Consider the following 72,089-nt stretch of genomic DNA (forward strand, 5'->3'; position numbering starts at 1 on the left):
AGAGTATTGCACACAGACAGTATGTACATTTTGTTATTGAATAAATGCCAAAACTCCTCAAGACCCAAGCCAGGTTACCGTGTCTTGCTTGCCACCTGCTGATTAAAGTGAAGGGGGTTAGCCCCCGAAATTAGCATCATCTGTTGGCTGAACTGTAAGGTGGACCAGCTGTTCAACTTTAAGAGACAAGCTGCTTCTTTAAAGTTTGGCTCTGCTTTTTAGAAATATCTCTTTTCACCGTTTTAAATGATCGAACAAAATTCTTATTGTCGGTTGACATTCAAACCATTAATTATTAATACAGTTACCTGTCTTTTCTCATAAGTTCTGCCATTTCCCCACAGCAGATGGACAGTGAGCCAAGAGAGCCAGTGAAGCATGCAGGAGGCAGGCCTCATGATACAGTAGAACATGCAGCAGAGAGAAACAGGAGCAGAGAGCGAGCAGAGAGGGCTCGGGTTCAGCACGTGTTCTGCTATTTTCTGCTCCAGATGTGCGGTCTTGCTCTTTCAGCATTTTACCTAAAGCCTCTGTGTGAGGAAAAGCAAGGCTTCCATTTGTTCTCAACACAAAGAAGCTGCTGTTTATCAACAGTCAATAATATCTCTCTGGAAACAAATGTAAAATGTTAATCAATTAAATAACAGTGCTGAGTGAAGTTTATAAAGAATTAACAACACAGACACCGGTATTAGTCATTCCTCTGTCCTCCCAGTTTCTTTGTCTCAGCCAGCAAGTTTTTGGCCGATCTTGCAGGCCTGCTTGTGTAAACAAAGCGGCGGTGGCCGAATGAATTAGGTTTCACTTTTGTTTACATGTCTGTGCTTGTTGCACAGATGTAATGATAAAGGATTTCGATTTGAGCTTTTTCCAATTCCACATACAGTAACAAACGTATTTGCCAACAATTCGAGTTTCCTTCACTTTACCTGTATCTATTCACTATAGCGGCCTATCTGCTCCCGCTTCGTGTGTGTTTGTGTCTATGTGTGTTTATGTAGTTAGAACAAGCTTAGCCCAACAGAGAGAAAATGTGCTGTGCAGCGTGCTATTAAATGACATCAAAACATTAAGAAGTACTTATAAAATCACCAGTAACATAGGGGCTTATCAACACTCCAGTAATTTAGCACTAGGGCTTGTTTATTACCGGGCATCCCTACCTTCAGATAATGTAAAACGCGACTGGCTGCTGTAGAAACATGGCGGTGCAAGATGGTGACTCTGTCACGCTGCTGTAGACCCAGGCCATATTGCTGGGCTTGCTGAAGGTGGGCAAGGCACGGGAGAACTAGAACCAGGACTGCGTGGGGCAGACTGTCAGTCGCTGCAGTAAAATTAATATCTCGTTAGTTCCTCATTGTAGCATCAACTTCAATCAGACATCAATCAAAAATGTTTGAAGTAGTATTCAGTATTTTCACGCGAGGAATATGCAGATAATAAAACTAATAAACAGGGTTATCTGATGTCATAAAATGGGTGTTTTATTAACATCCCAGGATGTCCTAGGGTCTGTCTACATGTAAATTGGTATCTAATTTGTCTTTGTCAATTGGTTGCCTCTCTACAGAGCCAATTTCAGCGGTTATAAAACTAACCAGATCACAGCAGAACATTCTTTGCAAAGGATCAAATGAGTGATGTAGCGTGACAATAAAGACTTTGCATACCTTTTGTTTTTCTTGTTTTTCTTGTTGCCCTACTTTTGTCAAATGGTACAAAGGGTGGAAATGTACCTCCATTTAAGAAAGAGCAGCAGAGCCATGGGGATCCAACCAGATAGGGGGAATAAATGGTCAAATGTGTTATTTAGTTACCTAGACCTGCTCAGTCAGCCTCAGTCATTTACAATAGGGTTGAAGGTGCGGTGTGTGAAAATGTGAAAATGTGAGACTAATTTGGCAAAAAGATCTGAATTGTGTCATTGGGGTAGATGCATGGAAAGACATAGCAACATTCATTATGGTTCATAAGGAATGTTCCATGATAAGATAATTCCCAGGTACTATTATATATCAATAAGACTTCATAAAATGGGCTTGATACAGAAAAAGTTGTGTTGGAAATGTAAAGTAGAGGCAGGTTCTTTCTCACACTCATTGTGGGAATGCTCTTTGGTTTCTCCTTTCAGGAAAGAGGTTATTGAAAAAATTTAAAATCCTTCAAAGAATCTCCCCAACTTTGTCTTCTGGGAGATCACTATCTTAAGAAGAATTTAGTTCAGCGCTGACAGGCTTAATCACTTCGGTAAGAATTACCTACTGGGTTAAGCTGATGACTGACAATGCTTCCCTAATTGATGATAGCTAGGTTAAATGATAAGAAAGGCAAATTTTAGAAGGTCTGGGATACGTTTTTGAATTATATAGAATATATAATAGGGGCCTATAACATGTAAGGGGAGTAAGACTTATATAATATATGATATAATATCATGTTTATTTTTATATATATATATAAATAAAAACTTAGATGACAAAAAAGAGAGGGAGAGGTACTATAACGAGGGGGAAAGGAATCACTTTGAACTCTGCACAAACACCAAACAGATGCTAATGAACATGATGCTTTAGTACAGGCCTCTGGCAAAAAGATTAAAACAATTTAAAAGGAAAGTAAGAAAGAGAAGATGTCCACATGAGCAAGGATGAACTCTGAAAATACTTTATTGTTGATGATTCCTACTTGGCCTGATTAGCTATACCAAGAACATTATTTTCCTTTTTAACTGTTTTGATGAACAGTGGAGCTGTTAAAGTTTTACAGTGATCCAGTTTAAATGTTATTTTTAAAAGGGGTTTTCCATGATTTGAATTTCAGTAAATAAGGAATGGTATTCCTGCATGCAATTACGCTGTTGAGGTCAATCTGAATTAGGACTAAATAAATAAATGGGTTTAAGGTTTAAGCTCTCTAAAAATGATATTTTCCCCATGAATTTCCATCAAGGACATCATCTAATGGGTTTCTAATGAACACTTAATGGTCTTTTGCCTTGTAAAACAAATATAAAATACTAATTTGTAGCATTAACACATCAATTGTGGATGTGTTAAAAAATTGCATTGCATGGCACAAGGAAAGACTGTTTCTTATTTATCCAACTTGTTTTCCTGACATGATGTCAAGTGTCCAAGTTTTGTCCATTATTATAGTGAATTGACTATCACTGCCTCCCACCTCAGACCCTGTAACAAGAGAGCCAGGTGTAATTGGTTATTTGACCAGCGTAGTTTACCTGAGATGGACTGTGATGGATACAACTGTGAATGATGAGCCATAAAATTACATATACTCTGACAGCCGGCCGGCTAGTTCTTGTACAAAAGGTTGGAAAATGTCATAAGCTGCGTCTTGGTGTAGCAATAACAGGCAGTAGCACAGCACAAACAGAATCATGAATAATGTATTTACATGTGCACACACACCCCTCATACACACACATACAGAACACAAGTGCGTATACACACACACACACACACACACACACACACATACACGCCAAACAAATCCCATCAAATAAATGCTTGATTATAATGTATGAAATGTTTCTGATCAGTCAGCTGAAAAACTAATTTCATTTTCTCATTAGAAGTCTCTGCCCGAGGCTCATTCTCATGTCAGTGTTTATTACTCTGAAAACAGAAAATTAAAATCATCAGCTTGGTCAGAATCAGAGCTGTCAGTCACTATTTATGACTGAGAGAGCGAGAAAAAAATTTATGAAAGGCTGGACAACAATTGAAGGCATCCATCTCATTCTACTGAGGCGGTATATATACAGCCCCCATGACCTTTCCTTCTCCAGAGATTTATGCCCTGCTGCCATCCATCGTGTTTCTAATTTGGCATGTAGGTACAGTAGGTTAGTGAATAGTTTCCATTAAGTAAGTGAGTAGCAGTTTGGCAAGCTGATTAATGGGTTTTAGGGATGAAATGATTACAGGGTGTGACCATTTTCATGACCAGGGAAAATATTTCCATTTGTGTTCTGAAAGAGTTTCAAGTGCAATTGAATGTTTTTGCACATCATCATAACTCATAACACACACTTTTGCTACAGCCATTATAAACACAAGCTAACCACATCTGTGTAACTGTAACTTATTGTCAAAGGTCCAGAAACATTGTATAAAAAAATAAAAAAAAAAGCAAGACCAACAAATTACAGAAATGATAAATAGCTGCACGCGAAAAGAAGAAAATTTACAAAACTGAAGGCAAACATATTGAAGTAATATACATATAACAATAAAATATATATATTGATGTAAAGAATATTTGATAAGTTTGTTATCAGAAATGGTACTTAAAGCTGCTGTAATAAAAATATATATAAGAATAGATCATAATTATGTTTAATGTTGCAGGATCGCTCCTCTTCCAATAGAATCCAACTTCTCTGTGAACCTGATCATTTACAAAGGAGTTGCTTGAGACCAAAACAGTAGATTTTGGCAAATTGGGGGCTTAAAGAGAAAGGTGCTGAAACTGAGAGTTTTGGGGTGAATACAGGTATATTCAGACGGATACAGGTTTATTTTAACAATAAAGCATGTAAATATGCTCTAGTAAAAAACAAAAATGCAAGTATGAACCTGTAAATAAGCATATGCATCCTTTAAAGTAGTTGTTATTGGTAAAAAAAAAAATAGGTTTTTATTATGCAGACAACCATGGTGCAAGATAGGTGTTAGTATTATTATTATTAAAAAAATGGCACATGAGTATTTTTGGAACTCTATTCTTCATAGATTCACCAACCATGGTTGGTATTTTTATCCCCTCCCCTCGGATCTTAAGACAGGCTCCAATTTCCATCTGTGCCAAACACTGTGACACAGCGATGTAAACTAACTGTAACAGTTACAACACGGACCCACATTCGACAGGCATATGGTGTCTCAGGTTTTTGGGGAACACTTTATGTTGATGTAAGGTTTTACTCCAGACACTTGAAAATCTATCTGCCATGATTCAGTAAAGATGAAACCAAGTGTTTCTCTCATTGCAGTTGATTACAGACAGTATTTGAACTTGTTTACCTGATCTTACACACCAAAAAAACACAGACTGTAGCCTACATGTTTACTTTTTAACACTGCCATGACTATTTTACACTGTCTACGTTGAAAAATAAATATGAGGCAACATAATTATCTTACAGAGAGACGTTGAATATAATGTAGCTAATACTGTACTATAATTACTGGAATAAAAATAGCACAAAACCTATGAACTACATGTTGATCATGTTCTATGGTGATATTACTGTAAGTGCTTGCTGCAAAATTGTCATTTATACAAAGATGAATCAAATGAAGGGCGTCTGAATCAATTTAGTTCTTTCTGAGTTACAGTAGGTTCGAATAATTAATGATGACTCAGTCTCCCTGTGCAAAATCAGTTTAGTCAGACACATTGTTGTCTATAATGATGCCTTTATAATTATTGCACCTGCGGCACTTATTTTCAACAAATCACTTCGGATTGTAGTTAAACTGATTTTCTGTATGTCTGATACTGGCATTAACATGATGCTCCCTGATTGTTGTGCTGGACATAATCTTTGCTTAATCTCTTTTATCTGCACTGTTTTATCATCGGACACTAAATAGGCTCAGACTCATCTGTATTCCCTTGTAATGTTTCCTCTAAGCAGTATTACAGCCTTACTGGAGCACAGCATACATTCTCCTCACATTAGGCTAACATTTGGTCTTAGCTGGCCTGTTCTAATTGTTGTCATGGGGATACTTAGGAGTTAATCTTTTTTCCACATCTTATCAACAATACAACGTATGATAAAAGTAATGTACTGTACAGTTATAAACAAGTGCAGGATAACAGCCTTTCTGCCAACTTTGATGATTGTAAATCCACTGATATTTATCACACAGTACAAGACAAAGCTAAAAAATGCTAAAACTATTTCAGCTATGTGAGTCAATATTTTCAACCTTAACCCATCAACCACAGGATGTTTCACAAATTCCTGAGGCATGATCATACGGCACATGCAGAAAGTATTTGACTGGGCCTGAATCAGATTTGATTTGTTTAGGATTCCTCTTTGTATCGAGGCGCGGTCGGCCAAACCTCACTATAAACAGACTTTATTCCACATCACAGAAACATGTGTCCTGACCTTTCCACCAAGACCTTTCATTTATTTTCTAATACAGTTCCCCTTGTGAGTTACTCTGTTCTCATAGTCATAGAAAAGGTCAAAGCAAGCACTCATGTCTGATGTCTGCCTGCTGAATTAGCTGTGTCACCTTTAATTTCCACAGAATCAGACCTCACCACCCTGCCGGGTCTCATTTGATTGTAGCGTGTGTTCAGTATTCATGCTGTATTAAGCATAGTAATTGTGCTGTATATATGAATATGAATACTACTAGTGTCTTAATTTAATACTTACAGAGGGTCCCAGCTTAAGCTGTGAATGAATAAAAGCTCTCAAATATTAAGACTATTGTATTCTTGCATGAGTGTGCACCAAAAAAAAAAAGCCATTCTGTACCACTCTCCACTTCGTTGAGTGGGTAAAACAGATATTAAAGAACTGCAGAGAGGTGCATGTTTTATACAAACCCCATTTATCCAAAACACAGACGTGTCCTTTAATAACCAAAAAAGAATGAGGGGATGTGATTTTCCATTAATCACCAATGGCAGAGCAAGCTCATTTATATTGTTCCGCGGTGAAATTGTGAATTTAGGACATTGTGAAGAAATGACCCCTTTATGCATGAGAACAGCGTCTGAAAGAGGAGGTGGGGGGGTGGAGTCTGTCAAAGCGATGTTGATCGATGATGCTGCCTCAGATTATGAACACAGAATTAGCACATTAGGACTCGTATGATAAATAGACCCACCGCTAGCTAGCCCCCAAATCACCTAAAAGAGCAGCTAGACAATTTGCCTAAGCTGATTTCCGCAGTGTGTGTTTGCATAGAATCTCTAGATCAGCTCTTCAGGTTTGTCTAACTGTCCACAGTTTCAAGTTAGGCAAAGGGGAGGCTTGACCTTACTGCCACAGAGGTGACTGGGCCCCTGAAAAGGTCCGGTGAATGGGCCCTCGCCATATCTGCTTTACTCATGCTCCTTTTTCTCCTACTAAAGACATATATGTAAGCTGAGAGAGACTTACCTAGTGATGGGAGTTACAGTAAATATATCACCATAACATGAGCTAAAAGTTAAGATCATTAAATTTCACAGGTCATGTGGACGACCATGGGTTTTTTTTCTGCAACAGTTACGTACAAAGCCGGTCCTGACCTATGAGCCATATAAACCATTTGCCAATGCCACACAGTCCCACCTGACACCCCAGTGCTCCCATTATAATCCTCCCTCCTATAAGTCAGTCTAAGAATGAGAAGACCTTTACAGATCGGAATGAAGTACAAACAAGCATTTATTGAAAATAATATTTTCCACAGAATCTTAAGATAAGTGAACAATCATTAAGAAATTGTAGGCAATATAAAATGTTGAAAATAATAAATGATATAACTGAGCTCTGGCTCTGCTGCCTGGTAATTAATCCACCACCATAATTCCATACAAGCTTTGGCTATACAATGTAAACAAGTCTATAGGTTATGGTTGCATAGTATCTATAAATTATAAATAACCATAGTAGTATTAACCGTATCTGTTGCATCTGCCTTAATTTACTTTTACACATTTTCAAATATAAAATACTATTCTTACAAGGCTGTGGCTTGGCTGAATTATTGGTTATCATCCATATGGCCCTGCAGATGCACAGCTAATCAGCATTTAAAAGTCAATATGTAATCAGTAATCCATCTTGCATTAGTCCAGAGATGTAACTAGAGACTAAACAATCATTGATATATTATCTGGACTGACTGATCTACACAGAGGTTGCTGCTGTTTCCTTTCGTGCTCGCGCAAACAAACGCTTATGAACGCATGTTTACGCTCGACGCTGTTTACTTTTCCGCCCTACGGTTTATAAAAAGAGTTGCCAGTTGGCATTTATCTAACACAATAAATCGGACTAGTTGTATTTCGCTCGTATTCTTGCCAATGCAATTCACAGCTAGCAGGATTGTTAGAAAAACAGAACTACTAGAGAGGTGAACTGCAAACTATACATATATATATATATATATATCAACTTTACCTTACTGTTATGTTGCTGACATCAAACTTGGAGAGGAGAGAACACACATTTACCTGATTACTGTTCCCACAATTCACTGTTTGGTTCTCTTTCCGTGATAGTTCTGCTTCATCCTGTCATCGAAGTTAGAAACATTGACGTGGTTAAATAAGAAGGGGAGGCAGGGCCTTTGCGTAAATTACGGGGATTTACGCAATTTAGCAACTGAGCGTATAGTGATGCGCCCGACGACGTAACCTACAACAGCAAACACAATGTTTATTTCATGTTTTTTTTATGAATAATGTTGAATGTTCTGGTTAAAAAATAAAATTGGGACATAATTTCTTATATTTAGGATGAATATTATTAGTGCTGGCCTTCATGGGCTCTTACCAGCGTCTGGGCCCCTATCATCAATATCATCAATCAAGAAATTATAAGATTGGGTGGCCCATGCCAGAGCTGAGGATCCTGCAGTAGCCTAAAATAAACACTCTATGACCACCATCCCCCTCATCCTGTGATGGATCAGCTGTGCAGTATAGTCTTCCCAAAGTTCCAGATGGCCAGTTTTGCAGTTTCTAGCAGTTTATTATGCAGTTTTTCTCTTTTTATTGAATGAACTGATGGACTATCCAGAGAACCAAATGGCAGGGGGAAATACTCAGCCAACAGTATATTAGATTAGATAGGGCATTTTAATAATCCCAGCGAAACTTTTTTAACGGTTACAGAATCTTTGTGCAAAAAAGGAATATAAAGAGCAAAAAATTGAACAGTTATACAGAAATGAGCTACTTATCTAACAAGCTGATTTACAGTAGTTTAAGTAACTTGCTGTTTAGTTTCAAATCCCCGCACGGCTTTGGCCCAGGGTGGTACACAGGTTTTTTTTCCTTATTTGGCTGATTAAACCTCTTTTCAGGACTCTCTGGGCGTGTACTAAATTAGTTTGATTGACACCTCCCTCGCTTATTTGTTAGTTTTGTTGCACCTGTTAGGGCGGGACAGTTTCACCTTTATCTTTCTCTTTTATACGTGCAGTTTGGTGACCTGAAGTAATTCTCATTCGCATTACTCCGCCCAACTGCAACCCGAGCTCAGGTCTAATCAGCCAGAATAATTGAAAACACCTGTGTGAGGGTAACAAGTCTCTAAGATCTTATTTTAACGGTATCGGTAAGAGGTTCACTTTGTACAGATGCAGTTCAGCCTGCAGATGTGTTTTGTTGCGGTTCCAAAGCTACACGGCGATGTGACTGTGTTTATCTGCAGCTACTATTAACCTCCCTGAGTTAATGAGCCACAGCAACTGAAATTTGTCTGACCTGATAAGATGAACCTCAGCAGTCCGTCTGATCTATTGTCGTCAATATTGGTGCAATAAACTTGGCCAAGGCACAGAGCAAAAAGAGGATAATTGGCTGCACAGACACTGACACGGACTGAGATAAGGCTGGAAATAAGAGACGTTGTAAATAGCTGACTGACACAAGCCATTTGTTTCTTTAGTCAGTGATAAACTGTACATGTGAATTGATTTGGAGATTCAAAACTCTTACTACTACTACTACTAATAGTATTAATAACAATTACAAAATAGTTGTTTCCAAATATAATCTGTAATTCATCTACTACTGATGTTGTGTAAATGAAGCCTTTGCCTGTTGATCGTGTTTGTGTGTCATGTGTCACTTTTCTTTTTTTGTTGATACACTAACTTTGCCACTTCATCGAAGCGTAAAAACTTTTTTGCAAACTTCCAGTGTTTCTTCAAGTGTTTTTATGCTCAAATTGAAAATGTGCATAACATCATGTGGATGAAAATGCACGTACTTTCCGGTTCATGGGTTAGGTATGTGGAAGCACACCTACATAGACGCCAGGAGAGCATGGAACCTCCACCCAGAAAGGTTGGACTGTGAAAGCTGTTTCTCAATTGAGCCACCTAGCAGCTTCTCTGTGCTTCACAGCACATTGCATGTGGAAAAGTCCCAAAAGCTTTTATTTTTTTATGTGTAAAAATGGCAAAGTCATCACATTCATAACTGAGAAGTTCTCTTTTGCATCCCTGCAGATTAAACTTTTAATCTAAAGTTTAGTTTTATAGTAGTGATTATTGAAAGCTGCAAGTAGGCAAATTACACTACTGCAAACATGGCTGTAAAATTGATACTTTTCTCTGTGCTTTTTATACAAAGCTTTTACATTAGTAAGACCAGTCTGCTTCTCAAACACTTTTAGACTCTTTGAATAGCTTCACAATAAAAAAATCTTCTATCTTGCCTGCCTTGATGTAAGGTATTTTAAATATTTCAGCTGCTCTGACCTGTATGTCTGAAGTGCAGTGTCTTCAGTATGTGCTAAAAACACTGGTACACGTAAATAAAAACGAGGGTTGCATGGCCTTTTAGGACTAAAAGGACTGTAGGTGAGAATGTGTTGAGGGTAAGTGCAGACCCCTGGCACCCAGCGAGACCCCGGCTCTGCTCCTTCCCTCCCCTTTAGCTGGCCCCTTCTCTCTCTGCAGGCAGTGAACAAAGAGAGGACCCAAACAATGGATCACTCTGAGAGCTGAATGGCTTTGCGGGTCAAGCACTAACCCCCCTCCCTCTTTGACAGAAACACAACCCACACTTGTTCTGCTCAAGAGAGGCTGACCCTCCCGGCAAAGAAATAATGAACGCTGCCTGGGCATTAAACTGATAAAACTACCGGGACCGGGATCAGTTTGGCAGACAAATCACCTCCTAATGGCGTGAGGCTGGAGCCTGTCTTCTGTCCTGTCTCTCCCCTCTTCATTACAAGTCTACTGTACACTGTCCAGGCATCCACACAGCCATGTTAAGCTGCTCAGCAGAGTTCATAGCTCAGGACGTGACCTTAAAGAGCAGCTGTCTGCTCTCTCTCCAGGCATCGCTCATTTTTATCATTTATTTTTTATTCTTGTTTGGCTTCAAATGTGCTCGAAATGGTGTCGCAAACAAATGAGCCATCGTGTGCAGCCTGCTGAAAAAGTTATTTGTTAGGCAAATTGACTGATCAACTGCCGCAGGAGCTCTGTTTAAAAATAAAAGCTCTGCCTATGAAATCTCTCACAGCATCGAGGTCCCACCCAGAGATTTGCATGTTTCATAGTCAAATTGGTTAAAAATACATTTGCAAATCATCTCCAACCTTTTTCCTGCAGTCACAGCAACTGGAAATTCAGGTGATGTGACTCAATCACATCACAGAAATATGAAGAATGTATTCAGTTGTTTTATAGCTGCAAAACACACCCGACCATCTGGTACTGTGAGGTTAAGGAACTATTTTAATGTTATGAATTATGCCAAAATGCAATTAGATCCTGGTCTGTTCATAGTCAGCATAAGGTACGATAAGATAAAACTTAATTATCCCCATGGGGACAATGGGTATCATCGTCATTCACTGATCCCTCTCTCCTCTTCTTCTTCCTCCACTTTGACTTGTTCCTCCTCAGAAGGACGTTTCACCACCGCATTGTATATCAGGTGCATTCTGGGTTCCTGTCGGCTTTGTGTGCGGATGCCGTGACGTGTTCTATGTGGCTCAAACGGTGGTTTTACGGCTCACCGTCTGTATGGGCAGCTGAGGTCTAGAGGCATGCAAGCTGTTCGTTCTTTCACCTTCGCTCGCGGCCCCTCCCCCCAGGTCGGCGGCCATACATTAGATCAAGCCAGGCCTCACAGGGTCGAGGAACCGGTGCCAATCACACCACAATGCAGCATAAAGCAGAAGTGGGCGGGAACTATAAGCCTTACTGAAGCAATGCCACATGTATTTATATCCTTTATTTCAATCCTTGTTTGTTTGAAACTAATATTCATAAAGTTTTCTTGTTTTTGATTCATTATTTCAATGATAACAAACCAATTGTTATTATATATTAATGTGAAAGGGGCCATTTCTCTGCATAGTAAGTACTTTTACCTACGAGACACTTTAAGTACATGTTGCTCATAATATTTCCGTACTTTAGTAAGAATTGTAATGCTAGAGGTTTACTTGTAATGGAGTATTTTATATTGTATTAAGAATACAGGTACTGAGTACTTATTTTACCTAAATTTAACCTTAAATTGGGCTCTGAGAAATTGTGATGGGCATAAAACATTTCAAAGACCAAACAATAATCGGCAGATTATTTTATAATAAAATAAATTGTTAGTTGCAAGCATATAAAATACAGTAACCATCCACTGCCAACAGGTGTGTTCAGTAGAGAGAATGGTAAGTATGCTGCTCCTGGATGGCCTGTGTGTATCTATACCTGCTTCTGCATGCACTTCAGACTGCATCCATTCACAGTGAGGAGACTCTATGGCTCATTTGCCTCTGCTTCTGCACCCTGAGAGTAGACTGTGAAGAAGAATCATCCTTAGCTTGAATCTATTATCACCTGATCCTGTACTGTTTCAAGTCTGCCAAACCCACAGATTGAACGCCTCACGTTTAACCCTTTCCCCGTCTCTCTGCTGGATGGCATCCCATTTCCCTGACTATTACCAAGAGTAAATGTTTTCCTTCACCCTCTCCAATGAGTAATTTTTGGTGTCGAACTTGTCTCTAACCTTTTCCTACCCCCTTTTGTTTGGCTTTTGTTTGGCAACAGCTGTTATCATGGATTTCTTTTTTTTTTTCCTTTTTTTTGGTCAGCTGTGATTGCTCCGGGCAAAACAGGAGCAGATGGTGTTTTGCTATGCATGAATGGAGCGTTAGAGGAGTTGGACTGAATAGGCCAAGTTTTGAATGGTGTCTACACAGCACCTGCCTCTTGTAGCAGCAGGGACATCCTAGTGGCATGATCTGTCTTGGCTTCGCTGCCATCGTAAAGGATGAAAGAAAGAAACAGAGGGGGGACCTCTTTGGGTACCGTCCATATTTATTGATTTTCCTGCAAGTCGTGGCATAATGTGGTGTACAGTCAGTTTGAGTTAATTGGATGTGACACAGCGTGCACGTGTAATCTATCACTCTGGTCTCCTGGTACACTTTATCAGTTTTGTTGCCATAGAAACATGTTGGCTCTGTAATAGCCTATATTAACAGGCTAAGTAAGTTGCAATAAAAGGCAATTTCAGAGTCGGGATCCTCTGCTGAACACAAAGCCCATAAAATACTGATGAAATAAATCGGTGGCGGTGGTGGTGGTGGGGGGGAAGCGAGCTGGATTTTTACATTCTTAAACCAGGCAAGTCCAAATAAAAAGAGACTGCCATCGCTTTCCATACAATGCAGGGACATCTGTCAACCTCTGGGGCATGATGATCTGTCACAATAAAGAAAGCTTTCTCAAATCACTGACAGCGCGCTGTGCATTTCTTTAGAGCGTCTGTATAACTCAACAGATAATAAATGCTCCAGATGCATTTGGTCCGCAGAATACTGACAATGCGCAATAACATTGTGAGTGAACCATAAAACTGTGAAACAAACCAGCTCCTCATATGCTCACTGTTGTTATCGTTATGGTGACAACTGCTTCTAATAAACAGTTTGGGCTTTAGATGTTTATTCCATGACCTTTATGACGCTGACAGCAGCAAGGTGGTGGTTAGCTAATCTGCCCTCCTTCTAGTTTATGCTCTAATGCACAATACACTTTCAAATATGTAAAAAAGGCATTTGCATGAAAAATCCCATTATCTGAGTTTGTGATTGCAAAGTATCTAATGACTCTAGAGGCATGTCAAAACAATCACAAGGCATTAAATCTACAACAGGTTTATTTTTTCCATCATTGCAAAATTCAGATGTGGTGCTTTAACATTACAGATCTATTCCAATCCTCTTATTATGATTACATACTGTTAATCATTTACAGGAAATAGGCTTATTTACAGTTGTTAAGAGCCAAAGCACTGCCTCTGGAGATATTACACAGCAGCATCAGTCGTTGCAGTATATGGTTTTCTGTATGTGTTTATCAGAATTGTGCTGGTAAAGTGGTGCGCAGGCTGACACAGGTCAAAAGACTGGCAGATCAGATCTGCCACAACAGAAACTCGACAAAAGAGGGGGCTAAGCCTAATGGCTGAATCACTGCGTCACCAAGGCAACATCATTGAGCAAAAAATCCAAGGATGGAAAACATGTGTATGTGTGAGTTTGCATGTTTTGTGTGCATGCATGTGGCTGTGAGAGATGAAAAGAGGGAACAAAAGACTGCAGACGTGATTATTTGTTCTTGGGCTCATATGTCCTGCAGAATAATAAATCTGTATTTCTTGCTGGTATTTTTACTGTTAATTCATACAAAATTAGCCCTATCTTGTTTTCATTTAATTAGAATGAATGTGCTTAATCAAAAAAAAAAAGAATTGATTATCAGAGAGATTCTGTGAGGCTATCATAATATTTATACCAGCCCCCCTGAATATACCATTAACTGAGCTCGGAGGCATCGTCTATGGCGCTCCTTTAGTCTGGCAGGTCAAAAGTTCTCTAAACAAACGTCACCATTGGTCAGGGATGTCAACAGTCCAGCCAGCCAACAGAGCCGCCAACAGCCCCCGCTAAACAAAGTTCACTATTCATCTCAGAGGTCAATAGTTCTCTTCACAAAGCTCATCATCGCAAGGTCAAGACAGAGTCACCCATTTGACTGGAGGCCTAGTTCCTCCCTGTAAACCACGGACTGGCATTGGACTTGTAGAGTCAGCTGTCTCTGCACTTCCCCTCTTTTTTTTTTTTTAAGGAGACAAAGTTTAGTATCAGAGCAGAGTGGCAGGTCCTACATCTGCGCCCTAAGTCCAGACTGTGAGATTGGCTGCAGCGTGGGTCTGATGGTCAGATGGTCAGTGTCAGCAGGGCTTTTGTTCTGCTCACATTGTATATGTGCGATGAACGGGAAAACAACAAAAGAGCCAAATAAATCATTAAAATACAGAATCCCTTAGCTTCCACATCTGACTCCTTAGTCATCCTCGGCATGGTGCCGAGCCACTGACCTCAATGGGGAGGTGGAGGACAATTAGGTCACCTCGTGATTGCATTACTCCAATGACATATTAATGTCATAGTGCCCTTCATCAGCGTTAGTTAATAATGAGGGCTGAAAGAAAAGGAGAGCATTGATTGCCTCATGCGTCGATGATAATATCATTTTGCACTCTGGAATACATATTTATCTTGCACATACACCAGGCAAAGTCTGCAGCATAACGCAGGTGAAATTTATTTATTCACCTATTCAAATTAAACCAGTCCCCATTATAGGAGGAACAGTGTATTATCCTTGTAAATTATGTGTGTTTGTATTGCAGTGTTTTGAAAATATCTGTAACCTTTTTATTGCAGAGTCCCATAACTCCAACCCTGGCTGTGAGATATTTGTACACACAGTGACCGCAGTACTGAGGGGTTATGGAATAACAAGGAGCTCCATGCATTATTAATGGGCTCTGCTGTGAATCTGTTCAGAATAATAACGGCGATTTCCCAGTGCCTCATTACTGTGTGTTTTTAAAGCATGTGTTTGGTATCCATGGACAACCGCTCTCACATTCTCCTCTTCTCCTCCTGTGTTAAGATTCAGGTCATGCACGGCACTTGCTGTTTTTAATTTTCATTTCATCATAAGCACTTTAAGACTGTTGCCAGCGCTTATTTGCAGTTTTCCTGCAGACCTCTTCACTCAGGCTTCTGACAGGACAGATGCTGTAATTAATCACGGCAGAGAAATGGGCATCGTTTCCACACCGAGCTGAAGAGCCAATCACTGCAGCAGCAGAAATGACGGCAGGGCCTCGGCCCAAATTACAAATGCTTTCCTAAAAACGAACTAATTGAAAACAAACCAAAAATGTGAAAATTCTATCAAGCTGCTATCACAGAAGCACAGGGGCAGATTCCCTCTCCTAATTTGTAACTAACATTAACCAATGTCTGAAATGTCTCAGCTGCCTTTGGAATAAAAAGGCCCTTCTCTGGGCCAGTGGATTCACAGCCTATTGTGAAGATATGATAATTATTGTTTGCCTGCTTTCCCTCCCCCGCTTGCCATTTTATTCAAGGGAGCTCAGCAAAACCCCTGGGGATGTCTTGGAAATGAAGCGATTTTGAAGGGAGTAAGAAAGAGGCAGAATCCAATGCACTGGTGTGTGAGAAGGGGACTGTTATTGAGACAAGTACCAGTTACAGTACATGCTGACCTTGTCCAGTATCGACACTGTTTTTACACACAGTTACAATGGACTTTCATTCAAATCACTGAGAAACAGCACACACTATAATGATGTCAACATGAATGCTCATATACCCCTGCAAATGAGAGAATTACTTCATAGAAAGCATATAAATGTACTTTTTGTATATCTCATAAAGAACTGAGTGCTATGGATATTTATTCATTTTCAATAGCCAACAAGGAGACGTGAAGAAATATCTCATAGAATTTATGGCTAATAAAGCTTTTGAAATAAACAGATTCCTTCAAATAAATATTTGTGATTGATAGTTTAATTTTGAACAGAGACACAAAGAAATATATAATACTTCATACAAAATTATGGCTACTATCATATTAGTGATGGAATGTCTCTGGATTCATCTTCATGGCCGAGCAAAAAACTCAAACATTAAATTACTTTTCCTATTGTGAGCTGAAAACAACCTTTTAAGAACTCCATAGCGTTATGCATTTTATTCTATGGACAGTTTTCAAAAGCAGTTGGTTCGTAAGCAAAATACAAACAAAATGAATCGCTGCTATTGTAACTCATAAAAAAGTATAAAAGAGCAGAAATGCACTATGTGATATAGCAATCCACAGGTCGTTTAACAATGTTTTAATTAAAGCCTCACATATTAAAACTTTACAACATGTGATATGAAAAATGTACAACAATTTCTTTTTTCTCCAGGGACTTCTGTACAGCTGGCAAAAATACCTCCGATGCCTTTTTTTCAGTTGGCTTTGGCAGTGCAAGAAACTGGCTCTGCTAGTTTTCTTTTTTTCCTTTTTTAAAACAGTGACGTATCAAGGAGCAGAGTAAAAATACATCAATCCCCAAACCATCTGCCTTGACATTTGAATTTACCATAAAATATCCCCTTTGTTACACAAAATAAAAACATAATTTAATTGTTAGACATCTGAAGTAAAAACAAATAGATTAAAGAAGATCATTTTTGGAGGGGGTGGGGGGTGGGGGGTTGCCAGTTACACGCTTTTGGGCAAATCGTCCGGAGGGTAGATTACTGGATACGGGAGGTCTCGTCCCTCCTCACTCTACAAAACATGTACAGCAGATTACAGCTACAGTTTGATGATGTGATGAAATAAATGATTTATGGCAGCTTCTGTCTCAGTCTGTTCAGTCATTCATTCAGAGATCTGCGTCCCTGCTCTTTGTGTTTTCTGTTCCCCTTTTTCTTCTAGACATTTTCTGCATTTGTGACATGATTTAAATGTGTTCAAATATCACTGGGCCGCCGACGGGTGATGATTTCATCAACCATTTCCTCCACGCCATTGTTGAACGGTTACATCTGCGACGGGTGAAAGGTTTGAGCAAAGAAAGTCTTCCTATATAATGGCCAGTGTGGGAACAAAGAGTGATGTGTGGGTTACTGGTTTCCAGTAAGGATCCTGTGAGTCACTCAGTCCAGGTAAGAGCTGATAGAAATCCTTTTGTTGAAACGCATTCAAGCTGACAACTCTGGCCTCATAAATAAAGCTTTATTGTTAAATAAAACAGTGAAAGACACGCGTCTCTCAACATATCGTGTGCCCAGTCAGCTTAAATTGACAACTGAAAGACAGCACAAACAAATAAACAAACACTGGGAGCTCGCCCTAACAGGCTTCTGTCACAGCTCAGCCTATTTTATAGACAAAAAACCCAGGTAACATGTTTACCCCCTGTACACGCGTGTGCATATCCGTCTATAACAATGGACAAGTTCTTTGTATAACATTCTAAATCTTTCACACTTCTTAAGTGCAACTTAGAAAAGCAACATGAAATGATGCTTTTATTCTATTCCTGTTCTGTGAGATAGGATTTCCATTTGGCTCAGTAAATGCTGACTTGGGACAGGACCTGGGCGTGGGCCTGGATTTGGGAGGGGTGTGGTTGCTGTTGTGGGGCCGGCTGGGGGCTGCCGAGCGATGCAGAGCCTCCCACTGAATGGGGTGTACCAGGGGAGTGCTGGGGTGGGGAACACTGGGACTGGTGCTGCTGCTGTTGCTGCTGCTGGAGATGTTGAATCTGCTGCTGGTGCAGCTGATGCTGCATCTGCATGTGCTGCATCTGCATCTGCTGCTGCTGCTGCTGCTGCTGCTGTTGTTGGTGTTGCTGCTGTTGGTGCTGCTGTTGGTGTGGCTGTTGGTGTGGCTGTTGGTGTGGCTGTTGGTGTGGCTGTTGGTGCTGCTGCTGTTGGTGCTGCTGCTGTTGGTGTTGGTGCTGCTGCTGCTGCTGTTGCTGCATGTGGTGCTGCTGAAGCTGTTGCTGGAGGTGGTGTTGGAAATGCTGATGCTGCATCTGCTGCTGGATCTGCTGGTGATGCATCTGCTGCTGCTGCATCTGATGGTGCTGGAGATGCTGCTGCATCTGCTGCTGCTGCTGGAGTTGCTGCATTGCATGCTGCTGCACCGGTTGCATCGGTGGGCTCATCTGAGACACCGCTGTGGACTGGGCACCCGCCACCATGCCCCCTCCACCGGAACCCATCTGGCCGAGCATCTGCGGTGGCATCCCAGAGGACATGTTCGGGTGGGAGACTGTAACCGAGGTCACGATCTGATTGCCCCCTAGTCTCATCTGCAGAGGTTTTGGGGCAATGGCCCGTGGTAGGGCTTGTTGGAGGGCCAGGGAAGCTGGTGACATGGAGGGGTGCTGGTTAAGGGGTGAGGGCATCACCAGGCCTGGGGACAGGCTGGTGGAGGCCAGGGTCTGCTGGACCGAGCGGATAGTCTGGGCCTCGGCTGACTCTGCTGCGGCCTGGATGGGGCGAAAAATATCCAAACTTATCTACAAAGCCAGAGAGTTCCCCTCCGAAGAATACCATTTACTCTATCTACAGTTATACTGTAAAGTTTCTGGACATCAAATAGCTTCAGTTGTTTCTCTCATCACAAAAAAAGTTATCCACAACTTCACAGTACACAATGTAAAATTGAATAAACTTTTCGGTAGAATTCACACATTTAAGATGTGAAAGGAAGGAACAATTTCTCACCTTGGAAACCAGGCTAGCGCGGTACGCGGCAAGGGCTTTTAAATATTCTTTCTTGGCAGCTTCTGTTTTGCTTTTGTAAACCTGTGATGACACAAAAGGTATGTGTGAATGGACGAATAGAGCTTCTTATTCATTAGAGATTAAAAATTGGAGAACATTACACAGATCACACACTGTACACACATTTGCTTTTGATGATATAGTTGTTTGTAACTAGACTAGTCTGAATAATCAAACTTTGTAGTACCTGCTTCTGCTCCTCTCCCAGACCGTCCCACATAGAGGCCACAATCTTGGACACCTCTCCAAAGGTGGCGTTGGGATTCTGACCCTTGATGGCGGCCTGGGTGTCTCTGAAGAACAGGGCATAAGCCGAGACCGGCTTCGAAGGCTCATTGGGATCCTTCTTCTTCTTCTTCTTTGGAGTCTTGGGCTTCTTTGCGGGATCTATGGGAGCTGGTCGCTTCTCTCCAATGACCTGCAATGATTGAGATAAAAACATTTAGAAAACAATGTCTACTACATCAGCAGGGTAATCCCTTACATTTATGACTTAATACGGTAATATGAATGAATTCTAACTTTGCTCACCCTGTTGCCTTCGTCCTGGTCGTCTTCGTTGATGGAGCTGGAGGGAGACGGCGTGGCGGACTTGCTGGCAGGTGGTGATGGGGAAGTATGGATGATGTTGGGTCCTCCCATGTTTAGGCTCAGCTGCGCATTGAGCTGGGATTGGTTGATGGTGGTCAGCTGATTCCTGGACAACATCCCATTGGGGCTGTTCATGCTGATGATGGACTTCATCACCATGGCGGGGTTGGGTGGATACTGGCGAAGATGGCCTGGTCCAACATTCTGTAAAGGGATGATACAAAAGACAAAGACATTTGATGAGAAAATAGTAATCAAACATAATATTTTATTGATCCCTTTCCCTTTGCTTTAATACTCTTCTTAAGGTTTGGCTGCATACGACTCAAATATATCTCTTTACCCACTATTACACCCCACTGGCCAGTGCACAAAGCTCATGAAGCTGTATCTCCGTACAAGAGAGGATATCGGGTCATTAGATTCTGCAGATTGTCATGTGGCAGATCACATGTCACTATGTCCCGGGTCTTAAATGTCTCTGTTACAGGCCATGATAAATTATCTCGACACCCGAGGAGCTAACTTTATAAGGCAGTAATAGATGGCTACACAGCTCGGTTGATTCATTTAAAAAACTCTATTGTATGGAAATCTGTGACACAGCTTTTGACTGCCCGGTCCCTGGAGGGGAACAGTAGACTCAGTTCCCCATCGCTGTGTTACATAACCTCAAATGCCACGATAAAGGGGCTGTTCAAGCCGCAGTTTGAATGCGTGAACCTACATGTCAGTTAAGTTTGAGGCGGCCACAAGCCTATATGCTTTAGTGTAATGTTGCTTTTAGGTTATAACTCCTAGGCACCTTTCATACATCATGTTTGAGTTCCAAAAATACTGCTCTAGAATCAACTTCATAAATGAACTGGCTGTTGGTATGAAGCTTAAGGGCTTTGGACATCTCCCCTCACTTCAAACATACAGCGTACAATGTAATAACATTTTCAAAATCTCTTTTCACGGTTTTTTTCGTGGGAAAATGTTTGTTTCTTGAAAGAGTCTCAGTGAAGGTGCACGCTACATGTTTGCATTGATTGTGGTGAGGATGAAATTACAAGGACTGCCAGCTCCCCGGAGGGAAGACTGATCAGAGAGCAAGCAGAGCTGACATGGAACAGAGGAACACAACAGAAAAGGTGATTTGTTCTCCCTGGGTACATCCATCTGGTATTCAGCGGCACAAACTCAATCTCTCCCAACATCAACACATCATAAACCCACACACCCGGCTTTATTGAGAGAACCTTATGAATGCGCGTCTTCAAAAACAATATTGTAACACCATTTCTGACAGAAACATATTGGATCTGCAATCCATTTCTTTCTCATATGCCATGTCTGCTGCTTATCATAAATACAATCTATGAAGTGGGAGCGGATTTATATTTACATGTGCGAGGAAAAGATTCTGCGAAAGGTGAGCCGAAGGTGGGGGAGAAATTGAAGACATATTGTTGTGATGACTCGAATATGGAAGCTTTCAGTTGTTCTCGCAAATAAAACCTGCAATAAACAAGCCTGTGACCAAATGACTGTGATTTACATATCTGCAACCCGCCATGTTCAGAGTGCTATTGTCATCTTCATTACTGAGAACACGATGGCTCGCAGTTTGCTCTCTGCTCGCTGGGAACATCAAAGACGCACACACAGAGCTCATTAGTCCTGGCCATCTGTATAATAACACTTTTGCCGAATCCCAATGATGCAGTTTTGACTTAGAGCAATGGCCCATTCTGCCATTTGTTTGGAATATGGTGATTTCTTCTGAATGGCCTTTGGATGTTGTGCATTTAAAATAAAGAAATATGCACTGATGACCACGGTTAAACACTTAATCATATCACATTCAACAGCCTGCTAAATGTCTTATTTCATCACATATTATAGCAATAACTGGAGTCGCAGTAATTTTCACAATGTGTAACAAAAGAACGATAACAGTTACGTCGGAGAAATGCCGGCATCAGCACAACTGATTTGAATGAAAAGATATCAGCTAATAACACAGCGAAAGAAATAATCTTAGGTAACAGTTGCCTTGATTGTGAATATATGAATCTGGTACTAGGATGTTTATTTATGTTCCTCCACTTTCTCATTTGCATTTTGATTGCAGTATTGTCAGCAGTCACAGCAGACATCTAACTAGAAATTTTGATAGTCATCGTAAATCTGCAAATAAGTCCTTATCTTGAGTACACAGTGGCCAGATGTGCCCTGTGTGTGTGTGTAGGTGTGCTATCTGCCTGTGTGTTTGTACGGTCAAACACTAACAAGCTGAAATCTACTCCCAAATCAATAAAGTTGTTTTTTAAATGTTAATTCATTTTGTAATATTCCCCAGTGTGTTGCGTTTAATGTGGAATCTGAAATAGCTGGCAACAATGTAATGCTTTCATAAATGTGCTGCAAAAAGAAGAAAAACAGCTTGTTTTTCCTACATTATTGCTGGCCTCATCCACAATTAACACGGCAAACACTCCACACAGAGCCACATAAAGCGTTCTGAAGACCAGCAGATGAGAACAAATAAATAAATCAACAAAACAAAACACTATTGACAATGTGTGAAACCTTTTCCACAATAAACGCAGGGCCAATAAACACAGCAGCTGGAGAGAAAAAAAATGAAACATTATGCGTTCACCAAGTGATAAAAATCTCAACACTGATGTCAATGAAAGCAGGCTACAGTCTGTTCTTTAAGATATTGGAAATCAGAATTTAAGGAGAATTTATGAACAGTGGCACCGTGTACTGAGCTGTAACAGCCTGAAAAGAATGTTAACAAGTTCAATTTCCATTCAATCAATGCCAGAGCTCTTGGAAATGTTCCATGGCAGGAGAGGGGTAAAATCATCTATATGGTAATTATAAGGATGAATCCCCCAGTAACTTTCGCCAGCATGAAAGGTCAGTCCTATTAAAGATAGTTTATCAGTGCTTTGCACATATTCCTTTACTCGTCTTCTAAACGGGTACACCATTTTATTTTTTTTTCCTCCATTTTCAGCAACCTGCTGAAGTCTGTGCTTAAGCCAAATGAGAAAAATGGAATTTTGAATGCCGGTAAAGGCTATAATAGCATGAAGATAAATTGTTTTTCTTTCCCCCTGCCCTGTCTCAGTCAAACACACTTCTCTCTCTTTCTCTCTCTGTGGTGTTCAAACTCAGCCCATCTATCTCCCCAACCTCTAACCCCCACTTAAAAACAAATCTCTCCCTTTCTACCCCCCCCAGCCCCGCCCTGATCCCTCAGACTGTGAGAGCTAGTAGGTTCCCTCCCCTTGGTCCGGTACAGCCACTGACCCATAGCCCCTTTCCACCATTTCTCCTGATGCATTATGGGTATTTAAAACTTGTCCAACATGACATCATTTCATTTTGAGAGCTGCCTGAGAAAAGTAAATTACAGAATCAATCATGCAGAAGGTCAAGCTGAGACTTCATTACAAGTATTGCATGCCTGCATGAATATCTTTCATTTCTGACTGACCCAATATGTCACAATAGCCGTCTGTCGAGGGAGAAAAGAAAAAAAGAAACGGAGCGAGAGCAAAAAAAAAAAAGAAACCACTCTCTTAAATTGATGTACAACTCATGTCAGTGCTTCGTGGCTTGGAAGGGAGATAAGAGGGAAGTGTAGGAAAAACATGCTTTCTGCAACAGTGCTCACATGTTCCATTTGATTCGGGATATAGTGGTTTTTGACCAGTCAAAACCCAGGGTATTATTCTCTGGCAATCTACACAACATCAAGGCATATCAAATCATGTGAACAACAAACTACAAATCTCTCTTTCAGCCTCACTTTCATCCAACATGACGCATGTGGTCCAAACAGACTGTTTTGTGCGAGACATTAGCACATTTGCTGCTGTAGAGCTAATGACATGTGAATAAGCTAGTTGGTAATGAAACATATATAATGCATCACCACGTAGGGGTTAATGTAATAAGACAGCAGGGCTCCTTTCTCCTAAATATTGATTTTAACAATTCATACAACTAGTTACTGTAGGTTTCGAATCCAATCGTGGAGGATATTTCAATGCATGCCAACATGTGTCAAGAAAAAGCCTAAAGTGTGGTGAAGGCACCAGGTGTTTTTTGAAATAGAACCCAGAGACCCTTGCTGTGCAGCAGGGAGAAAAATCGAGAAGAAATTGTGAATAAAGCAATACTGGCAGCTCCAACTCCAGTACTATTTGGCGCTATTGAGATTCAATCACAAATCAGGAGGACACATGCTGGGAGACAAAAATGAGAGTCAGAAGCTTGTTAGGAGAGCAGATTAAATAAATAATGACTTCAGATTCATGGCTTGCCAGGCACATTGCAGCTGAGAAAAAATGTATTTCTCTTTGTAGAAGCCCGGCATCTGTGGCCAATTTGCGAGACATACGCTGAACATTATGGGGAGAGGAATTAGCAGAACACTTGGCAATGCAGTGACATGGAAGAAGCTTTTGAAAATAGCCCAGGTATATCCACTGCTTGGCTTTCTCATTAAGTTCTGATAAGAAGACAGGCTTCCACGCGCACACTAAATCCACCAGTAAGCTTGTATAAAGAAAGAAAAACCAAGACAAGTGTTTGGGAAATATGAGCATGGCGGCTTGATGAAAAATGTAATTGCAATAGTGCACGGTTTATTTGTTTGCCCCTGCAGCCATAACAAATACCACAGAATGTAATCATGTATATAAGGTTGTCATTCCTTTATCAGTGTGCTGACAAAATGACAAAACACCCCTCTTAGGGCCTTCGTAAATCATTGTCTCTGTGTATAGAATGCACTGCAAACAGCGCTGTTACTTATCTCGTTTAAAAGTTGCGCTCTCTTTTCAAGGCGAAAGATAAAACCATAGATGAATAGAATTTCTAAAAGGCATTGTCGGGAGACTTTTAGGGATCAATCCCATTTACAGGACAAGTGAAGGGCCACCACGAGCTACAATGTGCGATGACTGATAACAAGTGAGTAGTGTGCCGACGACAAAGCCACGAGGCAAAGGAGCAGAAACCCACATTCTCCCCTCAGTTTTTAATAGAGTCTCTGCACAATCAGAGACATGAGCCATGCAAATGGTGTTAAAGAGGAATAATGTTTGAGAATCAAATCTAATCCTCCAGCAAGTCGCGAGAACAGTCAGGAATGTAATTGTGTCAAGGTTCCGTTTCTTCCAGATGTAGAAAGCTTAACTGACCATGAAATGAAAATTCTTTAGGCAAAAGCCTTCCGGGGCTCACTTACTGTATGCGGCGGAGATATTTTAAAAGCAGCAATTATTTTACATGCCGGAAGCATGAAAGCAGGAAAAAGAGCTGTTAAATTTTATAGCCCTTTTCCTATATGGAATGTAAATAAATATCTCTAATATAAACGTGATTTAACAAATGTGTTTGGGAGTGAAAGGGGATGCAGGTGGTCTAAAATAAATTTCATGTACACTGTTACAATTAGCATGGCACATTTTCTCAGTGCAATGTGTTTTGTAATTCACAAAGCCGATTCAGCATCAACATCATCATCATCTCTCCGCTCATGCCTTTGCACTTTCATTTCTTTTCTCCTAAATGAATCTTCCATTTTTACAATAGGTCTGTGAGACAACTACTCAGCCAGTGACATTTCCATTTTTCCTCCTCGATGCTTCCATAATTGTGGCATTTGAAAATGCCTTTCCATCCTGAGACAACAATCTCACAATCTATAGCACAAGGCAACATAAAGAGAGTGATTATTTAATCTACAGTTCCATGTTTGACCATCCATATCAGAGGAAAGGAGGATTAAGCTAAAAGTAGGTTCATAAAGTCCTTTTTTTCCTCTGAGGGTTATTCTATACAACACAAAGACAAAGCTGATCCTAAACTCTTTGTTAATCCTGAACAAAGCATGTGTCTTTTTTTCTGAAGACCTCGTGTGACATTGGACAGAAGCATGCATCAGCATTTACAACAGAAAAAAAGGGGCTTCTGGAGGCAACATGAATTAAATATGAGCATGTGAAACGGTGGCACTTTTGGGTCCTATTTTCCCTGTCCTTCTGGGACTGAATGCGCTTTGTACTCTAACACCTGTGATCTATTCACATCTGCTCACCTTACAGAGAGAAGGAGATCATCCACACTTTGTGTGCTTTTTGAAAGAAAAAATCCTCACAGTAAGTAACATAATATCATGACATTTACTCAATGTGATCATATACCTCCTGTGTTGTAAACAAGGCCAGATGCTGTGCCAGATGCAGTGACTACAGGAGGCATACAAAAACTGTGAAGGTGACATTTCGGTTCAGTAGAAGGGCTCATTCAAGGACTGTATGCTTCTGATATCAGGGGTGTCCAGTAATCTAAACTTAGAAATCATATCTTTTAGTTTGGATACATCATGAAAAACTACATCTGGAGCTGCAGCTACAAGTAGGACACATTCTGGAGCAGCACTGGTGCAAGCTTTCTCTGTGTTGACCGAAGTAAATAGACTTCTTGATTTTCTAGTGCTATACATGCATAGCAGTGCTCACCACAGGTTGGCCGTTGTTGACAGACACCCCTTCCTGGTCCATCATGTTGCGTGAGATGGTAATAGAGGGCAGATCCAGACTCTGAGGGGGGAACTGCGGGATTAAGAGACCCCTGTGAGGAACTGGTGGCTCTGGCATTGCTGGGAAAGGCGAGTCCACGTCCGATAGACCCATACCAGACTCCGTCTCAGGTGGAGGTGTAATGGGAGGAATCTCAAACTCCTCGTCTCCCAAGCTGGGCGTGTGAAAAGTCTGCAAGGAAGAGGAAAATCATGAAATCCAGCAGCACAAAACAGGCAAGAAACATTCTCTGAGGTGGGCCTTATCGAACATGCCGGAAGGAAACCTTCAGGGATTAAATCAGACAACTTTGTTTAAGACAGGGAGTGTTTTGGTAGAGTGGTAATACACTTGTCTGTAAGGGCACTAAGATGTAACATTTCCTAAACCTATTAAAGTCCACTTTGAGGAAAAAGAAAAGGAAAGAAAAAGGCAAATGCAGAGGAAGACGTCAAAAGCAAAAATATCAAGCAGCAATCACGGGAGAGAGAGGATACATGATAAAAGCCCTTAATCTTAGGGATGGAAGATGTTGGGTTGAAGTGCAGTGAAAAATACACGTCACAGGGAGATGGGTTTAAAGAACATTTTCAAAGATTATTACACTTGGCCAGAAGTGTTTCTTTTTGTTCCCCTTGCCTGCACCCTTAAATCTGCTCATCAAACAGCCTAATCCTTCTGCCTTTCGAATTAAAGCTTTTGGTCACACTTAATTTGCTTATGGGCCTTCTTGGAGATGGGACCGTTCACCTACTTGGGTCTTGTTTTCATCCGCACATTGCATTAAGCTACTCTCTGGAAAGCCAAAAATATTCATATCATCACAATGACCACACTGCAGGTCCACATATATGTATGCAGACACGATTTTTAACTGCTAGCACTTGTTTTTTGGCTCACTCTTAACAAATGTGACAACCTTACATCGTTTAGGCACATGTGAAGCATCATCGCTTGGCTTTTCCCAAAGGAATCAACCTGCTACCATAACAGAGGTGAAGTTCTACAAACCGCAAACCTATAAACCTGATATTGAGAGTTGCATGATCTGCAAGCAGAGCATGCTACGGTCAACAGAAAAGCTAACCAGGCATGTCTTCCCCGTCTTCCTCGGCTCTGTCTCTCTGTCTCTGGTAGGGGATAGAATAACAGAAGGGAGACAACGGAGGGAATATGCCAACAAAGCCCTTGATTAGGGAGTATTAATGTTCCCCCTGTTTGCTTTAGCACACGGACACTTGAAACTAATTCATTGCCTACTCAGGGCAGCTGTCTTGACAAGCACTGATGAATTCCAGTGGCAAAGGCAGCAAATAGAGTTCTCTCTCTCTCTCTCTCTCTCTCTCTCTCTCTCTCTCTCTTCCTGCTTCCCTACCACTGTTTCACTTTTCAGTGCTTGTTTCACGGCTCGAGAATCAGTTCTCCTTTCAGAAGGAGCTAAGGTCATATTCATCACAGCCCTGGCCTCTGGCTCGCAGAGTGCAGAATAAATCACGAGCACCTTCAGTAGCAACCATTTACTCTGAGTCCTCTGCTGTCATATTATGCTTCAGTCCGCTCAAAAGCCTCCGGAACTTAGTTCACAATAATGCCTGTTCAGCAGCATGTGAATCAAAGCACATTGTTTATAAAAAAAAAACGAAAACAAAATTGTCATGATTCATGGACAAAAAGTTCCAGTAGCACATTGGGAGGATCAGAGATCATTTATCATCACAGTCTTCATTCATCATTTTTCAACTTTCCCTGCAGAGTGGGGTCAACCTCCACACCAGCTTTGAGATCTCATCTGTATCCCATCATGTAGCAATGTGAAAACACTGGCACACTCTTATAATATCTCTGACAGACATATCAGCCCCGTCTTGTTCTTGCCTTGTCCACTACATACAGATCTGCTGTACCAGCTGTGATACTTTGACCACATTTATCCACATAATGCTTTTGAGGAAGGAAACATATCACTTACATGATTTTGCTCTTGCGTTACTATGGATACTATTTGCCTTCCCACCTTGTAAGGTAAATCAGGACAGAACTATATTAGGACGCTGGATCCTGTAGGCTGGTGCATTGTGGCCTGAATTACAGAGCCAACCTGGAGATTTGAGATGTCAAAGAAGAAGGTTGGCTGAGGTGAGCTCCGCTTTTGTAGCAGAGCAGCACAAGCATGACTGTGACCTTTAAGCAAAACTCAGACATGTAGTTGGAGGAGAGGAATGCTGGTGTTTAGTGTCTGCTAAACAGAATGGAAATAGAAGATAGAAAAAACTGTGTGGGGCGGGGAGATAGAGCAGGATCAGTATCAGAGACTGAGCCCATGTGCATTGCATCTCTTTGTTAATGATGATACAAATTAACATCTGCACCAGGAGCACTGATAATGGAGACATGGCGTTTGTGTCTCTTTGGGGATGGGGGAGTTTGGAAGATGTCAACTGTCTGCGAAAGAAAAGGCCCCCTCTCCCTGGGGAAGAGGAGCCAGATTTTACTGGAACCCACAGAGTGTTACAGTGTTGCACACTGTCTAGTGTCATTTCACATAAAGCCAGTCTAATTCTGCACCAGGAGCAGCTTAGGGGGCTCTGATCGGAGATTAAGAGATGCACAATCCACTTTCTTCGCATCACCAGCCTGATTATCCATTTAAATTGTTCTGAAAGGCTCAGCGGAGCCAAGTGCCAAGCCAGATGCTGGCTTGGGATGTGCAGGCATGTACATGTTAAAGTTGTGGGCAAGGGACAGCACAGCACAGAGAGCCAAAGACGTGTGTGTGTGTGTGTGTGTGTGTGTGTGTCTGTCTTTTGCATTGGCAGCCACAGGGTCCTGTGGTATGAGGGCAGAGCAGGGCTTGTAACAGAGAAGCCTGATGTAGCTGTAGTGAGGATCCTGAGAATGTGTTTGGGAAATCTCTAGTCCTCAATGGTAAACCTGGACCGAACTAAACTGTACTGCAATTCATTCTCATAGTCTTTATAGTCTGCCTGAAAAGAAAAACAAATAGTGGGGTTTATTTAGGATGAGGTGATAAACAATTATCCCCTAATATGTAATAATAATAATAATAATCAGAATGACATGATGATGCACAGCAGTAAATACCAGATATTGAGACAAAACTATACAAAAATCCAAAACGAAGCGTCCTCAGCCACAGCAGTGCTTTGCTGCCTGTGCTTTGAGCTAAATGCTACATCAGCCTGCTAGCCTACTCAAATGACATTGTTTACATGCTGATGTTTAGCAGGTATAATGCTCTCCATCTTAGCATGCTAACATTTGATTATCAGCTGTAAACTCAAAGTACAGCTGTGGCTGATAGGAATGTTATAAGCTCTGGGAGTATTTAGTAATAAACGAAAGTATTGGACAAATAAAATGTTGACTTGATGGTGGCGCTAGATGAAAAGGCAGGGACTCAAAGTTATTAAGATTCATGCAGACAGGGGTCATTAACGTCTGTAGATTCAAAATAATAATTGAAGAGACAAAGAACATGAGAAATGAATGGTGGCTCTAGAGAAAATTGGTCAAGGGATCATCAAAGTCATGTACATCATCTTGGAACCACGAACCATTTTCTGCCATCCATCTGTCAGATGTTGAAATATTTCGAGAGATAAGTAAAAACATATCTGTAATATCGCCTGTGAAATGAATGAAAAGTCATCCTCTTGTCAATCCATCCTTTCATTTCCAAGACATGAGTCGAGAAAACGAAAAAGGTGAACCTCATTGTGGGGCAAGTGAAAAAGTCAGGGGATCACCAAAGTCAGTAGGCTTCATCCTCTGGGGAACATTAACATCTATGCAAAATACATTTCCATTCAATAGTGGAGATATTTCAGTATTGGTCAAAGTGGTTCACAGGCCAACATAGCCACCCCTTGTGGCAGGCCATTAACACGGCTAAAAGAGACTTTAATGCAAAGATTCAACAAATCTTGTTCTAAACATGCAGTATATGCTGCTTTATATATGAATATTGTTTTACTGTAAATCTAACTAAATTAAACACTAAATTAATGTTTACAACAAAAGAAACATGCATTGACTAGGAGATGTGTATCAGTGAAATTTTCCCCTCCGCTATTTTATCCTTGAGCTGCCTTGGTGCTCTTTTAATATCAGGACAAAGAGCAAGAGAAAGCTTTTCAGGCAATATTCCCAGCCCTTCAATAAACGTAGTAATGCAATTCACAGATGCAATAACCAAGACTTGTTAAAGGCAGCAGCATGCAATTACTGCATATAATAGGCCTCCGAATCAATAGAGGCAGGATTGAGGATCCAGTTTCAAATATCTAGACAGGCAAAGTGCAGCTACTCAAATGACAACATCAACCATGGCACCCATAATCAACATTATTCCAAATTTGGATCATTTGTAGTCAATTTCTACATATTTATAGTTCATTACACGTCTCTAATTTGATTAGGAAAGTAAAGTGATACATCTGAGTGGAACACAATCTCAGTGTACAGTATCCTTTTCCCTGAGGAAAGCAGTCAAGCTTTGCCTGCTAGAATGTATGCTTGACCATGGTAGGCACACCAAGGTCATCTTATCTCATCCTCTAAGTGCACAAGGTAAATGATACACCAGCCATCTAAACGGCAAATACAGGTCTGCTGTTATGATGTAGAAGCATTCTGCCTCGAGCACCATACATACTGTAATTTTAAATGGATAATATGTTTTTCGCATACAAACAGTAACTGGATGTGTATATATTATGGATGTTTATATTTAGGTTTAAGTGGTAATGCTTATTTTATTACCTATTTTCTTTGAACCAAGAGTCAAATCCAAGACAGCAGAACACATACATACATATATATATATATATATAAACATACACACACGTCTATAAATCTGCATCTCTACTTATTTATAGACATGTGTGTGTATGTTATATATATATATATATATATATATATATATATATATACATACACACACATGTCTATAAATCTGCATCTCTACTTGTGGTTTGCCAACTTTAGATAGGTATTGCTTAAGTATTTCTGTTTAACTAACATTAGTGAGTCAGTTCACTGACTTTATGACTCTACTTGTTACACATTACTCAAATTTTTCCCTACATTGTAATTTGTGGCCACAAAGTAGCAGCTGATTGCAAAAGTTATATAGTCTCACTAAATGATTGGTGAAACAGCTGGACCCTCGCATTGTAATGTCTTTATGTAAAACAACAGGTGGTTGGAAAACAAAAGTGCTGCAAAGTTGACGACCTTTGTCATTGTTCAAGCAGTTGAATTTCACCAGACTATAGCTAAACACTGGGGCTAACTGATGGAAATTACAATACTATTGCAGGATTTTTAAAAAACTTTTTGCAGTAAGTGATGTGTCAAAGAGTTTAAATAAGAAAAACATTTGGAGAATGTATGTGTGACTATGCAAATGCATGGTTGTGCTATAGCCTTGCTAACAACTGAACCTACAGGCCAAATATTTGTGCATAAGTCCAATTTATAACTCAAAGCTTATGGTCATTTAATCAGACTGAGAAAGACTGAGAAAGAGGTAAAGCTCAGTAGAAGTAAATCTTCATTCGAGGGTGCATCTTTGTAGGCAATACACTTCTGGTTTTTGATTAGAAAACAATAGCTAAACAAATGTGGTTGCATAAATTTAGCCTGCTGTCAAAGCTGGCTGTTCATCATGGAGCCCTCATAAAGGACACTTCCTTTCCCACTGTACTCTGAGCCCAGGGCAGGAACATTAAGTAGATGAATATAGCATTTCAGTGGAGAGATAATGTGAAAACCTCAAAGTGAAAGTCAAATTAACCTTAATTTAGCTCTGGTTGCAACAAACAATACTGTGGCCTCTCAGAGAAAAGAAAAAACCAATGCTTAGGACTTATTCTCTCTCTCTCTCTCTCTCTCTCCTAAGCACAATACCATCTGTGCCCTAACACTGGAGACAGTTGTTCCTTTTGATGAAATGCAAATGAGCTACGTTGTTTTTTTTTATTTAAAAAAAAAGGAAGAAAAAAAAAACTGCTCATCCCCCCTGTTCCCTGACTGCCACAGTGGGCCCTCACAGCTGGGGGGCCGAACGCTATCCAAGCAGCTTGTGTCGGCGTGGTCACCGCTGCAGTGGGGCCCCCAGCAGCCACTGGATACAGAGGATGCACCCACTCAGCGTAAATGTCTCGGGGGGGGGGAATTAAACTTCTCTGTGGCTTTGTGAAGCGGCCACTTTATGAACACACTCAAAACACTTCTGCCTGAGCTTGAGTGTCACAGCTGCATCCCAACTGGCCAAGTGACATGATTGGAAACAATAAGGTTAACAGTGACATCCATCTCACTATTTAGGAGCGGTGTAATGATGCTTTGCTGTGTTTTCTTTTTTTTAAGCCAGATCAATCTCCCCTGCTACACTGGATGAGATTGGCCTGTTTGAACCACAGAGGATGACGGGTTATTTTTGGTACACTTGTCTCTAATGACAGGGCAGCGGAGTGGGTGGAAGGGGGAACAGAACAAGTAAATTTAGCACACTGTTAGGACTACTATAGCTCACAGAGAGGCAGCTTTAGACCTCCAGAGAAACAACTGCTCCCTTCTTTCTTTCAATGCAACTGTACAGTACGCATAGCTATTCCAGCAATCTCCACACACTCGAGATTGTTGATGACATTGCACTTTATGTAAGTGCCAGCAGACAGAAAGTGACAGAACTTTAGAACCTCTTTGGGCTCTTTTATTATGGCTTTGAAGAGATGAAGAAAACAGGTGTTTTATAACCTTAGCTTTCTATGATATCACTTTATCTTACAGCGTGCAGTCGAGACAGTCAGATCACATCAGCATCAGCTCTCAGAAGTTACTATTAGACAGTATAAGGTGAGCCTGGCTCGTCTTTCTGTAAGCTTATTGTCTTTTGAGGCTCTCGGGACAGGCAGCATTTGAGCAGGAAGAGATTCAGGCAATAAAAAAATGTTGCCTATGACAAACACGGAGCAATTCAAATTGGAATTTAACATTATGGATGTTTCAGAAGGCTTTCACAGTGTGGAATATAGGGCTTGTTCTTTAGATATTGGCTTTTTACTTTTGCCAACTTTGTCCTTCTACATTTCCTTAAATAGTGAATCCTGAACCGCAGAGAAATAATAAAAAAAGAGAAGTATCATTTATGTGCATGACACCTATGAAAACTCTACTCTACTGTACTCGAATGCATTTGTATTGAGAGGATGTCTGCATTGGTTGAAGTTCCATGTTCAAAAGAGAACTTTAATATGGTAAAAAGTAAAAGTAGACTTACATCACCAGCAGCGAGCAGAGCACCGTTCGCCTCCGCCATGTTCATGTAGTTGTTGTTGTTGTTCTGGAACTGCAAATGAGGACAAAAAAAAACAAAAACACAATCAGCCTTCTAGTGTCCAGACAACAACATTCAGTGTAACCTGAGCTCTCCCCTTTCATAATGGACACCTGTCACTCAAACAGATTGCCACACTTGGCTCTGAATGTTTACACACCGAGTTAACCCCCCTTTTCTCTACGTGCACGCGCATTCTGCCACTCTGCCGTTATTGCGACATGACGAGAGGCATGTGAGGGGCCCAGGCCAATTCAAACCAGGGTAATGAGAATCTGGTCTGGCTATTCAGCTCATATGGGATGGCAATTAAGGATATGTTTGCATCACAAAGCCATCAAGATGCTGTGGCAGGTTATTAACTTCGAATAAACTATGGGAGAGGAGAGATACTGAGGGGAAATAAGGGAGCGGAGAGTGGTTTTAATATGGCTGGAGTACATTTTTGGTTAATGGGGGCTGGGTTTTACAATTGAATTCACCAACGTGATTTGGACGTGTATCCATTCTCATGAAGAACCTGATCTCGACCTAAATGAATGTTTGGCTCCATCCTGTTTTAGTGCAACAAGTAAAAGTGTATTCTTCTCAAGCATTTACCAGAGTGATAACAAAGTGAGACAGTTGATAAGTTATTAAAACCCTGTACTTTGGTAAGAAATAACATGTTTTCACAACATAACCCGCCCTCCCAACCCACACATAGACTGCCGGCAAAATGGCAGCCACTTCCTTTCTTTGGAGACACAGCCATGCTGACAGGTAGGAACAATGGGACATAGAATGAAGAATTATGGGCTAGCAGCTGGGCCCAGGAGCACAATGCACCTCTCTGTGAGTGAGGAGTGCAAAAACCCAGCCTACACGGCACAGAGGAGAAAGAGTCACAGCGCGTTTGCGTCTTCATGAGGTTCCACTGAGAACACAATTTCAACAAAGCTCGGAAGTAATCTCTTTTGTGTGTTTATTACAAAGTCACTCTCTTAAAGCATTATGAGAGACGAAGAACTCCAATAGACGGGAGAGAAAGAGAGAAATAAATGGCTTCTTATCCTAGCAGAAGCCAAACAATAGTGGAAACAAATTAAGATCAGAGCAAAGGGAGAAGTGCATTAATATATTTTTCTAGCCCTTGGTTTTTTGTCCCCTTCTCCTTTTCTTCTGAGTGGTTAGTATGCGAATGTAATTACCGAAAGAACTGCTGCTAATCAACTGCGAATGGTATCCATTAATTAGTCTATGCCCTGGAGAGAGAGTGGGGAATCAGCAGCAATGTTAACAGTGTTACGCACCAATGAGAAGGGGAGCCACAAGCTCTGCTAGCAGTTGCTGAAGCAGGTGGTTTGGGCTGTCTAGGCCTCCGGTGCCATCTTACCTGGAGCTGCCCCACTAAACTATATCTGACTGGAGCGCTGGGGGTTTGCATGTTTGCTCAATTGCACACACAAATGTATTAAGACAGACACACACACACATACACCTCGAGTAAGAAAACCATCTGTCAATAGCTAACACTCCTTCACTTCCCAGCTGTGTGTAACTTTGAGACTTGACATGGCTGGGTTACGTCAGCCACTCGGCTGGTAATTAACCTTATGTTGGGCTTATCTTAGAAGTGTTACTCCGTTCCTCTTCTTTCTTTTAGATAACAAATTGAAGACTCAGAGATATCCTTCTCTATTCAAGCACTGGGAACATTGTTCTGATTGTGGCGGGAGATAGGGCTTCGTGCAGTACTGTCTCGGTTTCTTCTCTCTCTGGATGTGAATATGGCTTTTTAAGAGTGAAGCAGACAACAGCTCTTCTTTGTAAATAGTTCTCTGACAATTCAGGAAAACCCCCAGAGGAATACAGACAGATCTGAAATATTTATGCTACTTTTAATATAGTTGCTTGTACACTCTCCTGCCTGTTGTGGGAAAGAAAAACAAGCTGCGAAATGTTTCTGCGAGCGGAGTAGTTTTTTTTTTGTCTCGGGTTCTGTGCAAACTTGTTGGTGGCACTTCTTGGTCACACGTTTTCAACTCAATTACTTGCCGTGTTACACATCACTGGTTCATGTGGAAAACTACTTCAAAAGCATGGAAGTTTTTTATAAATCCGGAAGCAACACACTGTGACACACAATCAAGGTAAATCCAGGGGCTGATTAGTGGTGTGAAACTCCCTGGTCTCTGTGAGTCAGGTTTTATTGTGTGTCCAGAGTCCTTTAAGAACACTTCCTTATCTCCTCCGAGAACTGTGACTAACATCCCAAGAAATGTCCCCAGCCGCCGTCGGTATCAATCTTCACCATTAAAAACTGTACCATGTTGCAGCGCAGCCGGGGCCAGAGGTCCCGGTGGACAAAAAGAGCAGGGAGAGATTATTATTGTTATTCCCAATTCATTTTTTTTGGGGGGGGTGGGGATGGGGGCATTCGCCACTCATGTTCGCGGCAGTGACGATTGAGTCAAATGCCAGATGAAATTAAGTGTGATTGGAGGGACCACGCAGCTAAAATGGGTCAGCGCAGACAATGAAGGCTCTGTAATTAAAATGATGTGACGAGCTAGATGAGAGCTGCCATGTGAAGGGCCAAACAACCCTGTGTGTGTGTGTGTGTGTGTGTGTGTGTGTGTGTGTGTGTGTGTGTGTGTGTGTGTGTGTGTGTGTGTGTGTGTGTGTGTGTGTGTGTGTGTGTGTGTGTGTGTGTGTGTGTGCATGGAAAAATATTTTGGAATCAGAGAGGCAACAAAAATGAAAGGTCGGGGAAATTTTAAGTGGGGAATTACGTGACTTTTTGCTAAATAAATGGTCCTGAACACACGATAAACTTGCCTTTTATATCTAGTAAAGCACTTTAGCAACAGCTCAGGCAGCAATGGTACATGCATTAAAGAAACCAGCATCCCACCCAAAGGGAAGCCATAGAAAATAGTGCTTTAAAGTAGCTTTAGAGGGCTTTTATTAACACAGTGAATTCTCGGCTAAAGGTGCTCTGTAATATGAGTCGCACTGAGAGTCAGACATGGCTGCATGGCAGAGCGAACACTGGGCACTCAGTGTTTTTATTTCTGCTTCTGCAACACCAGCACATTTCTTCAACAACTGTTTAACGGGGGAGAATTAAGAGCTTACATGGGCCCTGATCCTAACGTGAAAAGACTCCACTGTCTGCGTGATCGCAGGCAGACAGAAAACCAAGCAACCTCGCAGTGAATGGGACAAATGTGATTTTCTAGTGTTTTCTTTAAATGCACAGTACTGCCTTTCTTTTTATTTCAAGTCAAGATAAAACTTCAAGGATATCCGATGAATCAATGCGTAATGTTCATTTTTTTTTTATGATCAAACACAGTTACGATAAAATTCTAAGCAAAAAATATCAGCATGCTTACTGCTATTTTTCTGGCTGTAGCAAGTGTAATTTTGACGCTTGTATTTTTTTTTCCTCCACATTTTAAATCCCAGTGCAGGAATATTTGTATGAAAGGAGGTCCAGTGGGAAATAAGGTGTTTTACAGCTATTATAGCAAACAAAATTATTTCAACCTCAGGGTGAACACAATATTGCACCAACACGACCCCATCTCACCCTCAATATGATGGCGTAGCCACACAGATCCTATCAGTAAACATGAACTGGACAACCAAGATCCACAGAATACACGGCTGAAGAGCCTCTGATAGCACAGCTGCCATCTCTGCATGCATACAAATGGAAGATAAACATGCACTAGCCCGTAGTTCATTTGAACATTGAATACTGCTTTGTCAATGGTGATTAAATGATGAAGAATGACTGGAAAAGGATGCAAGATGACACAGCATTCTACCATAAAAAAAGTAAGAAAATGAGATAGAACGCTATTTTTCAAGCCTTCGGAGTGCTGCTCCGTGGTTTTAAAGTACGATCAAACAGTCACAATATCAGGGTTGTCTGTCAGCAGGTAACTAAATTGGACACATTCTTCCTCCCCACTGAAAACCACCAATCTAATTCAATCAAGAGCCCAGGCTTTTCCAGAAACATATCAACTGCTGACAAGCGATTTTACAGTGCAGCTTGAGCTCAGTAATCACAGCCTAGCATGTGTTCTCGGAAACATGACACTTGTGCTAATATGTTCTCCAGTGGTCTCCATAAAACACAGCAAAAACACCACGGTTAAAACTCAACCTCCAATCCCGAGAAAACCTGAGGTAATTTGCTATGTATTATTTTATAGAATTTCCTTTAACGCTTGGCCGGCCACCAGACCTCTCATTCAAAAAAGAGCAACACTGTTTCCTTTCCTGCAGACCTGGTCAAGCTTCTGGAAAATGTATCTTCTGATTCCCAAGGTCCTGCTCAACAAATACATGCTCATTTACAACCCAATTCAGCATAAACACTCTGCAGCTGCCTCTCTGGTGATCACAAGGCCTATTCACGCCCAGCAGGCCGTCGTACATGCAGCGCCGAGCTGACATATATAGATATACATTTCCTCCTATGTGTGCAGCAGTCAATTTGTAAAAGCGACTCCGCAACACAGCATGTCCACGCAGTCGGCTCGCAACCTGTGTTCTGATCTGCGTGCCGAATCGATTGGTAATTCAGTTTAAAGCTAAAATCATTACTCCTCCCCCCCTCAGCCCGGCACTGTCTTCCACCATTAGGGCTGCTAGTCCTCAACTACATGAGGTAGAATCGAGGGGAAGTTCATTGTAAGCATCTCACTCTTCCTCTGCCTCTCGGTGTGAGTACCTGCCGCAGCAGTGCAGAGGATGCGGCGTGAGAAAAATTCTCGGTCTTATCTGGGATCTGAATCAAGCTGATGACAGTTTTGTTCAGGCTGTGTGGTGATTATCTCCTCTCTCTCTCTCTCTCTCTCTCTCTCTCTCACACACACACCACACTGACCACTGTGGCCTGAACTAGTCGGGATCACAGCTTGCTTTGCTTTAGTAAAAGTAGACCTGGAGGAACAATTCAAATCCTTGCGGGGTAATCAAACCTGCCACAAAAAAGGCAATGTTACAAAAATGACAAAGAATCGGCTCCAACAGTATGCCACCTTTCTTTACTGTCTGATCAGAGGGTGTTAAACATGTAGGAAATTCAGGTTTAAATATGGACCATTAATTTTGGAAGATGTCATCGCTGAGGTCTCTAAGTATGAAGAAATTCTAGTTGGAGGTTGTCATCATGAACCCAAAAGCAGAACTTCTGTTCCTCAAATTACTCTACATGGTACAGTAACGGGGCATGAAACCAAGTTTGCATATCCAACCAAAATGACAAGCTTAACTATCAAAATAAAGGAAAATCTTATAGCGATTTCACAGCTCAGCAAATACGCATTATGTTTTTTCAAGCTACCCAGTCATTGTGGCAGTGTTGAAAGACAGTGAAAGGCAAACTATAGCTGGTTGCGTTCAGCATATTCCTCGGGGCCAACATTTATATTCAGCACAGACGGCAGTGTACAAGAGTGATAACACGGAGACACAAACAGACCAGGGTGAAACAGCAGATCTTTGAATTTCTTTAAAAGTATTTATGGATGAGATTATTTGAGTTTAGTGCATCAGAACATACATCAGTTCAGGCAGAATAGCTGTCCATCACAGAAAAGTGGTGGAAAAGTTAAAGCGCATGCTGTAAATGTTTAAGCAGCAGTGCTATGCCACTCTGGCTATTGTATTGAATGAAAGAGAACCCATCGGCAAAGTCATTTTGGGATTTTCAGCTATATGTGGTAATTTAATAATGGGTCTCCCAATTTAGAAAGCACAATTACAGCCACGCAAGCGGCTCTCCGGCTGTACTTGGGCACCGCGGTGCTTTGAGCTAAATGCTAACATCAGCACGCTAACATGCTCACCATACACACGCTGAGGTTTAGCAGGTAATGCTTGACCATGAATGTCTGTACAACATTTCATTGCAATCAACCCAATAGTTACTGGAAATAGAGCTATTTCCATCTGGATGAAAGAGGTGGAACAACTGATTTAGGGTCACTAACGTCCCTAGAATAAGAAAACTGTAACTCCCCTAATTGTTAAGCATAATTTTGTTTTAATATTGCTAACATTATAGCTTCTCTGTCATCTGGTTTTATGTATTAATGTTGATTTAAAGAGAAAACAATGCCAACACAGTAAGACTACACTTTTGTAGCATAGCCACATCCAACACAATGTTACACAATGGAACTAAAATACACTGATGTTCACCAAAGCTATGTTTTCTCTCAGGCCTTCGACTAGCAAATGCTGCCAAAACAAAGATGGTCTTATCATTTGTCATAATGGATCCATAGCCAGAGCCCAGAAGTCTCAATTCTATGCAGGTCAACATCCAACATCCCTTTTTTTTTTTCCCTCTTGCTGTTGAGTCTGCTCTGTACTCTCAAGAGCAAATCCTAAAAAGAAAGCGCAAGCTAAATGGGGTTCCATCTTTGATCTGGCGGGGTGCAAAGCCATTGGCCCACAGCCACAAAGGAGCTTAGGCAATGGAGAGGGCCTCAGAAACATGGTGTAGCTTTCTCACAATGGCTGCTGTTGCATGGACACACAGCTCTTGAGGAAGCAACATGAGAAAGACTTGGCTTGGTGATGTTGTCTTGCTTTTACAGCTAAGCCATGTCTCAAGGCTGTTTACTCTCAGGAGCTTTGAAGGAACTCCAACTCAAGATGCTATCAGAGGTGTGGATTTTAACCAAGCTTACTCTGCTGTACTTGTCATTCTTTACTGCAAAGCAAGAGGCTGCTGTGGTGTTAAGGAGGCTAATAACTAAAAATGACATGGTTAACTGCCACACAGGAGGAAAAACATATTTCAGCCACTGGAAATCGGTTTGTTCTTCGTGGCGTTAATAGTGAGGGTTGTGCTTCTCTTGCTTCGTCAGACCGCTATGAGCTCTGGTTCTTGGATTCACATAAAGCTAGATTGAAACCTGCTGGGAGTTGAGTCCACTGTTATTGCTCCAGCAGCACATATGCATTTTTATATTCCCTGTACCACCGTTACTGGCTAATACACTCACTATATCCGACTTTAGGATGCGGACAATCAAGAGCTTTTTTAGTGATGGACTCAACATAATCCTCTATTTCTTATCTAGTAGTGGCAGAAGAGGGAATATTTGGGCTTAAATGGGTAGGATAACATGTATTTAATTCAAGTAATGAAAAAAAACAACATAAAGACATTAAAATCAGTAAAGGCCTTAATGCATGGTAAAGCGTCCTCTCGGTCTGGTGGCTAGCTTGGTTTTGTTTCACTCATTTTCAAGTTCATTAACAGCAGAAGCTTACTCCTTGAAAACCCTCATAATACATACAAAATAATGTGGTTTAATTCACATTTGTAGCGATATGTGTCTAAGTGCCTTTGTCCCTTTCAGTTACTTGCTGATCATAATTCTTAAATCCTTTCATAGATTTTAATAACCCCTCCTGTGTGTCCCAAAACCTTCCAAGTCGGTGTGTTACCTGTGTCTTTTCTGTTATTCTTACCATAAGCCCACAGTAAGCACAAACCGAACAGTTGTTCAATCTCTATAAATCTGAAAAACACAAACTGCTGAGCGGTGACTCATATATCAGTCTATTATATACTACAGGGCTGACTGTATTAAACAAATGGCTATGCCTGCAGCTGGAAAATAGAGGCAATATAGAGAGAGCAGAGGTTATTGTCTAATTTAAATCTTGGCTGCTTTCCCGGAGCTGTACCACATTCCAATTTGTGGCTGTGTTGCTTGGCGCTACTGACAGAGGTCCGGCTGCAAATACTGTCGGGCTCCTCTCCAAGAAATGTCTCGGAACTGACAATCAACAAGTTGGCATGGATTAACGATTAATGACGGGGGCATATTAGGGGAGATAATTAAGATGCACACATATAGATGTGTTTGTTCCCCCCCCCCCCGCCCCCCTTCTCCCCGCTGTGGTCTTAATAATGTATCTATAATCATTATGACCCGATGTGATACATACAAAAGGCTCATAAAGAAAGCCAGTGCATTGCGCCTGTACTGTCTTTGAGATCCATAATGAAATAGCAGCTGGAAAAGACATCTGTGAACACATAGTAGTTACAGAATGCTTGAGCGGGCTCTTAGAAGCAATTAGCTATTTCAAGCATTTTCTCCTTGGCATACTATTGTCCGTTCATCTGGTAGATTGACAGCACACCAGGACATCATTAGCAAACCTGACGGCTGTTGAGTCGCAGACACTGTTTTTCTTGTGACAGCAACCATCAGGCTAAGTGCTTCACTAATGTTTTTAACAGTATTTAAACTCAAAATGTCACTTGAACATTTCCCTACTTCAAAAGCAGTGCGAGATTAAGATACCAGTTTTGAATCATCGCAAACACTCAGCTTCAACTTTGATTCCATATCATTGCGCTGACATTTAAAAAAAGATTCAGAACAAAGAGACGCTACACATCTTTTAGTCATAATGCAAAAAAAGAAATATTCCTTTCCTCTGTGCGAAACGACAGGTTGGAGATGAAAGGAATACAGAAACCAGGAGGTCTGCTGTGTTTTGAAGCTGTGCTTTTTAAAGAGAACAAGGTAAGCTAGCAAAGTGTTCACGTGCATGGAGAGAAAAGAAATAAAGCTTTATGCAAAAATCTTTTCTTTTGATGACCCTTGTCGTTGTGTGCCCAATCAAATAGTTTTCTCAACACTGAATTTCCCTACTGATGCTATCAGGCAAACTAGTGAAAATCCTTGCATTTACATTTTATAAACATTGCATATAAAATGACGGATGACAGTAAGTCACAATTATTGTATATAACACAAGGGTTAGTCTTAATGTCCTGTAGATGTGATTTAACGTGTCGCTTCAACATTACTGCACACAAAAATGTACATGAAAATAAAGCTGAATCTGTCTCTTTTGGAAGTTTAAAAGAACCATGGACGTTGTATTTGTACAACCCCCCTTTACCAGTATATCGATTTCCTCCTTTGGCCACATCTCCCTCCAAGCACTTTTATTCCATTTCTCCAATGCATGCCGCAAAAAAAAAAAAAAAGGGGGTCACTGGCATTTTCTGTATTTGAGCCTTGACCTCTTATTTAGGACCATGCTGTGAGTTTCTCCACTAAAATAAATGAGAGCAGTTCAACATCACACCTTTACGTGCACATGTTTTCCCATCACTCTTCATTTTTATTCATTAGGCCCATGATTGACCCGCTTATCCGATTCTCCACTATGCCAGTAAATCTAATCTGCAGAGAGCATCAGAATGTGATATTGTTGCCCAAAATCACCTGGCATCCTGTTGTTTATATGCAAAGCTGAGGAACAACTAAATGTTCAGAACTTTTAACTAACACAACCAAACCTTTTGTATTCTAAACTACATCTTAAAAGAGCCATGATTGATGCATAAATACCTATATAAAAACAAAGCTTTTAATGACAAAATCTGTGATTTCAACAAGGGGAGCCATGCTGGGAAAACAGACTGCAGCTGTAAGTCGGAGTGAGAAACAGAATTCCCACCGTCAACTTGTCATCAGCTAATTCACCTGGAGCCAGAGGGGGGAGATACACTGGACACATAGGGAGAGTTAATCTCTTCATTCATCTTTGCTAAAGAGATCGACCCAATTAGCTTGCCGCATTGACTGACAGCCCTTGTGTTTGCTTTTCTCCCTCGACCCCCCCCCCCCCACCCTTCTTAAATCAGGAGTTATGCAGTTTATGCTGGCTCAAGCTGAAGCCACTCGAAAAATATAATTCGAGGGAACTGTACGACAGTGAAATAATCATGATGTCTTTATTCAAATCTGTTGAGTCTGAAATATTCACCGCTGCAATTTACTGTGACTGATTAGCCAATGGAAGGGTTGCTTGGGGATAGCTCTCCAGAGTTCTGTAATTGAGAGGATTTGACTTGGGAGAGTTTTTTTTCTTTTTTTCTGCTGATAACTACACACATTCCTCTTTTTGTTAATGTACTTTTCTTTTTTAGCCGCTCATAAGAGCCAGTGCACTGGGAATTATGACGCTTGCCGAAAAAGCAGCATGTAGGACAGTTCAAATTTTATTTTGATTGCTGTCCCTTGAAAATGTGATTCCACATCGTGTTTTCGTCTGAGGATTTACCAAAGTGTGTCTGGCTGTAGCCCAGAGAACAGTCAGAGGTAGTTGGCCTGGTCACTGCCAAACTGTCAGATCTAGAAACTCAGATATCAGAGGCCACAATGGCCCAGAGGACTGCAACTGTGGCCTCTGACATCCCATAATACACATTATATAGAGAATGTTGACGCAAATGTCTGTGTGCCAACGCTAATATTGTATTAAGAAAGTAAGAAAGTAATTCTGCAAACCAAAGCTACCCATTATCATAAAAACTATTTTGTACTAGCTTATATGCATTCTCATTTTAATAAGATCAATTAAGTTAAACAACATGCAACTAAAAGGTAAATGTAATGCCGCACAATAAAATACATTTTGCTTGAACACATTGGTCTGGTATGACCAGTAGCTTGTGGTGGCTAATGTTAGCAAATTGTTGTACAACCTATAAGTTAGTTTGCTGGATTTATGACTTTTTCCTTCTGCTAACATGCACAATATTTTGTAATGTCATTAGTTACAACAGTTGCCACTCACTTTAAATAGCTGACAAAACATTGAAATGAAAATTTCTCTTGGCTCATAATCATTACTGCCTTCTTTTTACGATTCACACCCAATAAAAATTGACAAGTGACAGTTTGACAAAAGTATGGTTATATTCTGTGGCTGGCACAGACGTACATGTCAGGCTTTAAAAAATGGATGAAAGGCATCAAATAATGAGCTGTTTCATTATAATCCTGTTTGGGTAATTATGAGATTAATATGTCAATGCTGGTTTTGGCAGGTTCTGCAGCAAGGGAAGGCTATATTTACTGCAGTCCTTGTGCCACAATGCACTGAAAACGGCTTTATTTCACATTAAACCTCATTTATATATTGTACAGAAAAAAAAAGAGAGATGCTGTTATTCTTTTCCAAAATGCCCCACTAACGCCCTAGGACATGATTTGTCATTGTTATTCAGTGCTCGCTCACCTACATTTAAAACATGATCCTTCTGGATTTTAATTAAGCACCAAGGTACCTCCCAAGGGGTTCTGGCTTGGCGAAGGAAACTACTTTGATTTATGTACTACTTTGTTGTTCCTGCTTGAAGCTTGCCTGTTTAGAGAGACTCAGGTGATGAATGAAATAACTGGGCAATTATTCTTATTTGTTAATTAGTTTCTGTTAGGAATGTATTCTTCTGACAATATCAATATCCACCAATAGTGAAGCTGAACATAGAGCTTTCTCTTTACATGTCATCTCCTCACCTCAAAACAATCAAAACATAATCCAACTGGCTACACTGGGAATCTTACTGTAAGCTGGGAACATGTTGAGACATGTTCAGCTAAATACGGTGACAATTAAGTGCTAAATCAACACAAGCTGATAGGAATTTGCCCCAGTGTGTTCAGCATGCCAACCAGATAATGCATCTCTTTATGTGTATGCAACCCCCAGCAGCAAATAGCACACAACAGCAAATTACTTAAAATACTGTACTAATTTGCTCAACATTATGGGATGCTACTTCAACAGTGATGTGCATTCACAATTGACTGGCTGTTAGATCGGTAATCATCAGCAAACATTATGGCAACTTAAACCAAATCCCTAAAGCAGAAGTGCACATATTTGTCAATTATCATTATGTCTCAGTCATACGAGTATGATTTTAACAAACCCTCTTAATACTCTATTCATACAAATAATATGACTTTCTGGTTAGACATATAAATCCACAATACAAAACAATAAACCACATTAAAAACATTTTCCATGCTGTGGTAATGAGAAGCCAAACACAGAATATTTCAGGCAGTGTTCACATGTATAATACTACAACAGTATTATACTCATTAGCAAAAGCTAATATTGCCTTTTCTCTTTTTTAGATAAGCACTGCTTATACAGTCATCGCACAGCAGCCAGTTTTCAATATGAAACTTTAAGTATTGGCAGGCGTATAATCCAGACTACCCAGGTGTACAGTATGCAGCTGTTTGTAATAAAAGACCACATGCCCTGCAATATCATATGACAAATACTCATGAGTGATGTAATAATGTTCAGACATTAAACTTTATTATTGAATCAGGGTTTTAAAAGCTCTGTAGCTGTGGATTGTGTTATTCTTTCAATTATTTATTATTTTCTCTGGTCAGCTGATTGTCTTCAATGTAAAACAGTATGTAAAACTTGCCCGGCCTGCTGTGGCAACATTGACGAATCAAATAAGTAGCTGAAGATGAAAGTGAAGATGGTCAGCCACCTCGGCGACACAAGAATAGTTAGAGAGACAGACCTTGTACAAGGTCTGCTCTCCTAGATGTGTATCAGAAGGTAATGGAGTCTCGAAACTACAGGGGTGCTGCAGGATCGCTACGATTAGCTTGTGGAACTGCTGAAGGTCACCACTGCTGAGCTGAGCAGCCACAAGCCCTCATAAAACCATGCAGCGTATCATTATTTTCAAAGTGTTTCATTATGGACGGTTAACCTTGGCTAACTCCGACCTCACACTTTAATCAGCTGCCTGTAATGCCTTTGAAGCAGCGTAATCATTCAGCTTCTTTTCTTGTTTATCAGCGGGAGAGACACAAATGTTGTGGAGCCTATTTAAAAAAAAAAAAAAAAAAAAAAAAAAACGGGGAGAAATCTCTTTCCACTAGGCTGTGCAGGTATTTGAAAAGTTACACCATGAGTCAGAACCTCCAAAGATGAAGAGCGAGATCAGTTTCCTTGGAAGGAATGCCATTTGAAAGAATTATCAGTGGCAGTCCAGAGAGGGAAACTCTTGCCAAGGCTGAGGCCTCACAGACCATGATCTTGTTTCTACTTCTGCCATCCCGCACTATGACCACATGTGAGAGTCCACGAGCCAGCAGAAACACACACATCACAATAAACAAGGACATGCTGTGAATGAGCCTCGAATTCAACTCCCGAAAACATCTGAAGTCGGCTCAAGAATTTCATGGACCCCATTCATGATCCCAGTCGAGGTTTCAGGGACCGGACCTTTATTATAAGGCTGGAGCGTTTACCGAGGCCGTGTCCATTGTTCCTTTTGATCATGCAACTGAATTAAAACCAGACCGACTCATGAATACTGCGTGATTTTCATCTAGCTGGAAATCTGACATGAAAAATCCTCAAAGCACTTCCAATAGGATAAGTGTGGGGCAATTATAGCCAACAGAATGAAGTAAGGAAGATGTCATGAGTCAACATTTTTTTCTAAATAACTTGTTTTCTGCACAAAATATTTGGTATTTCTTCTCCACAATATTAGGTCTTGGCAACTACAGCATGGTTAACATTTGTGTAGTAAAGTTTAGGCAACTCAAAGCCCTTGTTTGAGGGTGATGAAAAGATTATGATCTTAGATCAATATTTGAAAAGGTCTGTGTGTACTGCCTCATGCTTTAAGTAAGGCTTCCAGTTTGTGCAAAGATAAAAAGCTCTTTATAGTGAGTTATTGTTTCACTCGGCAAGAGTGAAACAATGACAGTAGATTAAAGAGCAGAAATACGAAGATAAATATAGAGTAGTTGTTGTTAATTGTTAGCAGAAGGCACTTTTTTACGTGAACATGTACTGTAAGCACTGTATTGAGATCTTCATGTCATCATGAATTATGGCAAAACAAAAAAAGTATACATTCCAGAGAGTCAGAGAGATCAGTCTAATTCATGCATGTAAAATATCCAATCAAACTGTGGCAGAGTGAGTTGGCAGGTTTCCAATGTTAAGAGACTATTAAAGCTCATTTAGGAGGGGGCTTGGTGGGGGGGTTAGGCTCCCGTATTATTGCTTTGGTAGAGGAACTGCTGAGATAGACATTAACAATATCCAACTGCCACAAACAGACTATGTTTAAGAAGGATGAGTAAGTACCAGCATGAACAGAATCAAGCAAAAAGAGAACAAAACAGAGCCTAAAAGCAACAAATACATCAGTGTATATGTTTTACAGCTATGACTGGTGTTGCTTACATGTTTTGTTGCGTGACACACATGTTGTATTTAAAGTTGGCCTTTCTTGAACTCTGCTTCAATTGGCTCCAACGTGCCATCTATTTGACAATTCAAATAAAACTTGTATTTACCCCCATTATTTAAGCTCTTTGTTCATCGGGTCTGAGGGATATTTGCACAGCTGCTACTATTGTCAGTGCTTTTAGTGCAACCCGGTAACACGCTGCATTATGGGAATGTGTCACGTAGGGAGGGGGCAGGTGAAATAGGGGTGGATTAATCACACTGCCTAACATGTAATACTACACACCTGCAGCCCATTCACCTCTAATGAGAAATATATTCACGTTCAACCTGATGCATGAATATTTGCTGGAACAGTGACTAGTATTTCTATGAGTAGGCTGCTTTAATCAGCATGGTCACAGCTAAATTGGAGAAAGAAATCATATGGACAATAATTATTTTTTGGTTGACAGGACTAACTTCTACAAGAATAATTACTTTTTTGAAAATAAGATATTCTACCCATTTGGTAGCTGACTTAAAAATTAATATGAGGTACAGCTAGAGGAAAGAAGTCTAATATAGAAATAGCAGCAATGAATTCAACTAGTCCAGCCCCGAAAAATATTACCCATAAGGAGGACATTCATCAGAGGCCTATGCTCCTTGAAAAGAGCTTAGGAGAGGGGCTTAAGTAAGGCAAGTCAAGTTAAAAGGAAAACAGCTGAATGTTTTTGATACAGTCCATGAGCCCATTAGAAGAATTGGACATTAGATCTATGAAACCTGGAATGGCTGCCTCTCTGGAAAGCTTTAAAAAACGAATGCGTCTTAACAGCGAGGCTAACCACTAAAGGGACACAACACTTATTGAATCAGCCAACCAGAAAGTGATTGACTGGTCCTTTTGAAAACTGCTTAATTCACGGGTAAAAGCTGTTTTCAGGGGCGCTGGGAGTTTTTTTTTCAGTCAAGTCAGCAAGGTTGAGGCTGTCAAAGATGTAGTGAGCCAAAACCAGATTAAAACAGTGTATCATGGTGGAAAAATAAATATCTTGTGGGGTGCTCTGCTTTGAATAAAAGGGGCACAGTAGTCACACAAATAACCAGACTCCTACTGGAGGTTTATTTTACCTTTGACCTTACCAGATAAACTAACCTAAACAGCAGATTTACTATTTTTCATGTCAGTGACATATAAACAATTTAGCAAAACTTGAGTAACTGAAGTGCCTCTGGTACTCGAGTCAAGAGGTATCTCAGTCTTATCATAAGATCCTCATCCAATCCTAAAACTCACTCCCTCACTGACCCGTCTCTGTGTGCAACTATGACTTATGGATGTTATTGGAGTGGGCTTAACTTTTAAAGCTTTGTCTATCTCCTCAAAAAAAATACCCAAGTTTAAATAGATTTATGTTTTGTCACACAACACAAGTGTGGATTCCTTTTAATGCTATATATGGTTTAGTCATCTACAAAAAAAACAACACTGAAATGATTACTGTGTCATGTTTCATTTGCAGCGTGCTGACGGATTAAATAAATGACATGCTTTGGAGAAAAGTAATAAGGCAAAGAGCATCTTTCCTTTGAGAAACACATTGTATTGTACTGCATCTAAACTCTACTATAAATGTGATGATCACAAATTTGGGAAAATATTATTATCCTAAAGTGATCATAAAGAGAGCATGTGTATATTTACGGTACATTTAAATAACCAGACAACACTGAAATAACAACAACTTTTCTTTTGTGACTTTGAACGTCAAAATAATATTTTTTTTCCTCAGGCACTAACATGGTTTGATGGATGATGTTGTGAACATGATCAAAATTCAATAAGAACAGTGCTTCTCTTGTGTGTTCATCCACTTTGAATCACTGACATAGATGTTTGTGAAACAGCCATGCAGCTACAAATAATGAGGACTGTCAGTGTTAATCCTAAAGGAGAAAATGTAAAAAGATACAAAACATGGATGGCCTCCTTTGCGAAGACACTTTACATTTCATTATGTATTCTTTACTGGTTTTACGCTGGAGCTTCGATCGGTCTCATGCCAAGTCAGTACAGCAAGATGTTCTTTGCCCACAAGTCATATCAGGAGGACATGTGATGGCCGCTGGGTTCACATCCACCAGTTGAGAAACAACTTAAAGAGCGTGAGGTCTGCCCCTAAATGAGCCACACTGAGTAATGTAATGAAGTGGATTTATGAGCAGTGATGGCAGGATTACAGAAGGTCTTTTACGAGTGCTGATCTGGGTAATGGTCTATGTCTGCCTTAGATTTCAAAGCCTTTCTCACATCCACCTCATAAACAACACAGACAACCTGGTCTTAGGTTTCCCACAGGTGCAGAGTGTTGGTTCAGATCCTCACATTATACTTGTAAAACAAGTTGCACTGGGGCTTGGCGTGTGTGCACATTTCAACGTGATCAACAGAATAAATAAGAGTGACAGCTGTGATGGTGTTGTGCCACAGGAATCAGAAATCAGGAGGATAGTTTAATACCAAGCAGCTTGAGCTGTAGTTTGGGTCGCTTTGTTTTCATAAACATTATATGGTTTCCATCAACATGTCTCTTTTGCTAGCGCGTCGCTGTATGCCATCATTCAGTGTTAAGACATCCTGCAGGAAGTGGGGAGCTGTGCATTAACAAAATGTTAACATCTGCCCTGTGGAGACGTACGTGTAGTGCAGTTAGTCAGACGGAGAAGTCACTCTGAGAGGCAGGAACTCCGAGTGCAGTGTGTCTTTGAGTAGGGCGGACTAAAAATAACACTGTCTAATCTCAGTGGGAAAATTGAGTGTTTAATGAATCTGTTGAACTACGTCTCCTGACAAGCTACAATTAAAAAGACTCGGCTAAAACACATCAGCTATTCACTTCTCGGACACTTAAACATTTAACATGCACCTTGAAGTCATATCCATCAACGGCTGAGTTTGACAAAGCAGAAAGCCTCTGAGGTTACACCCCTGCCCCCGACACACACACACACACACACACACACACACACACACACACACACACACACACACACACACACACACACACACACACACACACACACACACACACACACACACACACACACACACACACACACAGATACACAAACCCACATTTAAAGCTGTGTTTGGATATGTTTAGAATGTGTGTGATGAAATGGCACCAGCTGTGTACACTGGAGAGATGCACAAGACCCCCCCTCTCCCTGTTGAGCAGAGTGTTAACCCCTTCCCTCCCGATGAATCAGAAAGCACAGCAAAGACAAAAGAGGCCTGGACCACTATGGTTTGGGCACAATTAGATTTTACTGCCATGGGGGTGTTGCTGTAGAAGTACAGTTCTAATATATGGCCCTTCTCTCAGTTCTTTAAATCTTAGTTGTTTTTTAGTTTCCATATATGCATGGGTCAGTAGGGCCCACATGAGCCATGGGCAGGCTTCTGTTTCACCTTTTTCATCACATTTTACAGGCTTAATAAAATCCTCCTCTTACAATCTGCAAACTTCTGATTATTGTTTCTACAGCACAGTTGGTGCTTCATATCGTAGGTGAATGGATGATAAAATAAAAAATAAAATGGTAAATAAGTTCTCAGGAGGGCTTTTTACCATGTTAAGTTTAAAAGGGGAATAAGTAGAATATGTGCAGCAAGAGTTTTTGTCTAAATATGACGTACTTAAAGTTGTGATCCTTAAAATTTAGACCCAGTTGATTTGACGACAACTGGAGTTACCGTGTTAGCAGCAACAAACACACCTTGGGCAGCTACTTTCTAAGAAATACAACAGAAGTACAACCGGTGCTTTTGTTTACAAACGCAAAACAACCAAACTATTAAAAGTTGATTTAATAAAAGAAGTCAGTCAATAATAATTACAACCGCAATCTGATTTCATGCTGAACATGGCACTTGTAGTCTTCCCCCAACATCAGGGCACAGTTGGTGGTGTTCAGCCTGTTGCCTGCAGCCAGCTAATGAAAACAAAATGCTGTAAATGACCTTTTTTAACCACAGGGGAAAATTACTATTTTAGATTGTTATTATAAGATAATTAGCTGTTGTGTGTGTCAACGGCTGGTCCCATGTATCAATACTGCTGAAAATTGGTATTGAAACCATTTAAAATATTCAATATTATCTATACTTCCAATATTTAGGAGTACACTAAAGAAGACACAATTCTTATGTAAGATTTTGAATCCAGAGCGGGAACGTTAGACCCTGCCGCTACCAATACTGCGGACTAGCAATGGTCACACAAAAGTTACCATCAGATTAGATCAGATGATAACTTGCCTGTTGAAATGTTTACTAAGACCAATAGTTGCATTTCTACTTACAGTCTCAACAATATTACAGGATGATTTTAGTTTAGCTTGAACCTTTCCATCTACAATGCGCTATGAAGCTATTCGTCTATATGTTTGTTCCATTAAAATACTCTGATGTATGGTCAATTCCCACAGAATTATGATGTCTCAGCGGTGCTGGTATGAGTTTTGCAAATAAACCTCAAATGTGAGCAGCGGTGCAGGTGAAGAGTTTGCATTAACATCTGTTGTTAATTTCAGTCTCTGCGCCCAGAGGCAATGAAAGCCCACACTAAATGGTTACTGTATCTGAAACATTAATAATCCTCAGAAGAAAAAATAAACCAGATGGCCATAAACATGGGAATAACACTGAGTCCATTTCATGAAACTATTTGAGTCAATAACATAAGACTTTTGAAATTACCAAAACCAGTCAAATCCTAACAGCTCCTTGTCTTTGGTCAATGCTGAGCATGACTGAGGAGCTTTCCCAGAAAAACCACATAACTTAAACTGTCTCGCATCACAAAAATAAGAAAATTGGATGAATGAGAATTAGATGCCAATGTATTGATTTAAAGTTGTCTAAACTTTCAAAGGCAGCGTGTATACATTTTAACAACTACAACCATGTGTTCTTATCGCAGACCAAAGAGCCAGTGAAACTAAGAGTCATTATCACAGATAAATTGATAACAACGCAACTTGAAGTAGCAACCAATCAGTAAAAGTATGGTCCTTGGCAGGTGTGCCCTTGAGCATATCTGATAAGTGTTCACCCTTAAATAAAGGTAGCGTAAGAGAAGCGGACCCTGCTTTGACAGCCCGGTCTCCAACCTGAAAGTTCTGCACTTAATAGTAAAGACTGACAGAAATAATTTGCTGTGAGGAGAGTTTCGATAAAAGAACGGTGTTTATTTCTAGCAGATTACAGCAAGTGATCTTGAATTCACTCTGTGCGTATTATTTAGCCTTGTGAAGTTGTGGCATGTTTCACTTCAGCACCACTGTTCCTCCTTCATCTCAGTGCCAAAAAACACAGCAGCTTCATTAGTCATGACTGCAGCACCTAATTAAGTTTGTGCCACTCGTTTGGATTTTTTTTTCTGTAAATTTAAAAGATTCTCTGATGTTTCAAAGTGCCTCTGGGCCCTTTCTGTCTCTGTTGTCATTAAAATTGAACATTTCCTGTGCCAGCGTTTTGACAGAGCATTGCCTCTTTTCAAATCAAAACTGTGAATCTCGTGAAAGTTATGCCGTTTGCAAAAAGGTGCTGTGACAGCCTATAAATAGATTAAAGAAGTAATGCCTCAGTTCTGTAGGACTTGTAAGCACACCACATCTTTTGGACGACTAACCGCTATGCATTGTGCCACCTCTCAACGAGCTGATTCAAATAAATTGGGGGCTTATTTGAAAGATGCATGCGGGAGAGCCTATTTGTTCACCATGGAAAGGCATTGTAATTAGCATGAAATGCATGCTTTGTACTCTCCCTCTCTCCCTCTCTCTCCCCCAAACATAACTGGTGGAGATACTGGTTAAGCACCTTCTCACCACCCTCCCTCTCGCTCTCGGGCCTCCTTTTTGCATTGTGGCCAATTACTGTTACAGATAGAGAAGCTCACTTGACCTGGGGAATTTTATGAGCAGGAATAACTCTTACGCCGATTCGAAGCGAAGCAGTTCAAATTTTTCTCAAGGCTGATGAAGACATGATGAAATTGGGCACATATGACAACTTGGCCACATGACAAAGAGCTGACGAAACAGTGAGACAAACCTGGTAACTGTTTAGAGCAGCATCAGATTGCAAGGGGGCAAACAGAACTATAGGGCTGAATACATTTGGGAGGGGGTGGTAGTGTGTGCCTGTGTGCGAGGAGGGGTGGGGGGATGTTATGTAGGGGCTGCCATTGTTTAAACTTTGTAAAAAAAAAAAAAAAAAAAAACTAAACGCTGCGCTTGTGTCATTAGTCTGTCAAAGTGATGTTCCCTCTCGCTGGGGTACAAGGGAAAAGGCAAGCTCCTGATGGAGAACCGGCCAAATAGTTCAAGTGTTGCATCACTGAGAAAATCTCACAAAGTGTCATCAGTGGTTTACATGACCTCTGCCTCACATAGTTAGAGTGTTAATAAACTTGTCATACCTCAGCAATGTAAGAAACGGGGCTGCTTGTATAGCCTACAGATGTAAGGGAAGTGATTAAACCCAACTTGTAAACAAATGCAGGCTGTCTGAGCGAGGAGCGAGGAGATAAAACGGCGCTGTACATCATGTGGCTGCCTCCATTAGTATGACAGACTGAGGGGCTTTACTGATGCCATGTTAAAAGATAAGTGCACAACACAACGCAACGCTGACAATGAAGGCGTTCACTCTGAGCAGATCAAAAGTGTGCCGTCTATATTTCCGTCTGTATGTTTGTGATTCTATGTGCAAGCTGTTAAGTTCATTTACAGCATCATCTCCAAGAGCCATCAGTAGCAACCAGGGTGTGCTGAAGCTATTAAACACACTAAATAAAGTTGTAATGAGAGGGAACATAAAAAAATTATTTAAAAAAAAACCAGTAACTAGACATTCCAAGGGAGGGAAAAAAGGATAACATAGTATTTAACTGCACCGTGCTCAGGTTCTTCCAACAGGATCAGAGTCTATCAGAGCATTGTATTTGACACTGGATGCACTATAACTTACTTTTAATCATTATTATAGTGCATGTAGCCTGACTGTAATGTAGATTACTGCTGATGCAACGCTCCATCACACCGGTGTCTAGGAACATGGAACTGTACAGCCAACAGCGCCCATGACGTTGGATCCCATCACTCTGGTGAGAGTTTAGCAGTGCAGTGTGGCCGGACTAAAAAAGTAACACTGTGACACTTACACTTGTCGCTTGCTCCCATTTCCCCATTTCCCATTACTGATGCACAACAGCAAAGTTTGTGGCAGGAGAAGGTGGTGGTGGTGGTGGGTGGTGGGGGTGGTAATGATAAGTGGCTAATTGTTATAGTCAGAGGGGGGGGACAAGTGGAAGCAACTAAGAAATGAAATAGAATTACTTTTAATTTAAGTTGAATTTTTTGGATAGATTTTTTTTTTTTTGCACATTAAAGCTGGAGCGCGGTCACACAACACAGAACTAGACAACACACACACACACACACACGTTGAAGTTGTAGTAGCCCAAACAGTGGGCAAAATCCAGGTTCGCTGGTTCTCCAGGAAGAGAATTCCCACCAGCGGTCGGATAAAATCGTACATCCATGGTGGTGCGGTGCGGTGCGGTGCGGTGCGGTGAGGGGGAGAGCCCTGACGTTTACCTGCTCTGCAACGGAGATCTATTTGTTTTCTGCCGTTTACAATCCCAGCGCACAGAAAGACAGAGAGAGAGAGAGAAGGAGAGAAAGAGAGAGAGAGACGGAGTAAAGAGAGGCGGTGAAACTGACCCAAGCTCTGTGGGTGAAGGGGGGAGTGAATGAGACACTGTAGCGGGGCTGTGGGGTGGGTGGGGTGGGGAAAGGGAAAGGTTTCGGTGTAAAGTTTTGGTTATCCCTCTCCTACACCTTGTTCGGCCGCTTCATCTCTGAGGGAGAGCCCCGCGTAAAGGTTGGACCCGAGCGGGTGTAAAGCTGTCCGTCAAGCAGCGGTAGACGCGGTGTGCCCATGCACATTCACGCACATTTACGCACAGCTGCTGCTGCTGCTGCTGTATACAAAGAAGCCACGAGACCGGCGACTAGTGCGTGGGTCCACCTCCTTCTCCACCTCCTTCTCCTTCTCCTTCTCCTTCTCCTCCCCCACCCTTCAGACGCAGGAAAAGAAAAAGAAAAAAATGGGAAAAACTGCAACAAAGTGGTAATAATAACCCCGAAGTTAAGTCCGCGCGTAAAAGTAGTGCCGTGCTCAGCAAGACGTGTCCCCCTGTCCTCCGCTGTGTCTCTCAGAAGTTGATCTCTCCAACTTATTAAAGGGGGAACTCGTTGGTGAAGCAGGTTTGAGTAGGAAGTAGATATAGCTGGTCTGTGCGTGTCCCTCTGCTAAATACAGCGATTGGAAGGTTTGTCCAAAAAAAAAAAAAAAAAAAAAAAAGAAACGAGCCAAACAACACTCCACAGATGGTGCAATTAGTGGATGTGATGTAGTACAGTGTGTGTGTGTGTGTGTGGTGTGTGTTCGGGTTCAGCCCTCGGCTCTGCCTGTCGTAGTGATGAACAAGGCGAAATGTGTGAACACGCCAGCCCCTCCCCAAACACACTAAGCCACTCCCATGAAAGCACTGCATGCGACATGTTGGCATATGATAATTACAATTACAGTCTTTTTTTTTTTTTTTTTTTTTGCATATGCATTTGTATTTTATTATTTTAACCCATGCATATGAGCCTACTTTCTGGTCTGTGTTTTGTCTTGAGCACCAAGTTTTAAAATGATGCTGGCCTGTCAGTGGTGAATGACAGCATGCTTTAAGAAGTGCAAATGCTAATGCTAAAAGTTTATGATAATCCAAGACATTTATTTTTCTGGTAATACTTGTCAGCTGTTTTGTGTTTGCCTTTTTCATCTATGAATTTCCCTCTGACTTTATTCACATTTGACCACTGGGATGTTTTTTGGTTTTTTTGCAGTCCATGTTCATGCACCTCAAACATCCAACATGTGCCGACTAGATGTTATTGTAAATAGCTAGCAATAGACAGCCCAGTTGCGTGCATGCGTCTGTTACAGAACCGACTTGTACTTTCTGTTGTTGTCTTGTAGTCTCCCGCTCTCTCTGTTTTCCTCTTGTTTTCTTATGTCCATGAATTGGAGTCATAAAGCCTGGGGTGATTTGACACATTGGCAACCTATGCAGACGCGTCTTCACCTCAAGGCAAAAATCGCAAATGTTCACATGTATCTTTATCTTGACTTTTGAGCCACCTCTAGGATTTACTTCATGTTCTGCCTGGATACATCTCTAGTTTCAGACCACCACTATATATGAGGTTCTCAAAAGTCAAGACATCCGTAACTTTTTCCAAAGCATTTCCCTATATTTCTATAATCCAAGCCTACTTAGTGAACATAAATACATATTCAGGATAGAAGCAATTTCGTGCTAACCAGTCAGTACACTTTCATTTAGGATACAGTATCTGTACTTTTTACGAGTCTTTATGTACATGTATTCACTTGCTATACTTTTTTTCTCCAGAAGGACAATGTAATCATTCTCATTCATTCGTTCACTCATCATTTGAAATACAGGTTGCTCACTATTAAAGGTTATGGCATCATGTGCTCTAGATAACAATCTCTAACCAGTGTCAGTTAGAAATAACTGCCCTGACTACACCTCTGTTTCAGACTCCATATAAAATAATGGTCAGATGCAATGGTAATATCAATAGGCTATTTAGTAATTAATAAGGAGCAATGAAAAATACGAGAAAGTACCAGAGCAGAGGTGGTGTTGCTCAGAGGCCACTGAGAAAAAAACACATCCTGCTTTTGTTTTTCTAAGTGTAGCATTTGACACCTTTTTTTCATTTTTAAACAAGTACTGTGTGTACAGTGTCAACAGTATTTGTAAAACAACCCATGACATTTCAACAATTGACTTCTGAGTGTTTTCTTATTCAACAGCCGTATTTCTAACATTTTATTAAGTTTGGAGATCATATGAGCAACATGTGGTGCGTAAATAGAAGTTTACTTTATTCACTGTTCATTTGGACTGCCTTCAAAGAGACATGATGTATTGTATTTGTGCTGGTCTAACCTAACTGCTACAGAGCCAATCCCAATGGGATTCATTTGGGAGTATCATCTTTCCAATTTAACCTTCTGCCATGAACTAAATGTCAACAACTGTTAACAATTACAGCAGATACAGCATTACAGAGACAAAACAAAAAGCTATAATTTTGCCAAACATAATTTTAAACTACGGAATTTGTCTGTACACAGACTTGACCTTTGTCTCTTAGAAATAAAATTATAACTTTATTGCAGTTGATTTTAGGAGTGATAATTCACAGGGCAAGTTTTATCCTTGCCCCAATATAGAGTGCTATAGGGATGACGTATGTTGGTAGGCCAACCCAGTTAGCATCGCATTGTGTCCCTCAACAAAAAGACAATGGGATTTTTCCGTTAAACTCTGGATAATTGCAGAATATACGTTCGGTGGCAAACACAAGTTTATGATCCTTCTTCTAATCTTCTAATATCTACCATTACCAACACCACTCTTGGGATTTTAGAAGCATGAATGCAATGGCCAGAAGTATAAACCTAACTTTAGGTTTAGAAGTATAAACCTAACTTTAGGCTAAAAGAAACATTGATTTCGAGACGATGGAACCGAAAGTGCAAAATGCTGAGTCATTTCTGGGTTATAGGACTCATTCCTGCAAACTCCAATGAGTATCCATCCTTCATTTTGTCTATGGAAATACAGCATAACACTTATATGTCCCTGGCAACCTGACGCAACTATGTACACCTCACCACTTTGTTATTTTACTGTAAATGCATACAGTACGCACAAATCTCCCAATACACTTCTCAGTTTATTTTCTCCTTTTTTTTATCCAGTATCTGAGTTAGGAACAAGATTGTGCAAGTCGTATTGCTGGAAATTGTTATTTCCAACCAAGCAGATCAGAGATTTTATTTTTGAGTAGAAGTACAACAGCACTGGGTGAGAATATATATACACCAGGCATCCATAGAGGCCTACTTTAAGACTGTCTAATCAGGTTTAAAGGTAGCGGTACTGTAAGTGTGGAATAAGCTAGTAAAATAGTTTATTGTTTAATAGTGAAGCCGTTGGCAGGTTTGTGTAAAAAGAAAGTCATAAAGGGAAGGAAAGCAAATACCTGTATGTAAAACTGGGAGCAGTAAAAAATAGTGACATAGTGTTGAAGGAAATATGTTAATCGTTACTGGAGAATTTTCAGAAACACAACCAGGAAACAGGAAGTTGCTTTTATTGGAAATTGTGCTAAGATTAAATAGTACACCTGTTTGTACTGTAATAAGACATTCACTATATTGTGTGAATATCAGACAAGATGAATAGGCAATTAGTGGAACTTCATAGTGATAATCCACCCAAAATCTATATATAGCATTGCCCTCACTGCAGACATTTTGACTTGGCATAGCTGGAAAGGCACAGGTGTAATTAATAACACTCATGATGGCTGTGTTACATGTAATCCTTGTCAGTAAGACAGCACGTACAATACCATTACATTGCAACATGGATGGAACACAGCTATAATTAACGTTATTAATTACACCTGTGCTTTTCCTGCTATATGACATAATGAAATGATACATAAAAGGCCCATTATAATTACGCTGTACACTTTGAGTTTCCCCACATAAATTGTCATATCAATTTTAAATTGCCTTTACCTGTCACACTCACCTCTCCAGAGAGGAAAGAAGAGGTCAGAATAAACTCAATCAATGCTAATGGCCATGATAATACATAAGCAAAGCTTTGTTGTTGTGTCATATTTGTCTGTAAATGTCAGACTTTCTTTATTTCCCAATAAATCACTGCTTTGAAATATGTCAAAAAATAAATAATTATATACCTTAAGACAATACATTCTGTTCAAGTGAACATCTACTAATGTTTTATCAAAATATAATCTGCAATGCAGCTTCAGTGTCAGCTCTAATTCGTTGTCAGCGGAAAAGTACCAGGGTCCATAGTTTAGAATAACAAGTTTTTAATTGGATACAGTCGGCAGAGTGCTTTTGATATTACTTTGTACCTCCTGCTCTATAAAGCAATCACTCTGTTATGTGAAGGTTCAAATGTGCAGCAATAGAGATAAATTGCTTGAAGACTTTTGGAATTTCCAGTTCCAAGTTATTGCAGCCGAATGGGTTTCTGAACACATTGAGAGAGGGTTTACATGGACAGATATTTCAGTGCATCATCGGTGCTTTTGCTATGCTTTTTTACCACCTGTACAATTACAATATAATTATCAAAAATTTCTCATATTAGTTTTCGGTGGTAGTTGCAGTAATAGTAGTTAGTTTTCAATGAACCTGTTTAAACCTGTTATCACCATTTGAATTATAATTTTCTGTATCTTGATATGCTAAAAAATCCTGTGGCTAAAGTACTTTTTCCTTCATTAAATACAAAAGGTATCTCAGACACAACTTCTACTTCTTGTGTCCTTTTTCAGTCCGTGGTGTTAAGGTCAAATTACCCCTGCCCTTTAACTCTGGGAATTATTTTACAAAGTCAGCAGTTATTAAATAGAAATGTGCCATACTGATTTTTTTAATACCTCTGAACATTGCTTTGCAAGATAATTAGGAGTTATTTTTATACTTTACGCACAGACTAATTCATGGATATTTATAATATTATATATAATAGCAATAACACAAAAATATTTTCTTTTTGTAGGTAAATCATACCATATTTCTTTACTTTTCAGATAATATGAGTGCTTGTCTATCCTAGATGAGGGTGCTTTTAAGCACTTGTTATGAGACAAGAAAACACTGTGCAAGTGGGATGTGCTTTGGCATGTAATATACGCAAGCTTAATCAATGACATACAGGGCTAAACTCCGCTGTGCTGTGCTGGAGGAGATAATCCTCATTGGAACGCTCTCCAGTGCTCGCTTAAAGATGGTCAACAATCCATGATAGTCACCAAGAAATCTGCTTTGTAATTATGGACACTTTGATGCATATGCAAACCTTTTTTCATCATGTTCCTGTTTGATAGTGGCTCTTGAATGCATAACGAAGCAATGCTTTCACATACTACACACACTGATACGCCCACCCAATCAAATCTCATTCACTCTTGCACATACTGACACATAAAAAAAAACCATGCAACCTCCCACGCATCACATATCAGATAAGCAAGCTCCTCTACATTCCCAATTCAGCCTGGTTATTGGATGTTTGGTTTTCAATATGACACAAGTGTGTGTTTGTGTGTTGTTGTTATTTATTCCTATTTTTAATGTTGTTTGGTTTGGCTGTGAAGCCAGTGAGCGGAATTAATTTATTTTCTGATGGTTAGGTACCAGTGTCTCAGCCAGATGAATTATGCTTTCCTACCATATGTCATTTCCTCTCAGCCTGGCAACACTGGAACCATTTGGTAACGTGAAAACAAATTATCTTCTGCTGGCTCCTGCTCAGATCCAATTAAAATGGTGCAGAGTAATTATATGGATGTACAAAAGAGTAATAAATGCAAAATAATTAATTAACCTAATAATCTTTATTTACTGTACAATCCCCTTCATGTTAAGTGTGATTCTGTCAATATGCGACACATTTCACAAATAGCTGCAGTCTGGTGTTTGTCCATGAAGTTCCACTGAAGACAATTTTGTGTATTTAAATCCAGTTGGATTAATGCACAGGTCATGCTCAGAGCATTTATAATTACTATCCTCATCACCCATGGAGAAAACATGCATGCTACAGCTTAACATGGTGTTGGATTTACAAACACTCACTGAGACGGTGACGTGCAAACATCAAACAGAACTCTGTTATTAGTAAGAATTGTTATGTGACAAAAAAAAAGAAGAACAAGCATAGAGAAAGAAATGAAGGCAATTTAAATTTTAATCAACATGTGTCCACTGAAAGCCGTTGAAATGTTAGTTGAATGTTACTGTAACTAATTGATCCGTCAGGTGGTATGTAAAAATTTTGTTTGGGAATTGAGGACGCATGCAGGTAAAAAAATAGTCATAGTGTAAAAGGTGAAAGCAGGATCATTTTCAGTCTTATTGTAGCAATGATAGCAGTTAAAATATCTGTTAATACAGATACTTGGACTGCTTGCATTGAAGGCAGTTGAGGTTACGGTCGGGTATGTAAGCAGCTGAACCATCGATGACAATGAATTTAACTGTCAAACATTGAAAGCAAGTTCAAGACTGTGCTTTACTGAAAGCAAGCACTAACTTGTCGTTGTACCCAAATTGATTATTGGTCCATGATAGACCTTTTAGGTGACATCTTTCATTTTTTGCTAAAATTTGCCAACACATCTCACTTCCAACTCATCAAATACCGCCGCTTGATTATTTGAAAGTAATAATTCCTTTAAATATGTTGTCAGTTAATTAATATTGTTGACAAATCCTGAGCTCACCTGAGGCTCCAAATGTGCTTCTGTCAAAACCACTTTCACTACTTTTGCTTTACATCTTTTGGTTTGTACATCAGAAATCTGAACAGCACTGACAGCATGAGGTCACTTTACCCTGACTTGCAATGGCCTTGCACACTTGCTCGTTATGGTTCCTTAGTCAAACATGTTGTAGCAAACATCCACCAAGAGATTATAAACTTTAATGTCTATGAGTTCATCTGAATTTATAAACTTCTTTCAGGAACTGCTCTCACCACCATTAAAGGCACTTAGTGGTTGGACTCTGTTTTTACCCTGTGCCTGGACCGTCTCAAGATAAGACTTGGGGTCACTCAATGTTTTATGACCCCACCTCTCTGGGTTTTATGAGCATTCATATTTATGAGGACAAAGAGAAGCAACCAAATTGTAATAAACACCTTAAAGAAACCCTTATTTGATATTTTAGTCCTATTCGTAGTTAGTCCCTATATTTTATAATCTATATTAAAAAGTCAGAGTTTATAAAAGTTATTTATAGTTATTTCATGATGGCCAACTCTGTTTGCAAAAACTTTAGTTTCCTGCCATATAACCTTATCTCAACCACAGCACAGGACAACAGAGGGGGAGGAATGTTCTTTCTCCCCCTTTTCTTGTCTGTCACACACTGATGTGAGCTGAAATGTTGAGATTAATGTTATCCATTTATTATTATGCATAAAGGTACTCATACGTGTATATCTACATAGGTCTGTCTGTGTCATGATAGCAATGTCTATCTATGTTGTGTAATTGTTTAATGCATTCTGTCTTTAATTGATCAGTTTTTATTCAGTGAGTTATATCAACTTATTTGGTATCATAGAGGTTGGATTCTTTATCACGAGATAGAGTTCAAATGTGGAAGAATTAAAATAACTTTCCAAGTAATTGGTTTTAATTACGCAAAGTAAGGTTAAATTAAAAAATAAAGATTTTGTTTTTTGTCAAACGGCACCCCCTTTCCAAAGACAAGGCAACACGAAGACACTGCTCTGACGGGAGACTTCCACACGGACTTTGACTCTGGACGTTGACGCTGAAGGGTGGTCTCCACGACCCTACTCCCCCCTTCACCATCAGGCCCGAGGAGGGGGGGAGGCGCAGTCCGTCTACAGGCTCAAAGGCCCCCTGTGAGGTGAAACATCTCCACAGGCTGAGAGGACCTCCACCCCATATGAGAAGAAAATAAAACCTGAAGAAGTGCCTTCCTTTTCTACAACTATGATCAACAACTTTGAATTCTGAACACCAGATCTCTCCCTCGTGGCTCTGCCGGTTCTGCCTCTACTCTGGTATCTGGTTCCTGACCTGTAAACTACGGCCCGCCTGTTGTTGTTTATTTAATCATTTATTCAATTATTTTCTGTTTAGTAGTTTAGTTATGTAGTTAGACTAATACATATTTCATTCATTAAGAATTTGATCATTTGGTTTGTGTGTATATGAAATAATAGGTCACTGTAAACCTTGAAAAAAACTCCCTAGCAACCTTCAGATTAAGTTTTAATTGATTAATATCACATTTTGAAGTTTTCACTATTTTCTTCAAATTTAGGTGGCGTCTTATGTCAAATTCTGTTAGTTAAACTAATGGTGGTAAGGCCAGGTACCATCATTCTTTTATACTAATCTATGGGTTTATAAATCATAACTGAGTTATTAATTGTAGTTATATATCTTGATATTAATTCATTATTACATATAAAATCTGCTAACAGCAACAACGCTACAATGTAAAAGGGTTACTTAACTACCTCTACCTCACTCTTTGTTCCATAGCAAAAACATCTATTCCTTGTGTAGGGTATTAGCAAGAAGCATTATACAACAACCAAGACAGTGAACAAATGAACTGAGTTAAGAGCATGAAGTGTTCTCTTCTCTGGAAGACATTGTACATGCCATTGGAAGAGCAAAATAGGCATAGTTGCAAGACTGCACAGCCGTTTTTGTGGAGTGTTAATGAACAGTCACTCCAGTGAGACTTAAAGCACACACACACACTCTGACAAATTTAAGTCCGACACCCTTTTAGAGATAGTCAGTGGCCTGCAGCTAGAAACTAAAAACATGAGAGGATAACACACTCCAAGCCTCGTAGCAAACCATTCCACTGCTCGCTTTCAACTTACATCACTGTTCTGAATACATGTCCCAAATAAAATATGATAATAATTATGCTCTTCAGTTATATCCACATTTTATTAAAAATCTTTAAAAGGCTGTGAGGTTGAAAGGGAAAAAAAGCAATAAAATCTAATCAATGGTGTTTCAGATAATCTGTTTAGCAGCTCAGAGAACATGTCTCTCTGTACAGAATGGGTTTTAAGTCATTACACATCAGCTCTCTCCTTCTGTTGCTCCCTTGGATAGATTCCATAAGTGATGATAATAGCTGCAACATGATCATCAAGAGAAGCTCTGGTATTTATACAGAGAGTTTCACACAAAGATAAGGTCTCTCTTTTAATACACCATGTAGCTATTAGAATGTTTTTTTTATTTCTGAAGACATTCCCTTAAAGACTGTTACATCGTGTCACATTACATTGATTAGTTAAGAGGAATTAAACAAAGGCTGAACAATCAAATTGTTTCGGTCAGTACTGAAGGCCAAATTAGCTCAAGGGTATACATTACGAGTTGTGTTGTATGAAAGAGTGCTAAATGCTGCACTAGTGAATGCCTTAAAAGTGTAATATGTTGATCATAGTGGCAAACCAACCGAGATTTAGTGTGCAGTTTGGACACACCTTCTCATTCAATGGTTTTTCTTTATTTTTCTTTATTTTTTTTCTACATTGTAGACTAATATTGAAGACATCCAAACTATGAAGGAACACATATGGATTTATGCGGTAAACAAGCAAATGCTCAACAAACCAGAATATGTTTTATATTTTAGATTCTTCAAAGTAGTTGAATGAGAAGGTGTGTCCAAACTTTTGACTGGTACTGTAACTAACTCTGCTGCTCCCCTCAATTTAATGGAGCATTTTAGCATCTATTAGCTGATTGTCTTTCGTTTTCTCCTACTGTTTCATCTCAGCTTTCATCAACAACAAAGCAGGCTATGTTCAGTGAAAAGGTTCTTATAAATTAAACTAATTTCTTTATTGAAAACTATGATCACATATGTTCGTCCTCAACCTTTATTCCATCATTTAGACAAGACGGTGACAAAACGATGACGAGTCGATGTTGAGACCGCACCAACGTCATTAAGCGACAAGATTGGCATGTAGTATCGTTGACAAAAAGGACGAGACATACTGGACTGACCCGTGCATCACATATGAGCAAAGCCAGTAGGACTAGTAGTAAAGCTGCTTTTGTTTTAAACAAGAAAAGTAAACAATAAGAGCTCAAATATGAAATATCAGGACACCGGGCACCATTTTGGCTTCACCACTGATAATTGCAACCAAACTGAGACACTGCTGGATTGACGGTCCTCTGCATGCTACAAACAGCAGTTAGCATCTTATATTATTTCATCCTGCAATTGCTTAAGCCCCCAACATCCACCATAACCCTTATTCCCTCCTTCCAACCACTGTGTTTGCATTTTATGTTGAGCCCTTTGGGGCCATTATCTATATTACATTTTTCTGTAATGATAAGGAATTTAGATATTAAAGGTAGACTAGATTAATTTCCATTCTTACTTTATTTGCATTAACATACTCAGAATCATACCTTAGATTTTCCACATGAACACATTTAATACAATTAATGCCAGCTGCTGTTTGTTTGTAATTTACGGACATATTGTTGTATTAAGAGACATCTGGTAGGTACACTGTACTGAAAGCCCTCTGCAAAACAGCAGTAGATTTAATGTTGGGTGTTATGAATAGAAATTTCTCCTGCTGTTCTGCTATATATTCTTATTGTGTGTTGAATTGAAACATACCAATAAACAAAGACAATTTGGTCAGTAAATAAAATATGGTTACCCTCCTGAAGTGTTGCACACAAAATTAAATGATTTACTTGTGTAATGAATGACACCTGTGCACTGAGCAAAATAAAAAAATGTTGCTGGACACACTGCTGGCTTTTTATTACAAGTCTTAGGCCTGTGTGGACCAATAAGCATCATGGACTGCATACTGACTAATCTGCAGGACACTTCATTATATTATTCTCAATTAAAACCTGTCCTCAGCAGCATTAGTCATCTTAGCACTCGTCATTCATACTAATTAGCGATTGCCTTCCATGCCACATGTTGGAAGAGGATATTTCAATATCCCATTAAGCGATTCCAAGATATGCCCTTGATTGACGTTCCCTTAAATCCGAGAGGTAATTACATTATATGCTTCAGTTTTTCTTTAATAATTTCAGATTCCCTCCAGTTTTTTTTGTTTTATGTTTAATTTGTGTTGAAGTCATCCACACCAACAATGTGATAGAGGAAAAAAAGGTTCAAAACACTGACACACTGACTCAATGAAGCTTTTAAGCATAAAGTACATGTGTATATATTCTAAAAATTTGTAAGAAAATGCATATATCTTAATCACAAATGATGCACTCGTCAATTATGCTACTTAATGTGCAAAATATTACAAAACTAAAAGAAAAATCTAACTATTCACTATAGTGACTTGGCCATCTTGTGATTTAGGAATTTACCATCCATGTGTATATTTTGTGTTGCACATTTGCACATGCGTGCTGAGCAGCCACAGCACATAGATGGACTTCCAGAATTTGCATCTACCTCACTATCAGCAGATTTCCTCAGAAACCATTTTCTACTGAATGTAGACAATAGTGTTGCTGTTAAGTTTTCCAAATGTCTGTTTTAAATGCTGTAAACATCCCAATGAAATTCCTTTAAAGTCTATTGTACTGGTATTACAGGTGACATCCCATAAAAAGATATCTCAAGACTCTAGCTTTGTTGTGATTATGGTGAACAGTGCCTTTAAATTAGCAGTTAGTTAAATGTACTTCATTATTATGTCAATATGTAGATTTCGATTTAATGACTTGTATATTAATATTGTTTGGTCTTTAGTGTGGTTTGAATAGTTTAATATGGTAAAATAATCAGTAATTTCATGGCTTGAATGAAAACACATGCATACAAACCTCCATGTGTTGTTGCTGTCTTTTAAAATATTTACCTCCATGCACACAAAAATATTAATTACTGTGTGTTTTGACAGAACATCTGTTACTCCAGAAAAGTTCAAACTCATGAAAAATGTTATGAATGTGTCCCATAGTGCTGCACATATTCTAAGTGCACCAGTATAATGGGGTTTTTTTTGTAATGAATGTCCAAAGCTTGATGATTAATAGTTCCGGGCTCTTATTTGTGGAACGCAATCAGTTTTTCTGTAACATGTCACCTTCTTTTGTTTGTTTCATCTTAACAGAGAAGAAGCCGGTCTTTGTTTTGCTTCACATGTAAATTACAGTGTTCACAGTGTAATTGTCACCTATACAAAGAAAAGGGAAACTGTCACCTGTCACACGGATTATAACCTATTCTCAGCACAACGTGAGTGTCAAAACACCATCATGGTAGGGAGTGAAAAAAAAAATCACAGGTATGTTAATACATGCAGTGTGATTCAATACACAGTCTACATCATTTGGAATGTCAAGTGGGGTTCTTAAACTGGATTGTGGGTTTTTTTCCCATCAAAAATCAATAAGGGCACATCATTATAGGTGTGTGTATCATTTACATTTTATCAATCCCGGTTTCAATGCTGAATCCTAGTATTGATTTGATTCTAAACGTTTTAACCTGCTTCTGCTTCTATTATTTATTTGAGTAAGGTCTAATTCAAATAATTCAAACAAAGATATCACAATTCTACTTATGTTGGACACGCTACTGTACCATTAGCTGATTATTGGGCATTGTGACTGTGACTAGGAACATCAAAGACATTTTCAAACAGTGCTGCAGCAAAGTGCTTTGTGTAAAATTAGACAGGCTTCCGCCATGGCAGGAAGCTATAGATTTGTTTGGCTTTGATAGTGGACAGTAGAAAGGTGACAGGAAGTGAGGAGAGAGAAGAGGGGTCAATTGCAACAAATGCACCATGTTGCTCCAGACCACCATGTAAACCTAATGCACATATACACAGACCAACTTTGCCATCCGCATTGTATGAAAATTTATAGAATAGTAGAAAGTGACAAAAACATTTTTTTCGAGCAATGCCAGTGTTTACAAATCTCACTCTGTTTCAGAAGCCAGGCAACTAAGGTACAGTCAAGGTTAAGGGAAGATTGTGGTTTTAGTAAAAAAGGTTGATTGCAGGTCTTTGACAGGACACCAACTTTCTTTCTTGAGTTTAAATTTTTCTGCTCAAAGTGCCTACTGTAAGTGCAGCCTAACAGAGCTGCTAGTGTGGCTGCTTAGTCTTGTTAGTCCAACATTTAGTGGTAGTTTATCGTTAGTTACTGCATCTAATACACTTCTCCGTTAGCTTTAGTTTGCGGCAACAATTGCTAAACCCCTCTCCCTGCTGCTGCTTTATCAAACTCTCAGAGCTACCATTGAGCCCACACTGTCACTAACTGCACTACCTCAATAGAAAAATATAGAGTAAAGCACACAGAAAAATGCGTTTTTTATCCAGGATGTCAAACTGATTCAGTAGCGAAAAGAGGTTAAAAAGATAAAGATAGAAGCTGACGCCTAAAGATCAATGGTAAAGTGAACCACCATATTCCCTGGCGATCAAGACAGAATACAATGAAATTAAGGAACAAAACTGTTCTGGTGAACTTTCAGAGAGTTTCAATCATTAAAAAACTAGAGCAGCATATGCAGACATTCAGTATACCCTCAGTAGCTCAGGTAGTATAGATGTGCTAACGCTAGTTAATAATGTGCTAACATAGCCTGCTAATGTTCCACAGATTTTTAAATAGAAATGTACATTTTGAGAAATGTATATCTGCTTCCAACCTCTCTAAATAATAAGTATCACTATCACACAATATGTAACCATGACAATCTAAAAATCCACAAACCAGCCTTAAAATAATAAATAAATACAATTCATAAACCAGTGCATGAAAGTCTTTGGAGCAGAACTGGTTAGTTGTTGCACCATGGTCAGAGCTGGCCAGTTCGAGTTCAGTGGTGGGACTTATTGAAGGCCCATTTATGACTACTTGAATAGGACAAAGGGTGTTATGGGAGTTGTGGGTATTCATTTTCAGAAATAATAAAAATACATGAACTCGTCTTTTGCAAGAGTTTGATGACCCCAGTCAAATTATATTGTTCTCAGATTGTGATTGGTTATGTTGGTTTACCACAGATTGCTCTAGTCATCCCTGCCTATTTGAGCTCTACTTTGCTTAGGACTAGACAAAACTGATTCTGAAGGTAGAGCCACAGGGAGAGGTGTTTTAACAAGTCATATGCTGTCCCACATATGTCCTCTAATCACTGGAATACTGCTGAAACCTATGCAACATCAAAGACAGGTTATTCTATTTGATCACATGTGACCATTCTCTAATGCCTGTCACTGGCCATATTCTTATGTTTATATCATGGGTTTGGAGGAATACTCATGAATATTAATGCCCCCCTGCAACTGAATGCTCAGCATAAAATGAAATACTGTGCTGCTTGAGGGTTGTTTGTCTTGAGACACAAATCTAAATCTACATATTGCCCCTTGCATACAAATAGAAGTGCTACAGACTTGACCTGCTGGATACTTCAATCTACTAGTCTGTACAAATTTGAAGATATCAGTTTGGCCATGCTGCCGGGTAAACTTGATGCATATTTTTGGTGTTTTTCTTTCTATTACTTTTGATTTCACATTTAAGATTGAAATTCAATTTTGTGTTAAATCTACAAAAAATGGTAAAAAGAGTACATTTATTATTTTCTCAATTCCTCCCAAACTGTCTTTGGACAGACAGATGTTCGTTGCCTGACAATCACATTGCTGTGAGCACCAGAACGGACACAGTGCATGGGCACTAGGAACACAGCATCATTTTCTAGCTACATTAAAATAACTGCATTTTCTCTTCCATGGTCCAATAACTGAAGAAAGGATCTTGATTTGTTTTCCCCTATGGCTGCAAATCTCATTTTTATAGCACAAGATATTATGTGCAAACCAATTCCAAATCCACTTTTCCTGTCTACTTTTCCATTATCACAATAAAATCAGGGCTCATTTTTATGATGGCTGGATGTTGAAATACATTAAAATTGGTCTGAGAATAGCCTTGCCCTCTTGGCCGTTGTCTTTTGAATTAAATGTCAACACAGGTGTAAAACAAAATGTAACCTCATATCCCGCTGAATATAAATGTGCCATTTGCTGATATAGATGAGTCTGGATGAGAAAGAGGCTCATCTCTGCTCATAAATTAACTAGGGGCTGTCCGTGGTTGAGTGACACATCTTTGATTTGTAGCAAGCAGTTAATTTCAAATCCTCCATGCTCAATTCTAACAGTGTCCTGCATCCTAGACTGCCATGCAGGGTGAAAAAAAAAGAAGAATATACTGCCATCAAATAAATGACATTTCATGCAACCTTTCAAAATAAGCCATTAGCTAATGTAAGCTAAAGCAAATATACATCTTCAGACCATCATTTCAATAAACATGTGCAGTCAATCAGTCAGTAGTCAAAACTAATTGCTGATGGTGCCTGGTGACAACCAATTTAATGATTTCCACCACTGATATTTTTCCAGTGTAATTGATTTCCACAGTGTAATTATGTCCGGACAAATGCAGTGTTTTCACCCGAGCGCCGTATTAAGTTGTGCGAGACGAGGCTCAGGAGGGCAGCCAGTTTGGACAGGAGAGAAACAGAGGGGTGGCTGGATGCGAGCCATGACCCTTCTACTGTCTCTCTCCAAAACTGTCATTTCCATTAGTGTAGACTCACCAGGGCCCTGACAAACTCTCTCATCCCTTCCAACTCTATTCCATTGGACAAGCACTGAACTGTGTCGTTAAATTCTTCATAAATGGTTGTGTTTTCTGAAGCATGAATAGCTCCACAGTGCTGGTAAATGAAATCAGTATATAGTGGAGAAGTTGCTTATAATGCTGAACCTTTCACAGGAATGTGAAATAGGACTGAAGGATAGCGGTTACAGGCTGCGACCTGGAGCTCATCCAATATGTGTTCATGAGTGGTGGAATTGAGATTTGCGATAATGATTGCTTAAAGATAATTTTCTTTATGGGGCATTTGGACCATGGTGTCGCTGACTGATTGTGAAGGAGCAGCTATGTGCATGCATGACTCAATTCTGACTATCCCTCATGATATTCATGGTATCCAGTTCAGTTCAGTTCAATTCAATTAGCAAGATAATGCATTCTGACATGAGCTGGAAATATATGTGTATATAAATGGAAAGTCTTACGTAGTCTTTTAGTTTATATCTGTGTCTGCCGTCTTGGCTGCAACGATCAGGAAATGCAATTCTCAATATGTGAAATAAAAGGCATTAAAAAAGCAATATGAAAAAGCAGCATTGCC

The 72,089-nt window shown here is 40.0% G+C and overlaps 1 protein-coding gene across 1 annotated transcript; it reads right to left on the reverse strand.

Moving 5' to 3' along the window:
• Window positions 1–16,633: 16,633 nt before the first annotated feature.
• tox3 (TOX high mobility group box family member 3) lies at window positions 16,634–55,659 on the reverse strand. The gene is made up of 9 exons (XM_054618594.1): window positions 55,555–55,659; window positions 33,914–33,976; window positions 27,586–27,588; window positions 26,548–26,799; window positions 19,952–20,215; window positions 19,608–19,838; window positions 19,361–19,441; window positions 18,619–19,122; window positions 16,634–18,486 (listed from the first exon to the last, which is right to left on the reverse strand). The coding sequence occupies exons 1-9, from the start codon at window positions 55,657–55,659 to the stop codon at window positions 18,196–18,198; spliced, it is 1,794 nt and encodes a 597-aa protein (XP_054474569.1). The 3' UTR covers window positions 16,634–18,195.
• Between the last annotated feature and the right edge of the window lie 16,430 nt (window positions 55,660–72,089).

Source organism: Anoplopoma fimbria, chromosome 2, assembly GCF_027596085.1.
Source record: "Anoplopoma fimbria isolate UVic2021 breed Golden Eagle Sablefish chromosome 2, Afim_UVic_2022, whole genome shotgun sequence".
In the NCBI taxonomy this organism is placed as follows: domain Eukaryota; kingdom Metazoa; phylum Chordata; class Actinopteri; order Perciformes; family Anoplopomatidae; genus Anoplopoma; species Anoplopoma fimbria.

Excerpts from the sequence above, each read along its gene's own strand:
- tox3 (XM_054618594.1), bottom strand. The coding sequence starts at position 55,659 with ATGGATGTACGATTTTATCCGACCGCTGGTGGGAATTCTCTTCCTGGA. Across the intron at positions 19,123-19,360 it reads GCGCTAGCCTGGTTTCCAAG|GCCGCAGCAGAGTCAGCCGA; the intron begins GTGAGAAATTGT and ends CGCCCCATCCAG. Across the intron at positions 18,487-18,618 it reads ACCTCCAGCAACAGCTTCAG|CAACAGCAGCAACACCAACA; the intron begins CAGCACCACATG and ends CAACAGCAGCAC.